This window comes from Pogona vitticeps, chromosome 15 (genome assembly GCF_051106095.1).
Source record: "Pogona vitticeps strain Pit_001003342236 chromosome 15, PviZW2.1, whole genome shotgun sequence".
NCBI classification, from domain to species: domain Eukaryota; kingdom Metazoa; phylum Chordata; class Lepidosauria; order Squamata; family Agamidae; genus Pogona; species Pogona vitticeps.
Genome location: NC_135797.1, coordinates 12,986,311 through 13,040,909, shown reverse-complemented (window position 1 = coordinate 13,040,909; position 54,599 = coordinate 12,986,311). Strand labels below are relative to the sequence as shown.

Sequence of the window (54,599 nt, the reverse complement as noted above, 5' to 3'; positions counted from 1 at the left end):
ACACCTGGAACGGCCGTTGGCGGGATGCTGGGCTTTGTAGTCAAAGAAAGGGCCGTCCCTCTGCCCGATTTGCGCGTTACGTTTGTGGTGATGCAGCAGCACAGAAACAGTTAACTCCCGAGTATACGCCCAAGAATTGGGGCCGCTCATTTATCCCTCTCCCTTCTTGCTTCACCTGTACAGGACTACTCAAAAGTAAGCTCCACTGAGTTCAGTAAGATTGGGAGAGAAAACTTCTGGGGATTACAAGTACCAGAAAATTGGCTCATGGTCAGGCTGACTGGATGTTTTCTCAGCATTGCATTTCAGTAAAAAGTAACTTTTCTGTGCTTCCCTCCACAGGGAGGGTCCGATCGCTGTCCGCACTTCTCCCTAAAAGCTCAAAAGACTAAACTGAGGCTACCCTACTTTGGGCACATCATGAAAAGACAGGATCCCCAGGAAAAGACCACAAGACTGGGAAAGACAGAAGGCAGCAGGAAAAGAGGAAGCCCAAATACAAGATGGACGGACTCCCTCAAGGAAGCCACGACATTTGAGTTTGCAAGAGCCGAGCAGGGCCGTAGAGGACGGGACCTTTTGGAGGTGGCTCCTTCATAGGGTCGCCATGAGTCGAGAGCAACTTGGTGGCGCACGACACCCACGCAGCAGAAGTGTAAGAGAAAGGATTTTTTTTAAAAAAATTGTTACTTACGGTTACGAACAGATCAACAGCGAACAAACACAGAGACTGCTTTGAACAACAGATTCTAGAGAAGGGGGAAAAAGCACAGAGCAAAGACGGTTTGAATTCAGAGTCAGGAAAAGGAACAATGGATCAATGTTGGACAGAAGGACAGTCCCCTCCGGCCACAAAGATCCCCACCAGCCAAACGTACTAAAAGCAGCCTGCGAGGTTGCAAAAACTCCGAGGCCGTCTACGGTTTTTTTGGGGGGTGATGGATGTTCCCCAGCCTTAAAGTAAGTGGGGCTTATTCTCAGAGGCATCCTTTTATCCACAACTAGAATCTTTACCTCTTCATTCCACCTGCTCCCATTTTCACCCTCCCCCTTCTTTCCGGAACCTTCCGTCGGCCCTTCCCCACAACCCTGCGAGGGAGGGTAGCTTGGAAATCTGAAAAGGCCCCCTTGGGGCTCCGAAAGCCACCTTTCGGGACCCGGCAGGACTTGGAACCTTGACCTCTAACCTCGCTCCCTGGGGGAGGGGTGCCTCGTCCTCACGCGCCGTGCCCTCTGAGCATGGGCAGATTTTCGGGGCTACACCCACACCCCCTGCCACCAGATTTTTTTTTCCTCTCCCTTGTGCCAAGATGATTCATCCCCCCCAGCGCCTCCCCCCCCGCCACAGCAGCTCACCCTTAATATTGCACCGATTTAAAAATAAACCCTTCGCGAGTGTTTTATTAATAGCCCAGCGTGGCTCGATTCTGCCCGGGCCTGAGCAGGGGGGGTCTCCGGAGAAACCGAAGGATCCTGGATATTGGGACCCTTTCCGATCCCACCCCCCCCCCTTCCGCCGCCCTTTCTCCTCCATCCACGTAAAGGTTCTCCCGGCAGAACATCACCCCCGGGATGTCTTAGGTACCCAGCCATGAGGTTTCCACGGCAACAGAGCAGATGATGGGGGGAGATGCAGGAGGAAGATGGAGGGGATGCTGCCAGGGATGCTGAAAATGGCAATAGAGAAATTGGGGGGGGGGGGAAGAGTCCTTCACGTGATTCTTAAGTGCATTTAAGGATCCCCCTAACTTTCTTTTTTTTCTCTCTCCCAAACCTCTCCTGAATTTCCCCGACCCAAATTTATTTATTCGTTCCTTTGTTTGGTTTTAAGGGAGAGAAATGATAAACAAAGAGCTGGAAAATAATGGTTATCCGTGAATTGATGGGCTGTATCTATTGCAGTGTGGCTTATAACAAACTCTAGGGAAGGGAAAAAGCACTGAGCAGAGAGGCGGGGCTCTCGCCGAATTCCGGAGCAAGGGAACGAACGATTGGTTGATGCTGGACTGACTGACAGTCACCCCAGCCTAGAAGGGGTCCCTACCAGCCACAACCTCTGCAGGTTGCCTGCCAGGTTGTAAAAACTCCCTTGACAAAAGCTACGTTCCCCCTTTTGCTTCTCTGGATCAGGGCAGGCCACCCGCTCCTGCGTCTGCCCAGAGTTTGGGAGAGTTGCTTTCCCATCCTCTGCAAGATCCTTTTGTTATCTCTGACCCTTCTCTTTGACGGAAAGTAAAATCCTAGTCTTGGCCTTCTGGGGAAAATAATTGGCATTTATTTCCAAACTTACATGCTGTTTGTAGTTTGTGGGAGGGACTTTTTTGGGCTAGGGTGTTTGTCTGTCTACCAATAGCCAATCATTCCTTCCAGAGGTTTCCGTCTCTCACTTTTGTTCATTGGGAGCAGTTGTTTGTTTGCTGTTGATCTTTCCGGTTGGTTGCTAAGCATGAATTTTCCTGACTGATTGGCAGTTGCTTTATTACTGAATTACAGCTTTTCCCCCCCCAAAAAAGCTTTCTCTTTGTGGCTAAGCAGAGGTCTACTTTTGGTTAAAGTCCGGAGGTCTGCCGGTCCATGAATTTGGATGTCAGTTATAGTTTTAGTCGCACCCTTAATAAGATTCAGCGATCGTGTCAGAACCCCAGTCTGTCTTTTCGAAACACGAGGCACTACAACCCCCATCATCCCTACCCACCACGGGACCCTGTTTTGGGGATCCAGCCTTTAAGACCATCTCAGAGTTTTCTGTCCCAAGAATCCGGCTGTCAATGTTTGAAATAGAGCAGAACGCTTGCATATCTCCTCGGGAATATGAAGCCTGCCCCGAGGAGCCTACAATCTCCATGGTCTGGGGTTTTGGAGAGGAAGCCGGGGGGGGGGGGAGGAACAGCCAGAAGGAGAAGGATTAATTGGAGCAGATTCAGTCAAGGTGGGCGCTTAGATTTTTTTGTTCTGTATCTATTGTAATTTGGAGGGTGTTTTATTTTTTAATCCCATGGGCTCAGAGTGGTTTACCGCCGCTTTCCTCTTGTTCCCCGAGGAATTGGCAGTCAAAATAATGAGATGAGATCAAGGTAGGAAAGAATATTGAGCCCAACAGAAATGACATTTTTGCTGGCCTTTCCTTTTTCCGCCTTCCAGGTTTTTCGCTCGGCTGGAGGGGGTGAGGATTTGTCCCTCCTCCTCCTCCTCCCTCCCCGAAAAGCCCTCTTAGAAAGGTTGTGTTTAAAAAAAAAAAATTCTTGATTTCCTTTCTGAGGAGTCCCGGACCCCAATCTGAAGGAAGAAAAACCTGCAGAGAAATGAAAAGGGAGAAATAGATCCTCCCTTGGTTGCTACAGAAGGAATACAGCCGGTGAAGAGATGGTAATCATTTCCTCCCCCCCCTCCAAAAAAAAATATATATTATTAAAAAAAAAAAACCAAACAAACCACAAATTGTTCAGAAGGGAGGAGTATTGGCAGGTGGGGAGAGACCGAGTGGAAATCTAGCACCACAGGAAATGTTGAGACGGGGAGGGAGTTAAAGTCTCTCTTCCCCCCCCCCCCTTCCAATGCATCTTGGTGCAGTGGAGGTTTTTTTGTGTGCCGGGTGGGCTAAAAATAGACGAGACGCCAACTCCAGTGTGCCTTTTCTTCTTCTTTTTTGCAAGGGTGGGTTTGCGCCCGGCGTTGCTGCTTTCAGGTCCCCGGAGTGAGAGAAGGGAGGATGTTCTCCTTCCCAGGCACGAAAATAACGCCGGGGAAGAGCGGGACATGTGTCTGGAGCCTCAAGAAGATGCCGAAGCAGCAGCAGGAGGAGGAAGAAGAGGAGGAGAGAGCGTCAGACCCCGGCTCCCTCCTGGCCGAAGCCTAGGAACATCCAGCCCGGCAGCAGCGCAGCCTCCGCCCATGCCAGGAGACCGGGGGATGCTCCAGAAAGGAAGGAACAAGGTACCATCTCTCCAGAAAGAAACAGGGGTGCCAGCTGGAGGGAGGGGCGGTGGGGAGGGGGGGGTGCAGAGGGACTGCTCTCTGGGTGCGTGTGTGTGTGTGTGTGTGTGTGTGAGAGGGAGCCCCGACTCTCAATGTAGATCTTTTCCCTCTGCTTAAAAGAAGGACTGTGTGTTTTTAAAATGAACCCTATAACCATTTGCATGCACACCCTACCACTCCAGGGGATGCGGGTAAGGCATAGGTAGGGTGCTGTGGATGGACCCCAAAACTCTCATTTTTGGCAGGGGGTGGCTGGAGGGGGGGAAATCAAGGCTAGATAGATAGATAGATAGATAGATAGATAGATAGATAGATAGATAGATAGATAGATAGATAGATAGATAGATAGATAGATAGATAGATAGATAGATAGATAGATAGATAGATAGATAGATAGATAGATAATTTTGAAATTCAAATTGGAGTTTCTTCTGGCCCTCCTTGAATTTTGAAAGCCACAATCCTGAGAACCGGCCAACGATCGGAAGGAAACCTGGTTCTTGACCTCTTCTCCAAAGCCCCCAAACCCAGAGGATCCTTCTCGGTCTTGGGCGGATGGGTCCTCCCGGAAACCAACTTTGGATCCCCTTTTTGCCCATCCTCTGGTTTAATTCACCGATCCAGACCGGGGGGGGGGGAGAGGGAGAGAGAGATTTCTGGTTCCCTGCAGGTCTGTTTTATAAATATATATATATAATATTCCTAGGTAGCTAAGACCATTTCCACCCCCAGAATACCTGTTTAGGGGCAGGAGAAGGCGATGCATTTCTCTGATGCCTTTCTTCCCTCCAAATTCTTACGAGCCCACCGTTACGAAGGACTTTTCTGCTCCCTTTTCGTACAGTTATGTAATCCAAGTGGAGGCAAAGACGCCCCCCCCCGAACCCCACCCTCCTTTTAATCATTATTTTTGAAAGCCTGCTCCCAAACCGGGTTTAGCATTCCAGATGGAAATTAACGCCCAGCCCCGCCATGGGAAAAGCACACCGCGAAGCAAGAGCCTTTCGCCTCGGTGGGCATCACCGAACCCTAGAGCCGTCGAGCTGGATGGGGCCTGTAAGGCCATCAAGTCCAGCCCCCCCCCCCCCCCGCTCAAGGCAGGAACTTTTCTCGAACCCAAGGATATATTATCCTGGGAGCAGCTCCCCAGAAAGGTACCACCTGCCCCTTCCTAGTTATAAAACCCCCTTCTCCAAATTCCAGGTGATGCACACCTACGACAGGTATGGAACCGGGCCTTCTGATCTTCAAAGCTTTCCTTTCTTATTTTTTTGCAATGCTGGCACAAAGAACTCTAATCCCCCCTCCCATTTTGCTCTCTGTGTGTGTGTGTGTGTGTGTGTGTGTGTGTGTGTGTGTGTGTGTGTGTGTGTGTGTGTGTGTGTGTGTGTGTGTGTGTGTGTGTGTGTGTGTGAGAGAGAGAGAGAGAGAGAGAGAGAGAGAGAGAGAGAGAGAGAGAGAGAGAGAGAGAGAGAGAGAGAGAGAGAGAGAGAGAGAGAAAAGAGAGTATAACAGCACACCAGGAAAGCCGGGAAGGGGGGGGGGCTGATTTTGCAGCCAAGCTGATGCAAAAAAACCCATAAAATTCTGGGGCTAGCTCTCCGTATTTTTTAAAGCCTTTTAAATACATCTTGCGGCTGAGCAGGGTGGCTTTGGGGCAACGCCTGGCAGAGGGAAGACCAAAAAAAACCATAACTGAAAGAAGCGAGAGCGAATCCTTGTTAATGTTAAGGCTCGCCGGTCGAGGAGAAATGATGCACCACGCCAGGGATCCCCAAGACAGAGCGGTACAGCTTATTACACCCACAGCATGAGAGATGGATTTTGCCGAGGTTTTGACACAGAGCTCTCAGGAATACGATCCGATCCGAGTGCCTCTAGAGACGGATCAGAGGAGAGCAACAGGAGGTAGGCCGGTCGCTGCCGTTGTGATTTTGCCTGGCCTGTCTCTGAAATGCAACCCTCTCTAGCGTGTTCTTGGGAGGGAAAAAGGCCCGTAAGCTTCCTCTAGCCTCCCTAAAATCAGCTCATCTGGATTTCATATATATATGAAATATATATTTCAAATATATATATTTTAAGGCAAATTTTGCAACTTTTAAGGCAAGGTGGGAACTGCCCTGGCAGGAAAAGGAGTGGACGGTAAAAGCTCCATCGCCAGGGTGTCAGCCAGCTGTTGCCATTGCAGATTTCCATATCATTGCTGGAGGCCTCCTCATGAGAAAAAGGCCGGTTCATAGAAGGACCCAAGGATTGGGTGAAGCTCAAAAAAGAGCAGCTGCCACGGGGAAGAGTCAAGGCATTAAAAAAAAATAGGGCTGAGGAAACTCAAAGCAGAACCTTTTGGGAAGGTGAGGGAGAAGGTGGTGGAGTGGTTAGAGTGGGGTGGGGCTTGGGGTTGTGAGAGGGGGTGCGGAAGGAACTCCCAAGATGCTAGGACTCCCCCAAAAAGGCCTCTCTCTCTACCTGGCCTACCTCGCAAGGGGCATGGTGAAGCAAAAGTGGAAAATGTTGCAGAGTTTTGAATTGCTGGTTTTGTGCTTGGATTCACAAAACAGAATAGCTTCAAGTTCCCTGGAGTAGCCCACCCCTTTTCTCATTCGGCTGGCACTTACCGTCTCAATAACTCTGAGACATTAGAAAGATATTTTTTTTAAAAAAAAATCGTTTTGTTACTTACAGATCAACAGCAAACTGACCAACAGGACGACTTTCGACAACAGATTCTGGGTGGGGAAGCACAAAGCAAAGAGACGGGGGCTCTCTCTGAATTCAGAGGCAGGGAAAGACACGATTGGTTAGCGCTGGTTAGATTGACAGCCCTCGCAGCCCGGAAGGGCCCCACCCGGCCACAGCTTCTACACGCAGCCTGCCAGGTTGCAAAAAAACTCAAAAAGCTAAGAGCCACTTAATGCTGCTCGTGAAAAAGATAAGAATGCAAAGATGATGACACGAATCAACAAGTGTGCACGGGTGCATTTCGATACTTGCATCCATAATTCGGTCCCCAGCATCTGCGGAAGAGTCTGGCACTGCTGCCAGACAGAGCCAGGCGTATGAAGTTACGTCCAGCGCTCCAGAGGAAGGACTGTATCACAGCGGTGAAGCCCAAAGGTCCTCCCAGGGGCCACCCTGTGGAAAAGAGGCTTCTCTCAAGTTGAACTGCTGCCGGTCAGAGCAGGCAGCCCTGGGCCAGAGGGCCCCATCGTCGGACCCGGTTGGAAGGCAGTTTCTGATACCCATCGTTAAGACACAGCCTTTGATTCATGGCCAGGAGAATTAAGGAGGTTTGGTGAGGTGTGGAGGCTGAGAGCAGCTTTCTAGGGTTGTCCGATACCCCCTGAACCACCGACTCCCCCCCCCCAAGGACACGGTCAAATCCTGGCCCAGAGAGATGGATGGACGGGCCCAGCCCAGCCGTCTTCCTCCTCGGAGCCCTGTAATCCGAGCCGTCAAGCCCTGGCGTCGTGCGGCGAGGTGCCCAAGATTTATGCGCCCGAGACGGTCCATCTTTTGCAAATTAACCACAGATCATCCTCTGAAGCGGGATTTATGAGCCACGGGCCGAATTTCAATTCCCGTCCAGGAGTCACTTTGTCCGCTGGGTTGGAGCGGAGTTTCTCCGTGGCCAGAGCCACCCAGGGGTGGCCTCCTTCGCCTCTCCATCCTGCTGAGGATCTCCGCTCCCCCTTGATCCCTCCTGATCTCCTTGTGAGTAAGGGAGTGAGACGCAAGACAGGGCCACATATCCGGCATGGTGATGCTCTTCACTTTCCCTTCCCAGCTGTGTGTGGAGCTGGTTTAGACCCCACCGGCAAGCTCTTGGCTAAGGAAAAGGAGGTGCCCCTTACACCAGGAGTAAGCAACGGGAAGGGGTGGCGGCAGCTGTTATTGGACTACATGTCCCATCAGCCCTAGGCAGCATTGTCTGGAGAGCCAGAGGTGCTCACCCTGATCTGAAAAGGGGGTGTCAACTCTTCGCTATTTGTTTTGTCAATGACTCTCAGGTGTGTGTGTTTAAAATTGGTATATGCGTTTAAGAATTGTGAAATCGTTATAAAACCACCGGGAGAGTTTTGCTCGTGCGAGGTTCTTGTGCTCCTCGTGCCCAGAGACCCGGGTTGCGCAAGAGACATCGTCGCTCGAAAGATTCATCCAGTCAAAGGAGGCTGACCTTTATCGAAAGCCACCACGAGCGTCTCCAGGAAACGAGAAGGCAGGCTTGAGAACACGAGACGGAAGTAATTACCCTTTCCCGTTCTGGTGGCACCAGATGGGATTCTGAGTCAAAGGAGGCGGCTCCTGGCTGCAGCGCCCGGGAGACCACGCCAGCCACGCCTGAGATGCCTTGGACTCGGCCTGCGTAAGAGCGAGAACGGCTTCTGCCCGCATGGGGGTCTCTGAGAGAAGCCGGGACGGGTCCAAAGAACAGCTGATCAGGCCAAAGGCAACTTTGCAGCACATGAGAGCAAACTGACGAGGAGTACAGTTTGGACCCCCTTATCCGCGGGATCCATATCCGCTGATTCACTTCTCCACAGTTTTGCTAATAATAAAAGAAACATCCTAGAAATAGATTTCTAAAGTTGAAGTTACTGGAAATGGCCATTAGAGGGAGCCAGAGACCATGTCATCCATAGCATACATAGCGCCCACTATAATCCACATTTTTCAGCATCCAGGGCGGGGGGGGGTTGGAACCAATCCCCCGTTGATGTTGGGGTCCTCCTGTATAACTGACAGAGCCTTACAAAGGAGCAGAGGTCCTCTGCGCCCCTCACAGCGAAGCTGAAATGCTTGCAAAGTATTGCAGAGTTTTGAATTTCTGGTTAAATTCTCCTCTTTTTTTGCTACACAGTAGAAGTACAGAGATGCACAGAGGAGAATAGCTACACATTCCCCAGAGAGTCTACCCTTTTCTCATTAATCAGCCCTTCAAGTCACAGTAGTTGAGACATTTGGAAGGGAAAGAATAAAAAAACATTACTTACAGTTACTTGAAATGACAGACTTGCACACGCTGCTTTCTTTACGGCCTGTATACTTAACCAGCCAAACAGATCAACAGCAAACCAAACTGCTCCCAAAGAATCAAAGAGAGGGAAAGAGACATTCAGCAGAGAGGTGGGGCTCTCTTTGAATTCAGAAAGAGGGAAGCAATGATTGGTTAGTGCTGGATAGATTGACAGCCACCCCAGTCCAAAAAAAATCTCTGTATTCTAACTCTTACGTCTGACAAAGTGGACAATGTTCCACAAAAGCTTACATTAAAATATAGCAGTTAGTCTTTAATGTGCCACAATCCCCCCCAAGGATTGTGAAGCTTGCACAAAAATATAATTGGACCCCCCCCCATCTGTAGGGGATTGATTCCAAGCCTTCCCCACCCATGGCTGCTGAAAAACGTGAATTATGGCAAAGTTCTCTTTTTAATAATGTGATACATAGCATGGTCTCTGGCTCACTCTAGTGGCCGCTTCTGGTAAGTTCATCTTAAGAAATATATATCTACCTCTATGATTTTTATTTTAATATTTTCAGACCGTGGATAAACGAATCAGCGGATACCGATCCCACAGATACGGAGGGACCTACTGTACTACTTTCAAGCCCTCACTGCTGGTAACAAAGTTTTGAGAGAGGGAGGTCAGCGTTTGAGGAGGTGGGGCCGAACAGGAATCGTAGGAGGGTCCGAATCACACACACACACACACATCCTGCAATCCTGGCTCTTCATCCATGTGGGATCCGGTCGAAAAGTCCTAACGCCGGTGTGTCTTCTGTGTGTTTGTTTGTTTCCAACTCCAGGTCATCCCGCCATGCTCTGAACGGCTCGGATCCTCTCCCACCCCTGGCTTGTGACTCGGTCGCCCTGCTCGCACCCCCAGCGGCCACCATGGTCCACCCCGAAGGCAACGCCCTCCTGAAGGCCGTCTGGCAGGGCAAATTCCGGCTCACCCGCCTGCTTCTGGAAGGGGGGGGCCTACATCAACGAGGGCAACGCCCAGGGGGAGACCCCCCTCATCGCCGCCTGCATGGCCCCCTACGAGGACCCTCAGAACAAACCCCGGATGGTGCGGTACCTCCTGGAGAACGGGGCCGACCCCAACATCCCGGACAAGACCGGGAAGTCGGCCCTGATGCACGCCTGCGCCGACGGGGCGGGGGCCGAGGTGGCGGCCGTCCTGCTGAGCCACGGGGCCGACCCCAGCGCCCGGGATTACTCGGGCGCCTCGGCGCTGGTCTACGCCATCGACAAGGGGGACCGGGAGACCTTGAAGGTCCTTCTGGACGCCTGCAAAGCCAAAGGCAAAGAGGTCATCATCATCACCACGGGCACGTCCCCCTCGGGGACCAAGAAGACCAAGCAGTACCTGAATGCTCCCCCCTCGCCGGGCGTGGAGGAGAAGCCCCCTCCGGCGCTGTGCATGTCCCCCTCGGACATCGAGGTCCGGACCTCCCAGTCGCCGGGAGGGAGCGAGAAGGAGGAGGAGCGCGACGTCTTCAACTTTAATCTGGCCCCCCGGCCGAGCTGCTCCCCGACCCCGCACGCCAAGGGGAGAGAAGAGGCGGGGTCCCTGCCCCCCACCAAAGGCCGGCCCAAGCCGCTGAAGAGGCTGAACTCGGAGCCGTGGGGCCTGGTGGCCCCGTCCGTCCTGGCCGCGGCCAGCCCGGAGGACCGGGTGGCGGCCGAGATGAACGGCCTGAGCCTCTCCCGGAGGGTCCCCCCTGTCCCGGAGGCACAGCATGGAAGGCCAAGAGCCCTCCGCCTTCAAGACGACGGGCCCCCCAGCGCCGGAAGAAGAGCCGCTATCCAGCCTGGACACCGCCTGGGCAGAGAAGGTGCACGCCGGTCCCCTCCACCAGGTCCTGGCCCGCCGCCCCACGGCTCCGGAGGCCCACGAAGGGCTGCCACGAGGCCTGGCTCACCCCAAGCTCAACTGCTTGGATCACCATGACCCGGAGGGCCTCTCTCCAGACTCCACGCCGGGCTCCCCGGATTCCGGCCGCGTCTCCACGGAGCGGAGGAGGTACAACGCCTCCCCGCTGACCCTTCCCGTCAGCAGCAGCTCCCGGGACAGCCTGGAGAGCATCCCCAACGCCGTCTCGCCCGTCGCGATCCGACGCCGGGCCCCGGGCCCCCTCGAGAGGAGAGGTTCGGGGACGCTGCTGCTTGACCACCTGGCCCACAGCCGCCCGGGCTTCCTCCCTCCACTTCACTTCAACCCCCACCCGCCCCTCCGGGACCTCCGCACCAACGGGAAGCCCTCCTCGCCGGCCCAGAAAGGCCTGTTCCCACTAGGCCCCGCTTCCCCGAAGGCCAAACGGCTTCTCCGGAGGCACTCAATGCAAACCGAGCAGATGAAGCAGCTGGTCAGTTTCCAGAGCCTCCTTGGCCAGGGGGACTCGGTGGCCGGCTAAAGCCGACGGGATCGGAGGAGAGGAATGGACCACCTACCCGTCTGGGCGTCCGAGGCCGGGGGGGGGGAGCCTTTCCACGGAGTCCTCCCTGCTCTCGGTCACCTCCAGCCTCCTGTCTTCATTGCTGGGTTTCCACGTCTTCCTCCTTCCCCTCGTTTTGCTCTCCTGTCTCTTCTGCCGCCTTATTGATTCCCCCCCTCCATGAACTGCATTCCCTGCGCGGAGTTGGAGTCAACCTCTCAAGAGCAGGATGGAAGGGTCCGGACGACGAAGCCGATGGCGAGGAGAAGCTGGGATCAGGGCTGTTCGAGAGAGGGCACCCAACGGGGACGGCTCCGAGGAGATTCTTGCAACGTTGACCCCATCCTTTGGACAGGAGAGACGGGAGTTGGACGTTGAGTTATTTGACCGACCCTAACCAAGTGTTGGCGAGGCCTACAGGAGACGACGGGCAAGACCTGCGGAACGGAGAAGACCCAACGATGGAGGGCGTTGATGATCCTCATGGCCCCAAACCTCAACTCCCCAACACAACCGAACCAACAGAAAGAGGAGGACTTGTGTCTTGTAGATCTGGTGTGTCTTCCTCCAGTGCCCTGTCATCATCATCTATGAGACCCCCCCTAGAGGAAAGAGGACCTTGAGTTAGATCTGTTCCTGCCTTCGTTTTTATCCTGTCCTTTCAACATTGCTTTCGTTGGGGGTTGGCTTATTTCTGCTTGACTTAATAGGGACTCGGACGCCTCAGTCACGGGTCCAGAGGTAGATGAGGACGACGGTGAATGTAGAAGCACAGCTGCTGATTTTAGGGCTGGGGACCCAAAAATGGAGACACCCTTGCCCCCCACCTGCCCCAAGGCTTGCCCTCTGGGGAGAGAACTTTGTATGTTTAAGGAAATGGCTACGAGCTTTCAGCAGATTGGGACCCACCAGGGACATTCCGGATTCTTAGGCGTGGGTCCTAAATCAAATCGGATTCCTTTCGTTCTACACGATTCATTTCAAACCAGATCCAAATCTCTATACATTGCCAGGGCACCTTGGGATATTGAGTCCTGTGAAGACCCTCGGGTACAGTTTCCAAAATCATTATTATACTTGCAATATATAGCAGGACCCCCATGTCCATGGGAGATTGATTACAAGCCCCCACCCCATGGAGGCTGAAAAACGTGGATAACAGTGAATGTTATTATAACAGCAAATGCTATCCATAGCATAGGGACGTCGTGGCGCTGTGGGTTAAACCGCAGAAGCCTCTGTGCTGCAAGGTCAGAAGACCAGTGGTCATAAGATCGAATCCACGTGATGGAGTGAGTGCCCGTCGCTTGTCCCAGCTCCTGCCAACCTAGCCGTTCGAAAGCATGCAAAATGCAAGTAGATAAATAGGTACCACCTCGGTGGGATGGTCACGGCAGTCCATGTCTAGTCACGCTGACCATGGAAACGGTCTTCGGACAAACGCTGGCTCTGTGGCTCGGAGACAGGGATGAGCACCGTGCCCCTAGAGTCGGACACGACTTGACACAAGATCAAGGGGAACCTTTACTTTTATACATAGCATGGTCTCTGGCTCCCTGTGTTGGACAATTCTGGTCACTTCCCCTTTAGAAATCAATCAATATTTCTAGGATTTGCTTTCTTTAATATTTTCAGACCATGGATAACTGGATCTGTGGATATTGATCCTGTGGATATGAGGGTCCTACTGTATATTTTTAAAAAAACCAGATTCATCCTCATCCCTTTTCCTATGGAGCTGCCGAATTCATATTCTGCATAAAATCTCATTTTCTCTTTTCCGCTCTCCGCCAGGGCTCAGAGATGGCAGGATGGATTCCTCAGTTATTTATTTAATCATGCTTAAGGTATTAAGGGGTCACAAAGAGTCGGACACGATTTGACGACTAAACAAAAACAAGGTATTTCTGCCTTTTGCAACAGATGTTTAAAGGACTGATCCAGAGGAGGGGAGAAAAGCACACAATAAATTATGGTGGTAAAGTGACGGTCATGTTAAAAGAAAACATGAAATACAGTTTAAAAGCCCATTTAAAGTAACAAAGGAACTAAGAGTGCCCAACCCTGATTCTGCTTTTCTTCAGGGGAGTCAAATTGGGTGTCCCCCCCTCAAAATGCTGGCCAGAATTCCTGGGAGTTATAATCCAAGAAAATCTGGGGAACCAAAATAGAGAACCACTGCTCTAACCACTACACCAGACTGCCTTTCCAATGTTGGTTTTATGTTTGTGAGCAAGGAGGACCCTGGGATCCCCCTCACAATGGCTAGATATTTATTTATTTATACTCCGCCCGTCTAGACTGATGTCCACTCTAGGCAACTAACAATAAAAAAATAAAATAAAAACAATATACTGTAATAAGATAACAATCAACAATAGTAACGTAGTTCAAGATAGGGGGAAATATTCAAGTGATTACAGGAGGGAATTAATCCAGATAGCAACTTGTTCTGCTTCCGAACACAGGATCTGAGTTGACCAGAGTGACTCCTTGCTCATGTGGGCCCAATCCACCAGAGTCACTTAAATCAATTATGTTCTGTCCCTCATCCCCTGCTCGTCCAATGATTAGCCCTTTTTTAAAAAGATGAGCCTCGAGTCCTTAGCGTCTTCCAGAAAGACCCTCTTCCTTAGGTACCCTGAAATTTCGGCCTGACAGTTCGCTGCTAGAATTGGAAACTGGTTCCCAATGTTTAGCGCAGACACAGCGCCGGGCACAACCGTACTTTTTGTGTGGGGTGTGCGAGAAGACTCGGTCCTTTTCGCTTCCACGCACCCCCACATCCCAGCTTCCATGTGCCTCCGGGTGTGCCTGACAGGGCTCCTGAAACTGACTTTGGGACCCCCGAGAGGGGACGTCCGAGTCTGTAGAAGGCAAACAATGAATGTATATATATATATATTTTCCATGTTTCTTCCTGCGATCCGTGGGAGAGGCAGAGCAATAGACTTTTAACACTTGAAACCAATGCCTCCTCCCAGCGCTGTCCATGGTGCTGACAGCACCTCATCTCTTGGCAGAGAGAGTGAAAGAGAATGCATACCGCGCCATGAGTGCATAGCGCTAAACCGGCCGTTTAGCAACAAAATAATAAAACATCTAGAATAGAAAAGGCTCCTTCAGCGACAGCCAAGTTTGCCCAGACACTCCTAAAGGGCAGGCAGAGGACCTGTGAGTTGCTTTTCGCTCCCACACGGCCATTTTTCACCATTTAAACGAGAAAATGTCCCGATCACTGGGTGCAAATGGGAACCTTTTCCCCCTGCCCTGGTTGCCTTGTCGTGCCCCTCGCCTGCGTCCGCACAGATCCCCTTTTCTTCTCTCGCAATGGCCTACCTTTTAAGGCTGTCGTGAGGGTGTTTACCGGCGGGACTGAGCGCCCTTCCCTGACAAACGTTGCACTTCTGGCCCTCTTTGGGCACTGCATTCCTGCTCTTTTAGGAGATGGGGAACGGCCGCCCTCCGTTTTGCACCTCACCAAACTGGGAGCCTATTGCAGGCTTAACCGGGCTTCCCGGGAATCCTGATTTTTGGCAAAAGCAGGGTGGTCAAGGTGGCCTCGGTCTCCGGGGTGCCCAGCTTGTGCCGCACCCCAGATTTATTTTCGTCTCGGGGAGGGCCCCCCCGATCCAGGCCTTGCCCGACACAGGCGGGGCTCTCCACGCGGCCTCTCTTCCAGTACGCGCCCGCCGTTTCTCCGATTGAATCTGATTTAACCTTGCACAAGTCTTTTCTCTTCCAGTCGTGTGGTACAAGCACAATGTCGCCCTTTGTGGCAAAACGCACAACTTTGTCGGGGCGGGTGGGGCGAACGCCAGCCCGTTCGAGCTTTTTCTGCGCTGTTGTCCTGGACGGACCGATAGAAGTAGGTTAGTTATGAAATTATATATCCATAATACTGAAGAAATGAATGAATGTACCTCAGTGCGTATCCTGTGTTCTATTCCTCATAGTCTAAATACAATTCAGAACATTGTGTGTCGTCTCCTCTTTTTCGTATCGTTAGCTTTGCGTCGTCAAGTCAGAACTGGCTTTTATAGCAACTCTAATAGGACTTTCAAGATAAGTGAGATATTTAAGGAGCTGTTTTATCGCTTCCACTCCAGTTTTGCTGGCTCAGGGGGAATTCGAACACAGGCCTTCAGAGTCCTAAGCCTGTCATTCTGTTCACGACACCACCCTCTTTTTCATACAGGCCGCAATTTCCTTATTGAGGAGACACTCTTTGTGGAGTTAATTTTGGATTTACAGCAAAAAAAAGAGTTCAGTCCCAAAACAAACCTCATTAAGATTTTTTTTAAAAAAAGGCTTGGATTCCATGTTCAGCGGGATATTTTCTGACACCAGTAAGAAAACCTGGTGTGTTGTGAGTGACAAAAATGCCCATGTGCCACACAGGAGTTTTTTGTGTAAGCACAGAACCAAACCCGACAAGATACCCATAGCCTGGAAGCACAGCTGGAATAAAAGTAAAATAAGATCAGATAAGATAAAACCAAAGAAAGCCAAATGTACAATTCTTGGGGGGTATTTCTGGATTTTTCCTTTACAACGGCTTCCTCCTATGCAACCAACCTGCTAACCATGGGGCCAATACCCTTCTGCTTTAGGCCTCTGGCGGCAAAGCCAGACGTTGGGAGTTCGAATTCTCCCCTCCAGGCCTCCTTGTTAGGGGACAGACTTGATTATCTCTAGGGCCCCTTTCAGACCTGTAGTTCTAAGAGTAAATATAGCTCCCTGGTGTAGGTACTTACTTAGCTCTGTGGAGCCAGAGGTTGGGGGTTCGAATCCCCGCTGTGCCTCCCGGACTCGGTGCTCCATAGGGCCCTTTCCCGCTCCGCAGTTCCAAGATCATCGTCGTTTAATAGAAAAGTTTGCTGGAAAGCCGAGAGAATGCTTTTTATCCCAATACGCTGCCTTGACGGAGTCGGACAGCTATTTCCCAAATGTCCTGTGATGGCGAGGAAATAGTTCACGCTGGACCAGGCTGGAAGCAATCTAAAAATGTGAGTTTTGAGGTCATGGGGTCTGTTCCACCGCCCACCGCCTCCCTTCCTCGGACCCTTGGCCCAATTTTTACATATGGATGGGCTTGATCTGGACTTGTGCTACATCATCACACACACACACACTGAGATCCATCTGTTAGACCTGGATCCACAGACCCGCAAGAACTTTGGTAGAACGGTGGTACCCCAGCTTAGGCAGATTTCCGCCAATGAAGCCGGCAGAGCAGACGGTGATATTTTTAAAAAAGCAACCCTTCGGAACAAGCCGTGGCTGCAGACGGGAAGGGCGTCCAGACGGGCTGTGAAGCGAAGTCCTGGCCAAGGACAGCCGGCACCGAGAGGGAAGGAGGAGAGGGGGCAGAAAGCTCAGATCCTGATGCCTACCTAAGGACATGGCAGGGTGGAATTATTTTTAAGCTGCCCCTTTTGGATGGAGAGAGCGGGAACAAGGCACGCCATATTGCCCCCCCCCCCAAAAAAAACAGAAAATGAGATCAGATCAGCATGTTCGTGTCGGAGATACATGATTCAGGCAGGCTTTCGGGTTCCACACCTCAGACCTCAAAAGGATTTTGGTGTGGAAGTTTTCGAAACAGAAGAAAGCAGTACCACAGACATCTGGGAGGTGAGGGAAGTCGCTCCTGGGAGGTTGATGCACGATTAATTCTGAAAGATTTCCTTCTAGATACAGGCGACAGGGAACAGGGCAGTAGAATAAGCTCAAAAAATTTTTTCTCATCCTCTGCAGCTTTCCAAGTGCTCCCATTTCATTTTTCTTATATATATATATATAGAAAGAGAGAGAGAGAGAGAATATATTTATTTTTGCGGTTATCTTATGCAACCAACTTCCAAAGTCTTCCCAGCTCAGAATTCACCTTTTTTTTCCAGGGTATATCGTACAGGAACTCTCGCATTTTGGGAAACGAATTGTGATAATTCTGTGCAGATTTAAAATGACAAAATTTCTGGGTGTGTGTGTGATTGAAATCTGAATTCCCCCAGGATGCTTCTTAGGGAGAAAAAACACACACACACACACCTTGCTGAAAGAAATCTTACTGGGAGGTGAAAAGAGTGTTTTTCCTCAATTCCACACAGAGAGGCAGGGATATTTATATCCCTAAATTTGCAGTATAGTCAGCAATTCTGCCTCCCTTGGTTCAGTCATCCATTCAAAGGGAGACTGCAGCCAGGAAGGAATGAGGAGGAAAAAAATCATCCAGTGGAAGGAGGTGTCACTGGAGAGACCCAGAGCATCCACACTTTGGTATTCCCAATAATCATCATGTACAGTTGTGAAAGATGGAGAGCAAAGAAAGCCAACAGGAAAGCAATGGATTTGTTTGAAAGGTGGGGCTGGAGGATAATTTTTCATCGAGCCTAGACTGCCAGAAAGACGAACCTGTGTGTCCCGGAGCAAATCAAGCCTGAACTCTCTCTGGAGAGGAAGATGATGGAATTGAGCCTGTCCTAATTTGGGCACATCCATAAAAAGACAGGATTCTCTGGAAAAGACCATCCTGTGGGGAAAGGCAGCAGGAAAAGAGGAAAACTCCCATACGAGATGGACGGACTCCCTCAAGGAAGCCACAGGGTTGAATTGATAGGTGTAACATAACAAAGGAAGTCTAGTGTTGCATTTTTAAAACTCACCGTTGTTTCAGCTGGAGTTTCCGTGGATTACGATCCAACCTTGCGAGGTAGGCCAGTGCCATTGTACAGAGAGTGGAGGGTCGTCGTCCTTCAGCGAGCAAATCCTGGAGACTCAAACAATTTCTGTTCTTAACATTTGTGGCTCATTTTCTGCCTGCCCTCGGCTCTATAAAGCCTCGGCCTGCCCATTGCTAGAGGAAGGGTTGTTTGCTTGTGCTGTCACGTCACCTCTGACTTTGGTTGACCCTAGGAATGAGCCATCTCCCTAAAGGTCCAGCTCAGCTCTTGCAAACTCAACCCTGTGGCTTCTTTGGGGGAGTCCGTCCATCTCACATTCAGCCTTCCTCTTTCCCTGCCGCCTTCCACCTTTCCCAGCCTGACAGGTCTTTTCCAGGGAATCCTGACTTCTTGGGAGGTTCCCAAAGTTGGACAGCACTGGAGGGGGTGGGTGGGTGGGCAGGAAACTGACCGGGGAGGGGACTCAAGCCAGGGGCTTTGCTCTCAAGTTGGGATGAAGGTGACCTAGCGACTCGATTTGGACATATTACTCTGAATACAACCATTTCTCTTTTTAATTATTTTTTATCTTGGGGGGGGGGGGAAGGAAGCTTGTTTTGAATAGGAACTCAAACCCCGGGCTCGTGATGACTGCCCGACATCTCCGGAGACTATTTGGGAAAACATGGGAACCGCCAAGCGGGGAGGCTTGGCATTCTGGCTTTGTCCTGAAACGAGCTGCTGACACCCCTTGGGAACAGGCGGATGATGATGCCGGCTGCAGGGGAGGGGTGGGGGAAGAGAAGGCCCCTTCTGGGCTCCGCCTGATGTCTGCCGCCTGTCTGGAGAAAGAGGTGGCAGCGAAGAGGAAAAGGCACGGAAAGCAGGCTTTGGAGGGGAGGGTTAGGGCGAAGGAAGTCGCCCGGCGTCTGTGGTGACCTCCAGGCTCTTCTGCGGTGCTGAAGACTCACCGCTGGCCCATCCTCTGCCACATGACGGCGTGAAGGGCACCGCGGCGCCTGCACCACCAGGACAGCGCAAAGCAGATGGTGGGGAACCTGGAAGGACAGGCAGCAGCAGAGGAAATAAGCGACACCCTTTCTGCTGGGAAGCAGAATCTTTCCTCCGGCTTCCTGCACCGCAGCAGCTCAAGAGAGAGGGAGGGAGTGGTTGCCGGACCAGAGAAATAAAGATGGTAAGTCCATATCTTTCTTTTTAAAAAAGTCCCATCACTGCAGCTGGAAGGCGCCGAGGGGCAAACCAGGTGGTGGTGATGCAGGTGGTGGTGGGGGGTTTCCATAAAATCAATCAGCACCGATGGAGATGCAGGTCATATAGAGGTGCAAGTGCGTTCAGCGGCGGCACAGGATCAGACAGGGCTCGGAAAGCCGTGTGCCGATGGTGGAGGAGACACCGGCCAGACGTTGATCTCTGAGGTCCGTCCCTATATGATGGCATCCTTTTGCCTTCTCCAGTTACGGAGATGATTTATAGGCCCCTGCCGTTTATCCTCTGTCTGTATTTGTACCTTCGCTGCCGATGCGGGACAAGCGTCCCAATCGGTGGTACTATTTGGAGGACATTGGAATGTATGGTCTGGGCCAAAGGAGGGCTCGCCCCTCCAGCCACTCCCAAGCTGAGCCATATTTTCCTAGAATCACAGTCTGGCGGATTTGGGAGGGACACCGAGGGTCATCCAGCCCGACCTCGCCAATGCAGGAGATGCACTGTGAGCGAATCCCTGATGGTGGGGCTATTTCAAAACCCCTGCCCTCGATGCGCCACCTTACACATACCTCCTGTCCTAGTTTATGTGATGCTTGTAGGGGCTTTTTTCTAAACATTTTCACCGAGAAATCCCAGGATTTATTCTCTGAAACTGCCTGCAGGCCTGTTGTTTTAATAGATGCCATTGCTTGCCTTTTTAACTCTCTTTTTCCTGTGGCAAGAGTTTCGAATTTTTGGCTAAATTCCTCTAGCTACACAGCAGAAGGGCGGGCTTTCACGGAGCAGAATAGTGCTACGTTCCTCCACGTTAGTCCGCCCCTTTTTTTCTCATGAATGTATGTTATGTCGCCTGCATAACTGAATTGTAAACCACCAGAGGCTGCTTTAAGCACGACAGAGCTGTGTATGCTTTGCTTTACTTACAAGACTCCTTAAGCCACGAAATTCACTGGCCCGTCCCTCTCTCTGTCTTGGCACGGTCCTCCCTCACAGGGTTGGTGTTGAGGAAATAAAAGTAGGTGTGCACCAGATCCAGCTCTTCAGAACCAAAGCAGGCCCTTCTCAATTTCATTCCAGGGGCCGTCACTGGCTCAGATTTCTTTCCCTGGGTGGCCGTCCTCATACTACGAAAACCCCACCATCATGAGGAGGAAGCAAACCGAAATGACCCCCCCATGTTCTTCCCTGCAGGTCGCCAGACTTCACCCGCCTGCTCCTTGGTTATTTAGGAGGTGCTAGAACGGCCACAGAGACAAAGGAACCACAGGGGGAAAAAGAAGACCGCAACCGAAACTGTGGCCGGCGTGTTGGCCACAAAAACCCAACGGCCCATTTAGGCGCTTGGAGGCCTTTTGAAGACACGCTTGGGAGTCAGTGGGTTTCTCAAAACTGGTCTTAAATATTAGAAATCCTTTCAAGCAAGGCGATTCCCCCCCCCTTACTTAAGCCAGAGTATTTAAAAAGGATAAATTCCAAGCTACGCCAGATATTCCTGAGGTCCTGCGGTGTCAGAGAATAGCATCAAGTTCCCCAAATTAGTCCACCCCTTTTCCCCCCCTGTTGTACATTTGCCGGTACAATAAAGTTGGCCGATCTAACAAGGCACTTCTTCCTTCTGGAGCCGGGTCGGGGCCGTTTGAGTTTGACCACGGCTCCGTCCGAGCAGGAAATCATGCCCAACCCCTCCCCGCTCTGCCACCTTCCAAGACGCGCAGGGCTTCCCAAAGGCTTGGCAAGGTCCCAGGCGGATTGGGTCCCCCTTGCCCGGCCAGGACCTTGGTTCCTGCTCGGCAAAAGACGCCGGCTCCCTCTGGGGAAAGCTTGACGTTGGCCTGGCGAACCCCACCGCCCAGATGAAGTGCCAGGCCGTCGTGGGCTCCGTAACCCCTTCGGTCGTCAACCAGAGTCAAGGGAAACTCAACGCTGTGGAGATCTTGGCCAGCGGCGGAGCCGCGAACGAGACCTTCCCGGGAGAGGCGGCCTTCCAGCTCCCTACTTTCTCCACCGCCGCCAAAGTCCGGGTGGGCATCACCGTGGCCCTCTTCTGCTCCTCGGCGTGCTTCAACATCGCCGTGCTCCGGACCGTCGCCCAGAAGTACCAGCGGAGACCCCACCTCCGCATCCTCCTCATGAACCTGGCCGCGGCCGATCTGCTCGTGACCTTCGTGGTGATGCCTCTGGACGCGGCCTGGAACGTCACGGTCCAGTGGTACGCCGGGGACCTGGCCTGCCGGCTCCTCATGTTCCTCAAGCTGGTGGCCATGTACGCCTCGGCCTTCGTCACGGTGGTGATCAGCCTGGACCGCCGAGCGGCCATCGTGCACCCTCTGAGCGTGGGCGAGGCCAAGAGGAAGAACAAGGGGATGCTGTGCGTGGCCTGGGCTCTGAGTTTCGTCCTGGCGTTACCTCAGGTAGGTGGCTCTTTGGCCTTCTCTAGACCGTGGACCGATGGACTCGGGCTCCACTGTGAGAACCCCAGGCCACGAAGGAGATCCCCGGCCGGACACGAGAGCCAGCCGTGCGATCCGGCTGCAAAAACAGGCCAATACGAATTTAGGATGCTTTAACGGAAGCATCGTCTCCAAATCCCATGAGGTACCAGCCCCCTTCCATTTGGCACTGGTTTAGACCCCATCTTGGGTCCTGTCTCCTGTTCTGGTGTGCGCGCCTCGCTTCCAAAAACAAAACACCCAGAGGTGAATCCAACTGGTCAAGCACCCACTGGTCGGTCTTTTCTGGCTGTCCAGCGTATCCCACAAAGCTCTCCTCCAGCCCCACTTTTCAAATGACTCCATTTCTCCCTGTCTGCTTTCTTCTCCTGTCCAGCCTTCACACCCATCATCTCACTTTTTTCAGATCTTTGTCTTCCATACTGTCAGCCGGTCCCGGCCCGTCTTCTTCATCCAATGTGCCACCCTGGGAAGCTTCCGGGCTCACTGGCAGGAGACCTTCTACAACATGTTCACCTTCTCCTGCCTCTTCCTCCTGCCGCTGCTGATCATGGTGTCCTGCTACGCCCGCATCTTCATCGAGATCTCGGGGAAGATGAAGAAAGCTTGCGGTGAGTCCGTCCTACCGAATGCCGGCCGCTCGGAGATTCTCTGAAGCGGGCGGCCAAGGAAAAGCATAGCGAGCGGTCCAGCAGTTCCTAAGACCTAGCGACTTAAAAATTCCTTTTAATAATGCAAACTGCTGGATGGCTCAGGGCTTTAGATCTCTGGCTGCAGAACCAGAAGTTGAGAGTTTGAATCCAATCCCCGCCCCGCCGTGCTTCCTTGATAGGGGCCGGACTTGAGGATCCATAGGTCCCTTTCAGTTCTGCAGCTCTATTAGGATGATTAGGATTAATAACATCAGTCTTCTTTCAAAGAAATCCAGACGACAAACCCTATGACCCCCCAACCATTCCACGGCAAAGGCCATCTTCTGGCTTTTCCCGGCCCCCCCTCCAAACTTTTCTCCTGCCCGCCTCTCACCCTTGTCTCCTGGTCTTCCCGCAGTGTCATCCACCTCGCCGGAGTTCAGCCTCCGTCGGTCCCACGACAACATCCCCCGGGTGCGCCTTCGTACCCTGCAGATGTCGGCCGTCATCGTCTTGACCTTTGTGGTCTGCTGGACCCCTTACTACCTGCTTGGCCTGTGGTACTGGTTCTCCCCGGAAATGCTGACCAGCGGGTGGGTGCCCCCCTCCCTCAGCCACATCCTCTTCCTCTTCGGCCTCTTCAACACCTGCCTGGACCCCCTGGTCTACGGTTTCTTTGCGATGCACGTCCGAGCGGGGAGCAGGCGGGCCTCCTGCTGCGGCGCTCGGAGCCACAAAGAGAGGGAGGGCTCTCTCAGGCTCCGCGGCTCCTTCTGGGCTGCCACGGCCGGCGCGACGCCCGCAAAGCCTCCGAGGAACCGCTGGGGCCCAAAACTGGAGCGGGCGGCAGCGCAGGAACCGCTGGGGTTGTACAGGAAGAGCAGGCTGGCCAAGAGCTTGATTTGACACGATACAAAGCGGTGCAGGAAAGAGTCCGTATTCTCACCCGAAGGAATGGGGCCACTGACGTTCGGGTCTGGAGGCCTCCCTGGGGTGGCCCCTTTCAACTCCAGAGCCCCCCGAACAATAAATAAAGAATATTTTCTCAAGATCTGATATTCATTCCGTGTCTCATTTCTGCTCATGGCTACGGTTGCAGAATAAATTCATCACAGGGGACGGCTATCTACTAGAAGAATTACAGTAGGTCCCCCTTATCCGCAGGATCAGTATCTGCGGATTCACCTCTCCAGTCTGAAAATATTAAAAGAAAAACCCTAGAAATATAAAGATTTTAAGAGACAAGGTGATCAGAACTGGCCACAAGAGGGAGCCAGAGACCATGCTATCTATAGTGTTGGCTAGCAAAAGAGCGTTTGCTAGAATCCACATTTTTCATCATCCGCGGGGGAGGTTAGAACTGATTCCCCTGCAGATCCAGGGGTCATACTGTAATCTCATAAACCATTGAGAACTGCTCAGATTAAAGTTCCCAGCAAGTCCACCATATAACGGCTTATCAGCAGCCGCCTCCTGGCCATCCCAAGGTTGCTCTACGCCACACATCTCTGGTCGGGATGGCTCTCCTGGCAGAATTCATCTACAAAACCCAAAGTCAGCCAGCTAAGGGCGGATTACAGGAGCTTCAGCCCAGGTTTCCCAACCTGATCTATAGGGGAGGATGAGAGCAGTGGCTTCTCCTGCTCCTAACGAAACATCTGGATGTGAAGCCGCCTGAAGCAAAGTGAAGCGATCAGAGGTGAGAAAGGAAGCAGATTTATCCTGCTCTTGAAGAGGGATCACGATGGCTAAGGATTTCGGGACTTGGGAGGGGATGTTTGCAATTTTTTTAACCTGCAACACCCAGAGGTCTCTCAGGCCCACAATGTGGGAGGGCAGTTTTCTGAGAGGTACCGTCTTGGATGGGAAAATGACAACGACAGCACCACCCAGCCATTTCCTCTGCTCAGGAACCCAAGAAATGAAGGGGGTGGTTTTTCTCCACATTTATGCACCAGCTACAAGTTATATCAAAACCTGGAGAGAGGCTTTTGGGGGGAGGGCTGAAGAACACCCGCGCACACCCTGAATTCTGCTCCAACAGACCCCTGGGTGTTGCAGCGCAAAACTATATGAAAATTCCATCCTTAAGAGCAATAACATACTTCAGAGGTTTTCACCAGCTGGGTAAAGTCAGTTTTTTCTTGCATTTTCTTAAGAGGTTTTTTTTGGGGGGGGGGGGGAGAGAGAAAAGAAGCAAAAACGTGATACAACTTCTATGGACAAAGTGCCATTATTTGCCCCAAAATGCAACTTTTCTACTTCTAGTGGAAAAAAAACCCTATTCCCAGTCCCCCACTCTTATGCAAGAAAAAATATACTGCAGCCATTGAAAAGGTGGTGAGAAAAATCTGTGAAAATCCCAGCGGGCAGGGAGTGAAATCGGGTGCAAAAAACATGAGGTGCTACAGCCAACTCTGCGGGTCACGACTAAGCCAGCTTAACCCCCTGCTAAACACGCACCTTTCGTAAGAGAAAATATAGGTAAACTAGACTGTTAAAAAACCAACAACTTAGTTAGTTTATTTTGAATGTTGCTTTCAGAGACGCCACGTTCAGGGGGAAAAGAATTATCTCAGAATGATCTCTCCTGAGAGAGAGAAAGGTGTGTTTCAAAAGACACCTACAAGAGAAAATCTTAATAAATTTCAATACATAAGTAGACTGATAAAAAAAAATAACCAGTAACCTAAAGGGACAAATACAAAATTAAGCAGGCGATGGTGCCCATTGAGTAGGGCCAAGATGAAACTCCCTCAGATTCACATGGAAATAGTAAAAGAGGAAATAAAAAACCCGCTTCCTTCAACGCCTCCTCCGGTCTGGACTCCGACTCCTTCTGCGGCCACCCCTGAGGGGGAGAAAAGAGGCAAAGAAAACACAGGTTAAGGGCACCGCTGGAGTAAGCACTGTCCAATTTATCAGGGCACCAAGACTACGACTAACAAAACACAACCCTAAAGCCACTTCAGAGTCTGAAGCAAAACAGCCTGAGAATAAAATTTGCTGCTAGCCAACGATCAGTTCACCATAATACACATTATAAGCCTGATGCCTGGCCCCCAGGGATATGGGTTCAATTCCCACCTATGTCAAAGAATCTGTCAACTTTACTTCTATTCTGTTTCTGGAAAATAAGAGTGAACTTTAGATGCTACAAGGGTATTTACAAACTCTTAAGTTTTTAAGTTTGTAAGTTTTCAAAAACCCTTAAATCAAAGCTCCGTCCCTTTGGCTCCAATCTATTTTTCCAAAGACAACTGGAGAGTCCAGGCCTCAGGATGCAAAAGGATTTAAACAGCCGTGTGCCAAAACATGTTGAGCATTTTAAAATCGGAATAAAGATTATTTACATCTTTCTACATCCCGAGACCCGGACTCTCCTTTTGACTTCTGCTATCGCCGGATGTACCAGTTCCTTTAAGCTTCTAATCTGTTTTGAAAAAATCAGGGGATTCCAAACCTTTTAATATGAAATACTCTGGATCTTCCTCGGATTCAGTATATGTCACTAAGCATTCAGCCAGACAGTTGTTGATGGCAAACGAGGAAGCAGAGAACGTGAGCAGCCTGGAAGCCCCAGCTTCTGGCTTTGCTGTGGAGACAAGACCGCTCCTTCGCACCTGTTCCCTTAGGGAAAATCTCACCTGCGCTTTCCTTTCGGAGGCCCCCTGACAAAACACCAATCCACGCTGATGGGCTGCCCCATGAGGTCCTGTCCGTTCAGCCCTTCCATTGCCGCCTGGGCTTCTTTGTAGGTTTCATATTCCACAAGTGTATAACCCTGGGAGACACAATGACGTTCGGGTGAAGGCAGAGCCGGCAAACCAAAAAGACGTCCCATCTGCCCAGATCAGAGGTCCCCAACTTTGGGTAACCACAGGTGTTGCTGGCCTGCAGCTCCCAGAAAACCCTGCCTTAGTGGTCAAGGCTTCTGGGAATTGCAGTCCAAGAACATGGGGGACCGCTGGTGTAGATCAGCTGAGCCATGCCCACCCACCCACAATTTTGTGCCAACTTCCTCTGCGTTAAGAGACACAAGGTGCCTTCTGAGCGCACCCAGGAGTTGCATCCACCTGCCAAGGAACAAAGCTCGCCCTGGCTGTAAAGAACGACCAGACTCCTGGTGTTTAGGGTAGCCAATTGCACTGCCGTAATTACTCTCCATCTCCTATTTGTCCTGGCTAGGGTTTCTGGGAGTTGTAGTCTAAGAACATCTGGGGACCCAAGGCTGGGAACCTCTGCTCTACAGCCATAAAAGGGACACCAGAGACAAAACAGAGGGAAGGGTCGGGTCCTTAACAGAGCACACATGGCTTTGAATCCATGGCATATCCAAAGGGGGGGGGGGGGAGTGCGATTAGAAATCCCCGAAAAGGTGTTGCCGGCGAGTTTTATCAATGTTGCATCAGATGGAATAAGGGTCTAACTCCATGTAAGGCATCTGCTCCAACCAACTGCCAGGGAACTGAGGACGGCTATGGCTCTCTGACACATGAAAAGCTCAACAGATCAATCTCACATTGATGAAGCCAACCCGTCACCGCCCGCATTCCTATTTTGCTGCTTTTCTCTTGCACGTCTGCCTTAAGAGTGGTCTTAACTGACCAGATAGGCGGGATATAAAACAAACAAAAAATAAATAAATACAATCCACCACATGGGCCTGACTCTGTTCTGTTCTACGTCAATCTGCAGGTGTTGGGGCCATTCTGGAGACGACAGGAATATGATTACCCTCATTCCCCCCCCCGCCAAGGCTGTTCATCCAGACCATCAAAGAAAAAAAAAAAACCTGAAACATGTGGAGAGGAGTGTAAATGGATCATGGCTTGGCCTCCTTCCATGAGAGAGCTCTGGAAAAATACGAAAGCAGGCCTTTCTCTACCTTCAAGTAACCCGTTCGCCGGTCAAGATTCAAGTGGAGGTTCTTGATTTCACCAAACTCCGCAAACTTGTCGTGAATGTCCTCTTCCGTGGCCTCCTCGTGGACGCCCGTGACAAAGAGGATCCAGCCTTCCACCGCTGCAGCCACGGGAAAACGAAACAGGGCGAGCCATTAGTAGAAACAATCAGGGTCTTTGTGCCCCACGCCTGCCCCTCCCTGGAAGGACGGCCAGCCTCCTCTTTCGACACCTACTCACATCTCTGAGGTCCTGGCTCGTCTCCGTCTTGCTCCACGCTGTCGTAATCCTCGCGGACCCGGGCCCTGGACCCCTCCTCTGTTCACACAATAAACACACCCAAAATGCTTTTTAGATACACCAAGGCCACCTGCAATCCTTAAGCACCTTCACTTCTTCTATGTGAACTTGGCACATCATCAGCTATGAACAGCAGGAAAGGGTTCCCTGGTATAATACGGATTTTATTTCCTTGGCATCCTAAGGCAGACAAGCCAGAGACCTTGAAATCACCTTGATTTCATATGCAAGAAAGGTCTCTACAGGATCACACCACCCTGGTCACCTACAAGAAAGAATCTCACCCTCATTTTTCCCCACTGATCCACCGTTCCAGCCTCATACTTCTCCGAAACCTTGAACACAATCCAAAGGGACTCTTCCGTCATGCGCCCTGAATGCCAGCCACCCCCAGGAGACGACATTTGAAACCCTGTAGGTCTCTTATAGACGTCCCTTTACCAGGGAAACCCGCCGTTCACAGTTTTCAAAGCAGCAGCCACGTTAGTCCAACAACTAACAAAATGCTGTGAGAGACTCACTCCAAAATATAACAGTCTTTAAGGTACCACCTGATTTTTGGTTGTGATTTAAATATTGTCTGGGGCACCCCATAATCCCACTTGGATGTGGTAGAGAACGGCCAGGCAGAGAAACTTAAGAAGACAACCCACATGATAACAGACCGAAAGAGAACCCAACAGAAAATAATCTCTCTCTCTCTAATTTATATACCACCCCCATGAGTGGTTTACTGGCAATTTAAAACATATATTAAACAAACAAACCGTAAAATTAAAAAACTAACAGCACACAAACCAACCAGCGCCAGTTTCCCAATAACAGCAGGACAGAAAGCAAAACACTCAGTCAGCCAGGGGTGACTACGCTGAGGAGTCTAGCCTAGAAGGATCTCATGGTCAGACAGATGACAGTAGAGAGAGACACTGCTTCCATGTAGTACCAAACACACTGGATGGTTTTATCTAAGATTGCTGTGGAAAACTCAGGGAGCATCTTTATTCCTGCTTGTGGAAACAGAAAAGAGCCTGCCGCTATTTTCCCTGGTGGGAGTCCCTTTCTTTCTCTCTCTTTCTGAAAAGCAGGAGAATCTACCCACCATCAACGGCACGGAGCTCATGAAGGCAGCCGAGATCCACCTCCACATGGCCTTTCGGGATTTGGGTGCTGTTCAAGCCCAGGGCGATGACAGAAACAATACTCCTGCAAGCCCTCCCTTGGCTGATATTAATCTTAAACTAGTTGCTTAAGTCACCCAACACTCGTGATCCACAGCTGCCACTCGGTCTTCCCATGAATAAAACAGGGGATGGGCGTAAGAACCGGCTGGAATATCGCCGGTGAAACCTCCGGGACAACAAGGTGAAAATCGAAGGATCATACGGGAACACTTTATATACAGATGTCGAAGAGAGGACCGCTGGATCGTCTCACCTGACCCGAAGCCTCTGCCTTTTCTCTTCTTGGCTTTCTCCTTCAACTTGTGGATGCTTTCTGCAGAGAAAACCAAGATATGACCAGATAGGCGGGGTATAAATGTAATAAATAAATAAATAAATAAATAAATAAATAAATAGATAGATAGATAGATAGATAGATAGATAGATAGATAGATAGATAGATAGATAGATAGATAGATAGATAGATAAGATAAGATAAGATAAGATAAGATAAGATAAGATAAGTCAATGGACTGTCCATTCACCTGTCCCTAATGTGGGGTAGGGGCTCTGGTTTGCTTCCATAAAGTAAAGATGGATTTATTTATTTTATTTATATTTACCCCACCCTTTTCCTTAGAAGGACCCGAGGTGACTTACATCATTTTAAAAAATGATGTAAAAATTACTGTACAAAACCCACACACACTCTTTCATATCTACTCAAACTCAACCGCCAGAAGTATATTATTCCTGTCTTGTGAATAAGATGGTTTGCAAATTCAAGCATGTTTGGGGGTTTGAGTAAAATAATGGACCTTCTTTACAAACCAATGTGCCTTACTGTGCAGTTAAACATTTGTCTTAAAAGAATTTCTCTTGTTTAAAGACGAAGACAGAGAGACAGGAAGGAAGCTATTGTATTATGATAGCTTTCTTTCCTCTTTGTTCTTCAAAGTTTCAAAACTTTCCCATTGGAAAAAGGAAACGCTGTTCTTGGAAAAGAAAATTCGCTCCCCCCAAATTTCCCTGAGAGCATGCGAGTTAAATCAAATTGATATAAACCATGATTTAATATTTGTTTAAACTGGATTTTTTTTGACAATTTTTTAAAAAAAATCCATGTTTTTATCTCAATCGTCATCTGAATCATGATCATTAATTTTTTTTTTTACCCACTCTGCTAGTTTCACAGCTGGAAAATCTCCTGGGCAAAAAGAAGATATAAAACAGAAGGTGGTGGAAAACCAGAGGACAGCTTTCTGTCGGCTCGGTTTGGAGGATTTCTGGACTCTGCACATACTCAGGGGTGCTCTCGCCCCCTAACCTTCTGCCCGGGTGGTTTTGATTTAAATCAAATGGATTCAAGCCACGATTTAAATTTTGAAAAATCTCAGAATTTTTGACCATTTAATTTTTTTTTAAATCCCAATTTTTTAAAATTTTAATCGTTTTAAAATCAATTTGATTTTCTTTTTTTAAAAAAATAAAGCCCTTGGTTTTCATCCATCTGGGCCTCAGCACATGCTCAGAGGTCCCCTCTTCCTCACCCCCTCCCCTCACCCCAAAGGGGAGCCGACCTTGCAGGGCCGTCGTGTCCGCCCTCTCTGGTCCTCCGCCAGCTGAAAGCTCCCACCCACCCACTTTGGCCTACCTCGCAGGGCTACTGGGAGGAGTAACGACTAATAACGAAAAGTAACGGGCAAAGTAACGGGCCGCCCCGCCCGCCCGCCTTACCGTCTCCGTCCTCGTCCATGGCGAAGTCCTCGCCGCCCGCCTCGTGGAGGTCCAGCACGTCCGCCATCTCGGCCGGTCAATAAGCGTCTCCCTCAGAGCGGCGACAACGGTCGAAAACGCGCCTCGGCCTAGCCAGTCAGCCAGGCGGAAGTGGGCGCAGGGCACGACGGGAGTTTATCCGGGCGCCCGCGCCTGCGCACACGCCGCGGAAGGCTCCTGGGAAGAAGGACGGTCGAGAGAGCGAGCGAGCGCGGAGCCATCTTGGGAAGGTCAGAACGCCGAAAGGGGGAAACTTTTTTTTTGTATGCTGCGCCTGCGCACACGCCGGCCCGTAGAGGGCTCTTGGGAAGAAGGGAGGCAAGGGCGCGAGCGAGCCGGGAGCCATCTTGGGAAGGTCGGGCTGTCCTGCCGGGGCCTGCTACGGGACGCCGCGCCTGCGCAGTTTGTGCTCCCTGTGAAAGAAGGCGTGGCCAGTCCCGGAGAGGAAGGTCTGTGCATAGGCAGACGTCGTGAGAAGTCTTGCAATGAATGAAGCCTGTCCACGTGGTGGGAATCCTGCGACGACCGCAGGGAAGCCTTGTGGGGTCTCCCCCCCCCCCCGTTCTGGAGTGAATAGACTGGGGCTATAGGGAGGGCACCAAAGGGTTAAAACCTAAGGGCTGGATGTATACCTACAAAAGCAAAGAAATTCTAGCTTTTGTCAGCCAAAGCATGGGCACACTTGTGCACCTTAACTTCCACTCCAAGTAAACACTACCCTATCTTTCCACTAGCGACTCAATACCTTACAAGGCGGATCAGGTAGAAAACGTGAAATGAAACCGTCTTCCCTTGTCAGCATCTACTAACAACAGGGTTGCAGTGTAGTCCTATTTAGCTGCCTAATCTCTGGTTGATTTTTACAATGAGGGAAGAAAGTCTCACGATGTTGCAGGAGCTTGGTTCTAGTAAGCGGAAGTTTATTCTTTTCAGGACTGAAAAGATGAGCTCCCCTTTCGTGTTTACGTGGGGTGGAAGTTAAGGTGCAAGAAGGATGCCTCAATGTACCCGTGCTTTCAGTCAGTAGGATGACAGCTCCAGTCCGCAAAAGCTGATGCCAACTAAAACTTAGCTTTTATGGCTGTTATTTTTTGCTGCACCAGGCTAACGAAGCAATCCCTTTTTGAGATCAACTAAAATGTTATCTTTAAAACACTGCAAGACGTCTCAAATGGCATCCAGCCACCAGGGGTATATTTTATGTGGAAGGACCAATCCCGCCACCTGGGTTTTTTAAATCAGAATTTGCAAAAAGCAGACTAGCTCTGCTCTAATTCCACAATCCAAGTCTGGAAAATGGCCCGTTCCCCAGTTTCCCACTTTGAAAACTGGTTGCACCCTCAGTGTCAACAGAGCTGATTCTCCAAAAGCATCCTCTCTAATTGCAAGGATGTGTGTGTGTGGGGGGGGAATGTGTTGAAAAAGCTCCAAACACAGCCTACAGGATCATGTTTCTGGCTGACCCAGTTGCTGAATGTCAACACAATGCCGTCGTGACAATTCCTAAAGCGGTTTGGCAGACTGGGTGACATCTGGAGTTTTCTTAAGCTTTCACAGCCGAGTGTCAAAGTCTTTTAATTAAGCTAAGAGGGAAGGAAAGACAGCCAATTAGGCTGCAGGGTGTAGACAGAACCAGCTCGGGAATCACGCTTCCTTCGAAAATTAAAATGGCAAGACTTTTCATATATATATAGAGAGAGAGAGAGAGAAAGAAGAGAAATGACAATCTCAAAAAAAAAGCTATTTATTGTATAAAATTAGGCATTACAAAATAAGTACTGAATATAATGGACAAGGAAGCAGAGTGAGAGAACCTTACGACTCTGAAAAGCTGTACTGGAAACCTGGAGGGTACAAAACATTGAAAAAAGGTCGGCAGAAAGTTCAGAAAATCAGCACCAAGAGAAGAGCGTGTTGATGTTTCAGGTTGTGAGTGATGACTGGGGCCTGCCCAGAACGAAAAAATCTGTGGGCAGGTTTCCTCAGGGGAACATCCCTGAATTGTGGTCTATTCTGTGTAAGAAGGAGAGGGTCGGGCAAGTGAGAGTAAAACTGGAGACATTCATATAAAAACCTTCAAAGGATCATTTATAAGCCAACTCTATAAAGGTGTTTAAACATTAATCTATTGTGTAAACAAGGCTGTACGTATATAAAAATAGATACATATAAAAAGGACACGACGGATTTATCATTTCAGGCGTACAAACGACAAGGCTTGAGGTCACAAGAGAACGGTGCCCGCTCTGCCTTGCGCAGCTACGTTGCCCACGCATCTTCTGCAACCCCCTTTTTTCCCCATTCTTCCTTTTTAGGATCGGGGCTCAGCACCCAGGCCAAGCTTCTGAAGACGTGGCGGTCTAGGGACCCCATGTACCAAGGCTGGCAACCTTGAAGGGCCTCATTCATTCCCAAAACTTGCACCCTTCCTATTTTTTTTTCCTTACAAAAATGTGCTCCTCCCTTTTTCTTTCTTTTTTAAATGAAAAAGCAACCTGGCACCAAAATGTATTTTTTTTTATTTTTAAAAGTGTGTGGGGGGGTCCCAGGGGTGCCCCTCAAAACATGGCAAAAGGGGCACCCACAGCCCTTAAAATATTTTGAGGATGTGGGAACACCAGAGGCGTCGCATTTTTGAGTCCCAAAATGCGGGAACAAGGACACAACGCTCTGAACTTTAGCGAATGTGCTTCTCGGTCCTCTGAAAATTATTTCCAGAGACAAAGTGTCCGAAACAGCCAGCTATGCAGTTAAGCGTCAAGGTGTAAAATCCCAGTTAATGAGGTGACAAGCAGCGGGGCGGCTTTGGAGCAGTCCCACCTCGACACCTGAGCCCACAAAACTGGCCTGCAAACAAGACTCCAAACCAGACTTGCTCTCCTATGAAAGAAACCACTGCCTGGTGGTTTTAAAATCAACGGGTTTTTAAAATCAAACTGATTTACATCACAATGTAAATTAAAAATAAGGGTTTTTTAAAATTTAAATCACCCAAATGATATGATTTTTTTTAAAAAAAAAAATTAAATCATGACTTAAATCAATTTGATTGAAATCAAATCCGCCCTGCTGGTTCCTTCATGGGTAAAAATGACATTCCTTTTAGGATACAAACTCTGGCCGTGTGGACGGATGGGTGCAGTGGACAGCGCTTCACCTGCTGAAGCTGGTTCAAGTGAGATATCGCTTGTCTCTTATTCCATAGCTCTCAGTATTGTTTTATGCCAATTCGCAATCAGCATGAATAAGCCGGAGAGTAACTGTTTGCATGCCAGTTTAAATAAAAGAAATTACTGTATTTAATACCCTGACATGCTATGTACCGCTGCCGACCTCGCGTCTGTCTGCCACTGTAAGATTCTAAGCTGATCAAGCCTATTCCAGCTGAAATGTAATCTGTCCACGCAGAAGCTCCACAAAGCCCCTGTGGCACACGTAGACCTTCCAAAGCCATTATAAGAAGTAGTACTACCACAACGTGGGTGATATCCACAAAAGTTAATGCCTGTTAATATCTTTTTTAGTCTTCATAGAGCCCAAAGGACCTTTTGTTTTTGCTGTGAACAGGCTTTTTTTTAAAAAAACAAGACTTTATACCAGTGGGAGGGTAGAGTCCCGTGAAAAAGATGCTCTACTCTGTTGATAGGTAAGTGTCTCAGAATCAGCTCCGTGCGATAATTCAGTTACATGTGGTTTCACGTGCATCAGAAGAGACACAAATCCAGACCCTGAAGATCTGAGACCGGTTTAACACTCTAATGGCGCAAAATGTAGCACCATATCCAAAGGAACAAACACATATATAGTTCCACAGCTGTACTTTCCACCCTGGCGAAGTAACTTCTTTGAAGCCTTCATTACTACTGCAGTTTGGTGGGCCCTTTTAAGATTATAGTCAACAGCATGTATAAAAAAAAATACCCTGTCCTCTATGCTAGTGAGTCTGCGTAACTACCAGTCACTTGTTCTGAGGTTACTACAATCCATAAAACTGATTACGGTTCTCAGTTCACCCTGAATTATGCACTGAAAATTAGAAACACACAAATGCCGTAGTATGGTTTTTTCCTTAGTGTTTAGCTGTTCCTTAACCACCATATTTTGCTTGTTCCGGATGCTGTCCCACAGTCCCAAATCTTAAAAGGGCACATTGGAAGGCTTATCTTCAACTCTATGCACAAATAAATGGGACAAAGTCAAAACACACGCACCTCAGGTTCTCCCAAGAGCAAGAAAGGTTACGATCTCCTAGTAGAGACCAACCTGATTTTCCCTTTTCTAAGCAGTATCCTGCCCTACCTCCAGTACAGGTGATCTGCAGAATTATTTCTGTCTCTGAAAATTATTTCAAACAGTGTTTTCTATATATCTATATACAAAGTTGGTATTGCTCCTTAAGAGTCCTGCTCCTAGCTTCCATTTCTTTCTTTTTTTAAAAAAAGTGCAAATATCATGTTTGCCATCCAGAAATGTTCTGGAACGCTCCCACGCAGAGGTTAATTTTTTCCCTTGCAGCTGCCTCACTGAAATGTTTTTGGACAATTCCATGCTCTTTTTTTTAACCAACCAGCATTTCTGATTACTGCACAAGAGGATAAAAATTTGCCGAGACCAGCGCCACAGTGATTTCTCAAGACGTATTAAGCTGCTTGATTTGAAATGAGCCAGAACTGTGTGTGGAATTCCCTGCAGCCTTACACACCGGCTAAGACAAGCCACACAAAGCAGAAACATGGTATAACAACTGAACGTCCCTCTAGTGGGTTTCCTTCTCTGGCTCACGGTGACACATTTTTTTCTGCCTACAAAATCCATAACCCAGGAAAAGGATTTTAGTTTCACTGCTGAGGAGGAACAACTGAAGCCTGGGGTGGCCGATCAGGGGACACCGCAGAAGTAGCACACCTTACTATTGACTACATCCCGCCACTGCAAAAGTCAAGACAAAAGAAAAAGCAAAATTTTGCTCAAGGTTAGGAATCTATCATTGCACTGAAGATAACACCCTCTTCTCTAAAGGCAGGATAACTTAAAGGACCTCGAGTGCGGTGGTTTGGTATAGGGTTGGTGTTCTGATAACAAGAAATTAAGGAAGCAACCGGATGAAGTGTACAGGACAAGGAAGAGCCAACAGACGGTAAACAAAGAATGTGCCCAGACAGTTTTAGGGAGCCTCAAGTCAAATTCTCACACGGAAGGGAATTTTTACAGTAAGACACTAGGCAGTCCACAGTGACACCACAGCTACAGTATCACCCATCTGAATTGAAATTCTCATCTTAGTGGGAGAATCATGAAAACTAGCGTTTTTTAAGTGCTGTGCTTTTTCAGGTAGCGAGGGGAGGCCGAACGTATCAAGGCTATGCAAACTGCAGGAATACATATTGCCTAATATTCAGGTATGCATCATCTCCATAGCAAAAAAAACAACACCCTAGTGTTCCTCTGGCAGTGCTACATTTCCACTTAATACTGCTGACTACACAATACTCAGAACTGAATTCTAAGTCAGGACGTGTTAGTCTATTTAACACTGAAAACGTTACATCAAAATGTGCTCTATAAGAAATTCTCCAGAAAAGACAGAAAGAGGTAAATGAAGAGATCCAAGGATGAAAAACTATCCAGACATTTTAACAAGTTCTTTAGGTGTGCAAAAAGGGCTTCTATTTTAAAAAAGGAAGGATCTACAAATACTCTTAAGTGATACGGTTGTGTTCAGAATTCTGTTTTGAACAAAGTCAAAATCTTGGCAGATTTCAAAATCCAGATTTTGACACTTTTTGGGGGGGCTTTCTGAGGGATACTTGGATCTCAGAACTGTCTAAAGAAAAGATAAGGCAATAAGGGCTATTTCCTTGCCGAATGCAACATCTGATGCTCAGATTAGGCTGAAACCTCCAAAATGCAAACGGTACTACACAATTAAGAATGAAAAAAAAAGATCCGGAGTAAATTAGGGGGAGTATTTTGCCTCTTTCAGCTTTGCAACAGCACCAGGTAAGGCTGCTTTCGCAGGTTAGAAGCAGGGGCAAGGAACAAGGAAGAGAACCGCTTTCGTGGGGCCTCCTCTAACAGTTGGAAGAGTGCAGGTTTCCCAGCTGGCCGGCTGCCAGCATCAAGATGTCTTTCTTCTCCTTGTGAAACCTCAGCTCCTTCCCAGCCAGCCGGGCCTCTTCCAGTTCCTGCTCTGTCAGGGACAACTCCCTGGAAAGGGCACCTGGAATGTTCTGCTCCCGACTGACCCAGTCCATTGCCATCTGGTTCCTGATATCATCATCCAGAGCACGGTGAGAGTAGTGTGCCAGAACCTCCTAAGATAACAGAGAGAGAGGGAAGGGGACGATGCTTTCTGTAAAAAAAACCTGATCGGAATTCTATTTGCTTATGGGATGTTGTAAGGGCAATCCTCCAGCTGCTTCTCCAGTAGACTTTACCCAATAAGTACATATATTTTTTAAAAAAACCCTAATTTTCTGTTTAAGCCAGGGACGGGAAACATGTGCTCCTCCAAATGGAGGAGTGAAACTCCCATCATCTTGCACCAGTGATGGTGCTTGCTAGGGTAGATGGGACTTGCACTTTTAGACAAACCACATACTACCTGCCCCTGGTATAATTAAATGCTGGCACAAGCAAGTCTTAATTAACGGATGCAGAGATGATCCTATGTGTCTTTCTCCTAGTTCAGCCTCCCATGCTGCACTGGGAAAACGACCTGTCCTGTGTTAGGATCCATTCCGGGGTCCCAGCACAAAAGGCGCTCATCCAACAACAGGTGGAGTCAAGTTATCCAGCCCTCAACTCAGATCCTGGGCTCACACACACACACACACACGCACGCGCGCACGCACACGCGCACCCCTACAGACCACGAGATGGGCAGTCTCCTCTCATTACTTTTCCCAGGCTCTGCTTACCTGCCGTGAGCACTGCCTCTCGCGCATGGCTTTGAGGCTGCCATTCCAGTGCAGAAGCTGGAAGACTGTCATCAGTTCCTGCCAAAAAAAAGAGGGGACGGGGGGGGGGAGTCCAGTGTGAAACGTGATTTCAATGCCAGTGAGTCCAAGGAAAGGGAAAGAGGACAGGTGTGGACCAATGCTCTCCCCACCTCTCCAGAGAGGCAACCAGGGCACCTGCTACAACGTTATGCTGGCATCAGAAAGCCTGTGAAATTCTGAATTTTAAATCACTCTAATACCCTGAAGTTTCGATCTTCTTCCCCTTGGCTTTAATGGCTTCAATGCTGTTATATTCTTTTACAATTTTATCCTTTTTTTTTGTAGATTGCATTACAATTGATCCAAGCCATCTTGGCAGTGTTTAAATGAGACTTCTGCAGAGCGAGGGGTCAGGGGTTTGATTCTTCACTGTGCCTCCTGGGAGAAAAGCCAGCCTGTGTAGCCTTCCCTGAGCAGGCCGCACAGTCCCAAAGCGCCATCAAAAGAATGGAGCGGTAAACCTGTCAGATATCTAGAAAATCCTGGCAAAGTTGACCATAAGAGATTAAATCCTTAAAATTTTATCCGGAGGTCAGATGCTATGACCTGCTAAGATCCAACACAAATCCATGTCTTTTTTGTGGGAATAAACAACAGGAATTGCTGCGCTTTTCTCTTCTACCCTGTCATATGGTAGAGGGATCGCCGATGGAACTCCCAGCTTTTCCCTAGAGTTTTATACACTTCAGGGGGATTGGGGGAAAATGTAGTGTTATTTTAAATGCTCAATACAGAGTCAGTTTGTTGCATGGATGAAGAGAAAAAGCAGCACTATATCCCTTGGGGAATGGGTTGACGCCTGTAGTTGTGTCGTACAACGATCAGGAGATCTTACAGCATATCCCTCTCACATGTCTCGTGTGCCACAGAGTTCTGTGTCTAGAACCACTGTGCTTGAAAAGAAGTAAGCCACGGAGAAGCCTTGGCCAAAATCTCTCTTGTAAACCTTTTACAAGCAGTAAAACCCTTGCACACTGCAAAGAACCAAAGGCAACACACAAGCAATAGAGTCACTGTATAAACAGCCCCATGGATGTAAACCTTGCTTTCTCAACCTACTCGGCTGTTACTATACATGGGAGACCAACCCGAGGGGACGACAGCAGGAAGGGAAGCGGCTTCCCAAACAAAAGGGGCAGGCCGAGGCGCCTAGCTTCAAGAGGCCGCCTGGCACCCTTCCAGCCCCTCACAGTGAAACTCTGGGGCCCATTTCTCCCTAGACCAAATTCCGATACAGCTGCCAGCAACTGCTCCAGAGAGCTCCAATGCAGAGACACAATAGAGCAGCTTTTACAAGCCATCGTGAGGAATTGCTTTAGCATCCTACCAAGCAGAAATCTCCAGCACCCAGACACCAAAAGGGAAAGAGAAGCTCCCTCAGGCACCGAGACAGGAGTATTAATCAAACCCATTTATTTCCCTCTAAAAGCAAAATAACAGCACAAACTAAACTTCTGAATTTGTTATGCACACAGAGAGTTTACAACTTGGTAGAGACCCTAAGAATCCTCTGAACTCTCTATTCTGAAAATATTGCACAGATTTTTCAACCTAGGACATATCCCTTTTCCCCTGAGTTTTACAAAATCAAACCTTCTGCTATAGTTGGTGTTTTATGTCTGAAGCAGGAAAAAAACCTAACAACAACTCCCCAGAATTCTATTACTTATGCTCACTGGCGTAAGTCCGTTAGTATACATTTCAGCAGTGAATTGCCACTAGTTAATAAGGCAGCAGTCACACACTGGTTGCAATGCACAACAAGAAGTACCATAGTACCAATCTGAATTTTACATGTAAGGCTGGCGTAATTATTCAGTCGAATTCTGGCCACTACTGTATTTATAAACAAAATCTGTTTCCCTTCTAGCAGTCTACCTTCCATTTTGCCTAATGGGCAAAGTAAACCAATGGCTTGGTCGGCCTCATCTACACTACAATTGGTTCCCACAGCACAGAACAGGAAGGTTGGATGAAATTCCGGAGCGTACCTGGAACTCTAACATGGATTTTCCTTTGTTCGATTCCAACATGAACCGGAAAGCACCAATGCCTGTACTTGGATTATCTGCTTCTTCTCTATTGCCCTAAGGGGAAATACACAACCATGTAAGCACCTTCAAATAAGCAGAATTTGCCATATTTCCACAGGCAATTGACTTTTACACTCAAGAGGCACTTCCACAGGGTTTGAACACAAGTTGGAGCTACAGGTTTGAAGGTGTTACATGGATCCTTTTCTTGAAAACACAGGAGAACCTCCCATAAAGCAACACTGGAGTCCCACAGAATACAGTTACAACTCTCATACTCTTTTAAAAACAAAACAAAACAGCTTTTGATGTAGCAGATCCATTTTAAAACAAATCAGAAGAATGCAGGGCAACATAGTACTTAGGTCAAAACAAGACTGGGAAGTTGATGTTTGTTTGCGGGTTATTATTATTTCTTTAAGTTCAAGAGACACCTAATATTACATATTTATTTATTTCATTTATACCCTTTCTGGCAAGAAGCTCAGGACAGTGTAAATTAGCCGCTCTTGTTTTTATCCACAAAACAAGGACTCTGTAAAACAGGTCAAGCAGATTTACCAGACAAGTATGGATTTAAATCAGGGACTCCCAAGTCCCAATATGCCCGGAGAAACTAAAACAGCCTTGAAAGCATGCTACAGAAAAGCTTGTGCAAGCTCCTGGTTGGGATTTTGATAATAAGAATGAAGGCTTTCCTTTATACATCTGAATTTTTACATTCCTGTGATAGTCCTCACAAAAATGAACCACCATTTAAGCTGAAAAGTTTGTGGCTCGTGAGCTGGTTTTAATCTCTCCCTATTCCATTTTTAGTGTCTTTTACACTGTTAGCACTAAAGGCAGGAACTATCTCGTTTTCATAGAGTAGCAGAGTAACCAAAGCATAGGCTACCCAGCCAATAATCATCTCTCTGAAAATTTGTTAACGATATTTCCTGATAACGAGTGATAAAAAAAAATAAACATTTATGTACCATACTGCCAAACAAGAAATAGGTTCCTTTTTTTTTTTTTGGGGGGGGGGGAAGCACGATATGCTGCAGTTACAATGTAAAAACAAACTGAAGAGAAGATTTCTTCCGAGGATTATGAAACTGGCTTGCATAGCAGTCAAAACCTGTGATGAACCACAATCCTTGGTTCCCATAACAAACCCAGAATTATGGAGGGAAAACTGAACACTGGTGAATTCCTTCTCCAAACCACACACAGAAAAAGGAAAAGAAGAGAGGAGGGTCCAGAACTCTGCTTGGGCTCCTTCCAACTTATGCGTGGCGCAAAAGCAGGGTTTCACATCACGTAAGCTGTTTTCTTACAGATGCCGAATGTCGATTTCCAACGCATTTATTGGATCATCTGCAGTGATGAAGGCAAACACCCAAAGCACCCGATTTTTGCCAGTTTTCAGCAGATGGGAGCCAGGGTGCCATTGCACCCCAGGCAGTGCAATCCTAAGGGGAGGAGGTTTCTCTCTTAGGCGCAATCCTAAGAGGAAGGCGGTTTCTTTCCACGGCATGCCTGGACCTGCTAGGCACCAGGTTCAGAAGCTCGTTCTTCCCACTGCTGGGCTTTCACAACACTTACATTAAAAGATGCCAGAGCCTCTGAGACGCTCTTCTCAATAAACTCATCTGTAATTCTCCGGGAAGGATGCTCATTGAAGACAGAATTCATCAGGGCAATTTTTGCTGCGCTCCTCCTGGCTTCCGCTTTGGTTGGACAAAACTGGGGGAGGAAGAAAATAGGGCAGTTGTAAGAACAGTGTTTACATGACCATGACTGATCGGATCCTAATGTTCTCCTCAACCTACATAACCGGCCGCTGGAACACTGCCGTTCTCTGACATGCTGAAGTCATTAGAAACGGGCTTTAAAAGCCCAGCAACTTTGAGCCGCACAGAATAAAGGAATTACATAGGCAGCTGAAGTCAGCACATATTACTTGCCGAAGGAAATACCACAGCTCAGCCTGTCAACAACATTAATTAGCTTTTAAACTCAGCTATAACCATCCCACCCAGTGCCGTTCTTCAACTGGTAAGGCAGCTCAGCTACTAGGACTGTTTATTTTGGACGCCCGTTTCCATCCCACAAACCAGAGCTTAACTCAGCTTGGAAGTATCAGCTGCTCTAGGCCCCAAATCTTGTCTGTAAACTCTTTGGAGCAAGGAGAGAGAATCACTTCGTTGGGGCCAAGCTATCCCGCCAATGGAATCACCCACACTGCAACAGACGCGTGCAGATTTTGGTATGGGTGCGATGAGGGCAGCTGCTTTCCCCCACACCTGATGTACTGCTAGAGTTATTTAGCTATCAACTGTGGATTGTGGAGCTAGTGGTACGGTTGTGGAGGGCGGCGAGAGGAAGGGTCAGCCTCTGCAGTTCCCCAAAGGTTTTATCTTTGGGAAACTTTCCCTCGTTCCTACCATAAGGAGAGGAAGACAACATTCACCCAAACACTTGGCCAAAACATGCTAACCTGAAAGCTGCCAAAACAGCTACCCCCCGGCAAAGTCACATAGCAGATGTAAGGAGGGCTGTTGGATGGCACCATCTCGTAAACCACGAGGGCCCCGTTTTTCAAATCGGCGCCCCGTGACTGTTTCATCTGCCAAAACTCCTGAAGAGCTTCCACCACATTGACTGGAAAAAATGGAGAAATAACATTTTCATCAGAATTACTGAGAAGGAAAGGCAGTCACTTTTCACAGCAAAGGCAGCAAAAAAGTAATCGGGAAGCATCATATTCTCCCTGCCAAACAGTATTCAAGCAGATAAAACGCATCTAAATGCCAGCACCCAAAATGAGGAGGAAAAAATTAGCAGTTGCCGAATGTCCATTATTTTAAGGCACGGGAAGGAGCAGAAGGTTCTCAAAGGACCGATTTCAACGTGGAAATACATTCAGAGCATGTCCAGCAGCAACCCACTTGATCTTTAGACACCACCACATCTTGGCAAAGGAGTGTGACAGGAACTGAAAATTGTGAGACTGTGGGAAGATTTAAGAGTACACACTAATAAGTCTCACAGAGCGGCATTAATGTGCCCACCGCGGCTCGCGGTATTCTTCAATTCTACTGCTGTCCCTGATTTGAGATGAGGGCACAAGAATATTTTATGATGAAATGTCAAATGTACAGTCACACTACATGAAGAACGAGGATGATTTGAGAGTAATATATGCTGTTTCATAGGAAATGTATGGCTCTGGGGTTATAAGGCAGAGAAGTATTTATATACATATATATTTCTGGGCGAATCATATTGCCACAAAATTGTTCATTTTTTCTTCCTCCACCATTACAGCATGGTAAAATACTGCTCTACTGCAGAACTTTACACATGCATGCACATACAGGAAGAGTTATGACCCATAATCCTTATATTTCCAGTACAGAAGTCTCATAAAAAATGGAATACTACTTTACAATATGGAATGCAAACAACTAAGTGTTCAGGAGCAGCTCCACTGAGTTGCAAGCAAAGGAGGTCTTTGGAAATCAGGCAGGCATTTAAATGCAGGAGAAATAAAGTTTCCTTCCCTGAGAAGCCAACTCAAATTATACACTCCCTCTGGTCATTTCACACTTTAAGAAGAAACCAATTTTCCTTCTTGCGAAGATAGATCAAAGCATAGGGGATAGAACAGAAACAAAACATTCAATAGAGCTCTTGGCAGAAAAAGATTCAGAGGGATGGGGGGGTTATGGGTGGAAATCACCCACTCACCTCCCCTTGCTGGACAGCAACACCTTGAGTGAAAAAGTTATTTTGTACCAGTGTCATTATTAAGACTTTGTTCCATATCCTAGACACAGACGGGAAATGGTGTTGTAATGTATAACAAGAAAAGGAGGACCTTGTTATGGATCATAGAAGAGGATTTACTTGAAATGGGAACAAAGTGTATACAAAAGGGATTAAAAAATGAGAAATGGGAAGAGTGACATTTTGAGACTACAGTTCCCAGAACAGAATGGAACTGAACAGACTATTCAAGCTATAAGACAAGTACAATTGCTTCTGCAGGGTGTGTGAACAGTGGGCTAGGCAAGCTGAGTTCCAAAGCTAAGGAACTGTAAAAATAAAGGCCTGTCCACTTGGGGGGGGGGAACCCTCTTATTCAATGCCTGTTTCCATCCCACAAACCAGAGCTTAATTTGGCTGAAAGGATCTGAAGTTCTAGATTCCAAATCTCGTTTATAAACTCTCTGCAGTAGGGAGAGAGAACAATTTAGTTCAGGGCAAACCTATCTTGCCAGATATAATCACCACAGCTCCAAATCCCGTGTGCAGATTTTAATATGAGTGTGATGTTATTTATTATTTTAAAAAATATTTTAAACCACCTTTCTCCTTAAGCAGGACTCAAGGTGACTTGCATCAACAGAAGACAATGCTTAAGTAATATTGGTATACTTATTTCTACCCTGCATTTCTTTCATTTTAATTCTAGCTCTAACTGTAGAGTTAAGGCAGCTTATTGTCATTAGGCTTATGCTACGGGGACCAGATCAGCTTTCTTAACCAAAGGATGCAACTGGATATCTGGAAGCAACAAGCGATTCGAAAGAAACCTCAAACATCACACATTTTTGTACCTGGAGTGCTATCTCATCACTCCACAGCAGGGCAACCAACCCTGTGTCCACTTCCTGATAGCCGACAGCACTTCCATATCGTTTTGATTAGATCATTCTTAATAACCTCATTCTCATGAAATCCTGGAAAAAGGGGGAGGGACCGACTTGCTGTCTTATATCTTAAATAAAGGTTGCCTGGAGATTTTGACTATGAAAAGACGATAAGGAGCATCAGGTGGTCCCAGTAAAAATGAAATGATTATTTTGGCTAGAAACATTTCAAATAACAAGCAAAGAGTTTGAAGATGTCCAAGGTTTCCACGAAGAGTTGGCCAAGCCTTAAATCCAAAGTATGTAAACATTACATACAAGATAAAATATTTAACATGGAGCAGCTTCTCAGATACTTCTTACTGGCTGTACAATACTATGGAAGGACAATGTTATCCAAATACTAGCGATTTGAGGCAGGCTTGAACTCACGCACACCCCAAACTGCCTTCCAGGAAAAGATATTCAAAAGAAATCCCTAGTGGGGAGTGTTTACTTAGTAAAGCTGGTGCATTTGCAATTGTCTCCTTTAAAGGCTGCCTCAAAAGAAATATCAAACATTCACAAATACTGTATTTGGGACCAATAACAACACCCCACATCCTCCACACTGACATAAAGAAATGGATCGCGTAAATAAAAACAATTCTGTCGGAAACCGAAACAAGAGACCTGTCTCCAAGTTGATGCCTTTTGGACCAGACTAAGGGGTTGTTTTGTTCAAGCAATCTAGCTGCTTCTCACAGCCAGTCAACGACTTCTGGGATGTCCCCTCCATGATGCACTGAGGTCAGGGGTGTAACAGCTCTTTCCCGCTATTGTTCTTCAGTAACACTTACACAAAAGTAGGCTGCCTTGGTTCCTGAATAGCTATGGCTTGTAACCACATATACTCTTGTCTCCCGTGAATTTTTCTAATCCATTTTCCCAAACCACTACGTGAAAATCCTCTTGTGTCTACCAAGTCAAGAATTCCCACTGCAGTGTATTATGGCTAAATATTTTTGAAGTCCAAGCCGTCTCGGATCCCCTGTCACACACCCCGACTGGAATGAAGAGGCAGAGACGAAAGGAGGAACACTGGCTTCACTAATCCTATCCCTCATTTATTCATCCAATTAACAGAACCTTTTGGTGGCCATATTTTTTTTCCAGCTTTTACTGCAGGTATCACCAACCACTAATCTTGGGGGTGAGGGAGCCCTCTGCGCCCTTCTTCCATTTAATTTTAAAGGACTTTGGCTCACCCTGGAATTCTTCCCTTGTATAAAGATGCTGGAGGCCTTCAAGAGGAAATTGGGGGCCCCCCTCTGTCAGATCTGTTTTGATTTGGATTCCTGCACTGAGCAGGGGGTCGGACTCCATGGCCTTAGAGGCCCCTTACAGCCGGGGCTTTGCCTCCACCTACACACGGCTGCCTAGTGGCTTCAAACCACTGGCTGCCAAGATCCACATCTTACCAAAGAAAGGGGCTGGCGAAGACAGAAACCGGAGCTCAACAGCAGAAGCAATGCCAGAAGCAAACCATGACTCAAAAAAAAAAGAGAAAAAAGAAAGAAAACAAAAGTGCAAACATGAATACTTTTCTTAAGCAAGCAGTCAAATATAAATTATCTTGCAAAACCTCTGGAACGTCAGAAAAGCAGGCTTTTTCATTTTCCTCCCCCAAGTGCAGATGTTTACTGTCAGCGAGCCCTTAGCTGTTATTTATATCCATTGTTTATAGTCTTGGATTCGTCACTCTGGCCCACGCCTGGTCTATAACAGGACATCTGCCTTGCATACTCAATAGGAAAGAGTAAATGATTCCACATGCCCGGAGAGCCTGCCAGAGCCAGAAAGGGAGGGCCGTGTTTAAGTCACAAAGCTGCCTATCAAGGATTTACTGCTTAACATGCGCAAGGCGCCTACCGGTCCTGCTGTTACAGCAATGATATCAGGGCCGACTCCCAACAGCCACCACATTCCCCATCCGGAGCAGGAGAAAGTGCTTCAATTCTTTACCTGCAGAACCCCCACATATTAGCCACCCCTTCTCTCCCATGACACTCATTTCCTAAGACAACCAAGCAAGTCATGAAAACGACTCATGTGATCCATCTAAACAACAACAAAATGTACAGCAGGCAGAGAGTGATTGTTCACAAGCATCTCCCCAAAAGGCAGCCAGTCTGAATAAGATACCCCTTCCCCTCAAATGTCATTTGGGGGTATGCAGAAGCAGCTATGCTTTCCAAAGCGCTGTGAGAGACCAGATGTACTATTTACGGATTGAAACACCGACTGAAACCATAAACGTTTCAGACGTACGCCTGTCAAGCTGGGTCTAAGCCAGAATATGACAAACATCAAGAAAACCACAGGCGTGGAAGAGTGCATTTCGGTATTGCGCGTTTTAAGCGCTGGGAAGCAAAGGTGGAAGTGTCAGTGATCAAAAATAAGTGAACAAATGGAATTCTCGTTTGCAAAGTCTGAAACGGCCCCCCGTTTTCAGATTCTAGTCACGGCTGAGTCAAAAGTTCTCTGAAACGGTAAGAAGACCTGACCACCGATCCCTCCATTCACTGACACGCTGGTCAGGCAGTGCTCCTTGCCTTCATCTTTCAACGTCACAAACACAATAGATGAGCTCTCTTGGACTGTAAACCCCGCAGAACCATCCTCCTCAAGCATCATTAATCAGCCCCTGTAATACAATGTCCCGATTATGTACACGGAAGGACACAGGAGGGATATTGTACTACAATCTGGCCCCGGAAGGTCTTTGCCCTGAAAAGAAGTACTGTATACACACAGAATTATCTATACACGTGTTATCGAATTATAGGAGTTTTGGTTCACAGGGTGAAAAACACTAAGACTGTCTCCCGTAGGGCAAATTAAAATAAGACACAATCCTCCATCAACCACCCTCCTGTAGCAAACATTCAGGACATGGATTTTTCCAGCAGACCTGTCTGTCTTTTCATCATCTCCACTTCTACTGTTGCTATTTTCTGCTTTGCTCTGTGCTTTTTTCTCTGTCTCTCTCTAGGCAACTTGGGGTTTTGGCTGGCTTCGGCTGAATTATCTCCTCCTTTTCTGCCCCCCCCCCGTTGTCAAAACAGAAGACAGACAGCCGGGAAAAGTGTGTACAGGGTGAAGATTTGCTGCTACTTGCTTTTCTTCACAACCCCCCCTTTTTTAATGAAAAAGAGAAAGATGACTTCGGGGGGGGGGAATAAAAATTAATATTTTTTTTAAAAAAAATCAATTTAAACCAAGATTTAAATTTAAAAAACAACATATTTTTAAATTAAAATGGTTTTTTTAAAAAGACTGGGAGGTGTTTTTATTTCACTCCCTGGCCAGGTACTCTGCACATGCTCAGAGCCTCTCTAGGGGCTGATCCAGAGAGCTTGGAAATGGCGATTTAAGTCAAATCCTTTCTGCTTCTCACAGACGCATCTTCTGATATACAGATTCTAAAAAGGTTATTTGCGTGTATCTGAGGGAACGCTCTCCTGAAATTGTCCGAAGGCACTCTGCACATGTTCAGATGTCGATAGATAGATAGATAGATAGATAGATAGATAGATAGATAGATAGATAGATAGATAGATAGATAGATAGATAGATAGATAGATAGATAGGAGCTTATCTGCCTACATTCACCAACGCTGTGTCAGAAGGCACTCTGCACATGTTCAGGCATACCTTGGAGGCCACCCCCTGGGGCGCCTTTCGCACCCACCCACCTCCCCCCTGGCAAGGAGGGAAGCACTCTGCTTGTGCTCAGAGGCACCGTCGTCCCAGAAACCACCCTCCCCCATCGCCCTCTGGGCGCGGGGCGCTCTGCACATGCTCAGAGGCCCACAGACAGAACCTGGCAATGGCTTTTTTTTTAACGACAACGATACTGGGAGGCGTAGACCAAAAGAAGGACCACCACCACCCCGCCATCATCATCATCATCATCCTCCTCATCCCGGTCCTCACCGCGGCCGTAGCCCTGCGTGTGCTTGGCGAAGCTCCGCACCACGGCCTCCACCGCCTCCCTCAGCACGGCCGGAGGGCCCCCAGCGGCGGCGGCGGCTCCTGAGGGGCTGCAGGCGGATGTCCCACCGGTCAGGAGCGGCGGCGGGGGAGGAGCGGGAGGCGGCGGCGGCGGCCCCAGGGTGAGGGTCAGGCCGAGGGGCGGCGGCGGAGGCGGCAGGGGCGGCGGGGGCACCGCGGAGACCAGCAGCGGGGGCGGCGGCGGAGGCAGGGCTGTCCCGGCGGTGACCCCCGGCCGCAGGGAGGAGCGCAGGGGGCCGCCCACCCCGGGCTGCAGCCGCTGGACGCGGAGCGACTCCATCGCCCGCCCTGGCGGCTCGCCTGCCGCCCGCGACTGAGGAGGAGGGGGAGGAGGCCCGGCGACGCTCGCTCGCTCCCTTGCGCCCGCCCCCTCCGGCAGCCAATGGCCGAGCCCGGCTGCCGCCGGAAGGCGGGCTCTCTGAGCGCTCTAGCCAACCGCCGTCGTGATCGCCTCAGAAGGGGGCACCCGGAGAGGGGGTGGAGCCAAGGAAGCCACCGAGGGCTGGGTCGGAGGAGAGAGGCCGGCTCAGCTCGATCCCAGCGAGCCAATGAGAGAGGAGTGGGCGGGCATTTTTCCATACCCTGCGTCCAATTGCGGTCGCTTCTTGCGGGAGGAGGGACCAAATCGTCAATGTGGACTAAGTTTGTCCCTCGAGCGCCCCCGTAACTGTTGGCCCTCCCCCACACTGTACCCGGAAGTGGCCGCCGTTTCCTAGGAGGCGGTGGCACCAGGGGTCGAACCGGCCGAGAAGGCGAAGGCCACGCGCGGGAAGCCCCGCAGGGGAGGCCGAGGGTCCCGCCGGAGGATCCGGAGTCCCTCCTTCACACACACACACACACACACTTGAGGCCCTTGGGAAGGCCGAGGGTCCCATCCCGCCGGGGTCGCCCCAACGAAAAAGGCCGCCCGAGGCCCCCCGGAGGAGAAGGGGCGGTGAGGGGGGGACAACGACCATGGAGTCCTGGGTGCGGTTCAGCGCCCAGAGCCAGGCCAAGGAGCGGGTCTTCAGGTGGGCAGAGAGGGAGAGAGGGGCAAGAGCGGTTTCTGCAAGAGACACGTGTCTTGGTGTGAGCGTGCGAATGGGGGATCCACGTGTCGAGCCCGGCTCGACAATTCTCGGATCAGCCTGTCCCTTGGGCCAGCCTTCCTCGTTCATTTGGGTCAGGGTGGCCTTGATTTGAGAGAAATCGGATATATATATATATATATATATATATATATATATATATATATATATATATATATATATATATATATATATATATATAATTAAATGTTTAATATTTATATTAAATGTTTGAAATTTCAATCTGTTTGTGTTTGTCATTAATTTTCATCCACCCTGGTTTGGATGCCTTCAAGAGGCGCTCTGCCAGTGCTGTGCAGCAGTATATTCGATTTTTTCAGATCGTGGATAAGTGAATCAGTAGATAAAGGGGCACTCATGTTTATCTCTTGCTTTTTCTCCAACGATCTGAAGGGGGGGCATGAGTAAGTTCCAGTTGTGGCTCAGCCCTGTGGAGTAGGTCAGGCTGAGGAAATAAGGAGGCTGAAATATAGTAACAGTAATAATAATAATAATTATAATGAAACAGCAGAGCTGGAAAGGATGCTTTTAGAATAGATCATCAAGTCCAGCCAGTGTTAAGGAGGAATTGTGGGGATTCGAACCCCCAAGCTATCCAGTGGTCCCAGTAAGGCTTCGTAGCTCAGTGGGAACAAGAATCCGGATCCCCTCAGATCTGGTATTTACTCCGTAATACCCTGCTTCCAATGTTAGTAGGATCAGGGAACGGAGGTCATTCGTAACTTCAGGGCGGATGTCCCTGAACGGAACGGTTTTTATAGGAATAAAGCTCTTAAAAGCTACCCTTTTTCCATTAGCTACATGCCAGGATTTTGACCCGGGAGTCCTACCTAAAGGTTTGCATCGTTGACTCTTTTTTACCCTTTCATTTCTAGGGCTGCCCAGTACGCCTGCACTCTGCTCGGCTACACCCTGCAAAAGAACGGGGCCAGCCCTGATTTCCTGGCTAGGATAAAGCAGCTGGAATCCCACTTGAGTTTGGGACGGAAATGTGAGTCTGGAGGAAATTGTCTGGGGATCCCGGGGGGGGGGAAGGGACGCGGGGGGGTTACAGTGGGCTTCTCCAGTGTGGAATTGTTTTAACTGTTTCCTCTTTGAGGCCTGTAGGGGCACAATAGTGTGTGTGTGTCATGGTTTCCATAATAATTGGAAATACTGGAAAGAAGTATCCTGTATGTTCATAAGCAAAATATACTTTGTACGGTTAAAAGATATGGCAGAGGGTTATACCAGTGTATTTGAGTCTTTCTAGAGGCTTCTCACTAAAGGCCGGTCACTGTTGATCCTCCATTACAGAGAGGGAAAGTGGCTTGGTGCGGGGCTGTGTGATGTTGGGTGCTGGCCAAAGGTTCATAGTCCTCCTCTCTCTCAGCTCTCTCACCATATTTGTAGTAAACTAGGTCCAGGACAATTTCATAAAATCCAAGGTCATCGGTTTCACTGTCGTACTGCTCTAATAGTTAAGGCGTTTCTCCTGATACTCAGGCTCAACCTGGCTTCCTGTCGCTTGAGCCCATAATGACGTGCCCTGCGCCCTGGGATGATGGTGGAGAACGGATCCTGCCTCCTCCCCCACTGCAGGACTGCTTTCCAAGTCTTTGAAAAAGGCTTTCCGGTCTCCCCGTCGTCGTCTTTCATCGGAGCAAAACATGCCCAGTTCTTTCCTCCTAAGGCTTCGCACTCGACTCTTTTGAGACCCATGGAAGAAGCAAGGGGAGTGTCGCCTATGACTGGATGGGCTGTTTATCTATTTATTTTCCTTTCCAGTGTTCCGGCTGGGGAACTCTGCAGATGCCCTGGAAGCCGCCAAACGGGCCATCCACCTGTCGGACATGGTCCTCCGTTTCTGCATCACGGTCAGCCACCTGAACCGAGCCATGTACTTCGCCTGTGACAACATCCTCTGGGCCGGCCGATCGGGCCTCGTCCCCCACATGGACCAGGAGAAGTGGAGCCAGCGCTCCTTCCGGTGAGGGGAAAGGCCCGAGCCGGCCCCGTCTTCCACCGCCCTTCAGTCTAGCGGGCAGTGCCGGTGGACGGCCTTGTGCTGCAGGGAAGGAGCAGCCGTAGACCCGAGGCCGGCAGTGTCAGAGCCAGCCAGGAGAAAAACCGCATACAGTAGGGCCCTCTTATCCGTGGGATCAGTATCCACCGATTTCCTTATCCACCATCTGAAAACATGAACTGGACACTGGAGGGAGCCAGACACCGCGCTGTGTGCAGTGTCCACCTATTAAAATAGGGTTCGCTATAACACACATTTTTCAACATTGGGGAGGCGGCTTGGAATTCATCCCCCATAGATATGTAGGGTCGTACAGGAACCTGCATCCTAGCTGCAGATCCGGGCCCTGTGAACCGTGTGTTTCAGAGGAGGCTGGGATTAGATTCGTTATCTTGATTAGTAAAAGCCCCAAAACCTTGTAAGGGATTTTTAAAATGAACGTTCAGGCTCTGAGGCTTGCCCTTTAAGAGGCACAAGCACCACCTAGGCCTGTTAGCGGTTCCAGCGCCAGAAATCTCTCAAGGGCGCAGAGTTTGAAGCTTTGGTTTGCTCTTTGCACCTGAGGAGTGAGATAGACTGCTCCTGTAGGTGGGGGTTCTCTTTTTGCTGTCACAGCTCCATGCTGCTGAGAGGCCGATCCCTTTCCTTGAGTTGCAGCTTCTTTCTTTCGTCCTTCCCCCCCAGCTATTACCTTTTTGCGCTGATCCTGAACCTGAGCCGAGACGCCTACGAGATCCGGTTGCTGATGGAGCGCGAGGCCAGCGGGAAGGGCGCCAAAGGGGGGGGCGGCGGAGACGGCGGCCCCGTGCCCGGCGGGGAGGACGGCCGGCTCCAGCATCTGGCGCTGAGGCTGAGGCAGCAGCTCCGACTCCTGGCCCGGGTGCTCCGGGACAACCCCCCTCTGCTCCTGGACGTGGCCAAAAACGCCTGCGACGTTTTCATCCCCTTGGACAAGCTGGGCCTCTACAGAACCAGCCCGGGCTTTGTGGGACTCTGCGGCCTCACGTCCTCCGTCCTCTCCATCCTCGCCATCGTCTATCCGTGGCTGAAGCTCAAGCCTTAAAAGGAGCCGGGAGGAGCTGGCAGAGCGCGCGTGGAGGTGGCAGCCGCCGTAACGTGGCGGCACCGGCCACGCAGCGATCATTCAGCCAGGGTGTGGGTTTTCCTGGATCGTGGGGTTGTCTGCCCTTTTGGGTTTGGAGTGGGGCTACGGTTCGATCTTGTAGGGAGGCCAGCAACGCGTCAAGACCTGGTGACCAAAATTTTTTTGGCCCATCTGGGATGCATCCACCCTTGGTAGGTAATCGGCCCAAAGTAGCCTGTCCGTTTTGTCCCCGCTCACCTTCCGGTACCTTCTAACCTGTTCCCTCCCGTGTGCGCCTCTGCGGTTTGAACTCGCTCGGTTAAGGTTCAGCGTTTCTTGGAACCGTGGAGACACCTCTGTGCAGGATACGAGGCGGAGGGCCCCACCAGTCCCTTCTCCCTGGGGGCCTCTGTCTCTCGACAGGCAGAGAGGGAGGAATCTCCGTGCAACAAGAAGCAACCTTTCTCCTTTTTCATTTGCCGAGCGCTGGGAGGCAGGATACAGAGGGACCGGTTTGGGCCAAAGAAATCGGCCTGTTGGGGGCGGGACTCTATCCGACAGTGGTGAAGGGTAACACTCTGCCCTTTGACCTCCACTGTGTTTGCAGCAGGACAAGCCACCCACCTCCCTGCAGCTTGACCCCTGTTTCTTTTCCCAGGGAATTTGCTTTGGGGGGGGGAAACGTTCATATCTGTCCCTTGACTTGGATGCCCTCCCCTTTCTGCAAGCCAAAAGTGTCCCTGTCGGGGACCGATGGGCTGTCTCAGTAAGAACCTGACGTACCAGGAATTGGGGGGGGGCACCCCTTGGAGTCTTGTTTTCCTGCAACTTTACTCCCCTCCTGTTTCTTCCCGCAATCCAGCCAGGGCCTCTCATCCCCTTCGAATGCCAATTGGCAGTTCCCGCTTCTTTTTGTCCCTCCAGACCCAGTCCCACTCCCGCGCAGCTGCCAAATGTGGGTCACCTTCCTCCCCTACCATCCGAAGCACCTAACCCCCAGGACCCATAGATGCCCCGTGGGCCCATTTTTAGCCGAAGGGTGGCCACGTCCCCTCCCCTGCGCTGCCTCTCTCAGGACCTCACCCACGGCTGTCAAACAGGATTAAAGATTTGCTCTAATAAAACTAAGTGCTCTCGGCATGACCTGTGGCACCTGGACCCTTTTTTGCTCTGGGGTGGGGTGGGAGGGAGGAAGTCTGTAGGGCTTGGGCCTCTCTTACAATGACAAATTAATTTACAGCAGCAGCACCTTATCAGCGGGATCAGTATCCACTGATTCACTTATTTAGGGTTTGAAAATATTAAAAGAAAAATGCTGACAATACATATTTCTGATGATAACCCTGCCAGAACGGGCTACTAGAGGAAAGCCAGGGACCATGTGACGTATAGCATTTGCTACAATCCACGGTTTTCAGCATCCACGGGGTGGGGTGGGCTTGAAACTGGTCCCCTACGGATATGGGGCTCCTGTGCTTTGTATCCTCTGATGACACCTTTCTCTGGATGATGGGAACTCCCTAGTGGGAGCTGATGGGGGCCATCATCCCGCCGCGTCTAGACAACACAACTTGTGTGGCCGCCCACGTTGTGCATCGTCCCATGGTTTAGGTCTCTGGCTACGGTGCCAGAAGTTGAGAGTTCGAATCCCCCCACTGGGCCTCTTTGACGGGGCTGGACTTGATGATCTTAGAAGGTCCCTTCTGCAGTTTCAATGACGATGAAATGCAGCTCCTATTAGCAACAGAAGGATTGCGTGTGTACTGGAGTCGGGGGAACAAGGATGGCCTCCAGTTGCCCACCCGTTCTCAGCAACAGAGCCACGAGAGCAGGGCCTTCCCGGACGTTTCTCGGTCCCAGGTTCCGAACCTTTCTGGTCCAATCCTCTGCAAAGCAAGCTCAGGAGAAAGAGCTCAAAGAGAGAAGACATTCTGACAGGTGGGGCCGGCCGGCCAACCTGTTATAAACCAACCTGGGCACCAGGTGGCGCTGCTAATCTACTTTTGATGCAATATCCTATTTAAGAATATATACAGTATTGTACGTATTATATTCACCAGTCCTACTGGATGAATCACTCAGTGAGTTATAGGTATCTGGGGGTTCCGAGTTCAATTCCTGGCTCTGCTTCCTGGGAGAAGAGCCAGCCTGGATGGCCTT

The 54,599-nt window shown here is 49.3% G+C and overlaps 5 protein-coding genes across 5 annotated transcripts; 3 read left to right on the top strand and 2 right to left on the bottom strand.

The window, feature by feature from the left end:
• The first annotated feature begins 1,393 nt into the window (after positions 1 to 1,393).
• Positions 1,394 to 15,397, top strand: ANKRD34A (ankyrin repeat domain 34A). The gene is given in 4 exon segments (XM_072984426.2): positions 1,394 to 3,933; positions 9,784 to 9,949; positions 9,951 to 10,697; positions 10,699 to 15,397. Coding segments are annotated over 3 exon segments (1,524 nt in total). The 5' UTR covers positions 1,394 to 3,933; positions 9,784 to 9,871; the 3' UTR covers positions 11,398 to 15,397.
• A 5,670-nt stretch (positions 15,398 to 21,067) lies between these two features.
• Positions 21,068 to 23,441, top strand: LOC110069859 (gonadotropin-releasing hormone II receptor). Its single transcript, XM_078382255.1, has 3 exons — positions 21,068 to 21,721; positions 22,167 to 22,371; positions 22,811 to 23,441. The coding sequence occupies exons 1-3, from the start codon at positions 21,164 to 21,166 to the stop codon at positions 23,296 to 23,298; spliced, it is 1,251 nt and encodes a 416-aa protein (XP_078238381.1). The 5' UTR covers positions 21,068 to 21,163; the 3' UTR covers positions 23,299 to 23,441.
• Positions 23,442 to 24,887: 1,446 nt separating this feature from the next.
• Positions 24,888 to 30,654, bottom strand: RBM8A (RNA binding motif protein 8A). The gene is made up of 6 exons (XM_020777438.3): positions 30,494 to 30,654; positions 29,031 to 29,090; positions 27,537 to 27,614; positions 27,281 to 27,417; positions 26,040 to 26,176; positions 24,888 to 25,243 (listed from the first exon to the last, which is right to left on the bottom strand). Exons 1-6 carry the CDS (start codon positions 30,558 to 30,560, stop codon positions 25,198 to 25,200), a joined length of 525 nt encoding a protein of 174 aa, XP_020633097.1. The 5' UTR covers positions 30,561 to 30,654; the 3' UTR covers positions 24,888 to 25,197.
• Positions 30,655 to 32,260: 1,606 nt separating this feature from the next.
• Positions 32,261 to 48,588, bottom strand: LIX1L (limb and CNS expressed 1 like). Its single transcript, XM_020777434.3, has 6 exons — positions 48,185 to 48,588; positions 42,049 to 42,212; positions 41,154 to 41,294; positions 39,525 to 39,620; positions 37,453 to 37,530; positions 32,261 to 36,846 (listed from the first exon to the last, which is right to left on the bottom strand). The coding sequence occupies exons 1-6, from the start codon at positions 48,540 to 48,542 to the stop codon at positions 36,604 to 36,606; spliced, it is 1,080 nt and encodes a 359-aa protein (XP_020633093.3). The 5' UTR covers positions 48,543 to 48,588; the 3' UTR covers positions 32,261 to 36,603.
• Positions 48,589 to 48,925: 337 nt separating this feature from the next.
• PEX11B (peroxisomal biogenesis factor 11 beta) lies at positions 48,926 to 53,582 on the top strand. Its single transcript, XM_020777426.3, has 4 exons — positions 48,926 to 49,272; positions 50,226 to 50,341; positions 51,118 to 51,319; positions 52,040 to 53,582. Exons 1-4 carry the CDS (start codon positions 49,217 to 49,219, stop codon positions 52,416 to 52,418), a joined length of 753 nt encoding a protein of 250 aa, XP_020633085.3. The 5' UTR covers positions 48,926 to 49,216; the 3' UTR covers positions 52,419 to 53,582.
• The last annotated feature ends 1,017 nt before the right edge of the window (positions 53,583 to 54,599 follow it).

Excerpts from the sequence above, each read along its gene's own strand:
- LOC110069859 (XM_078382255.1), top strand. The coding sequence starts at position 21,164 with ATGAAGTGCCAGGCCGTCGTGGGCTCCGTAACCCCTTCGGTCGTCAAC. Across the intron at positions 21,722-22,166 it reads TCGTCCTGGCGTTACCTCAG|ATCTTTGTCTTCCATACTGT; the intron begins GTAGGTGGCTCT and ends CACTTTTTTCAG. Across the intron at positions 22,372-22,810 it reads GAAGATGAAGAAAGCTTGCG|TGTCATCCACCTCGCCGGAG; the intron begins GTGAGTCCGTCC and ends GTCTTCCCGCAG.
- RBM8A (XM_020777438.3), bottom strand. The coding sequence starts at position 30,560 with ATGGCGGACGTGCTGGACCTCCACGAGGCGGGCGGCGAGGACTTCGCC. Across the intron at positions 27,615-29,030 it reads AGGCAGAGGCTTCGGGTCAG|AGGAGGGGTCCAGGGCCCGG; the intron begins GTGAGACGATCC and ends TTGTGTGAACAG. Across the intron at positions 27,418-27,536 it reads CGAGCCAGGACCTCAGAGAT|CGGTGGAAGGCTGGATCCTC; the intron begins GTGAGTAGGTGT and ends CCGTGGCTGCAG.
- LIX1L (XM_020777434.3), bottom strand. The coding sequence starts at position 48,542 with ATGGAGTCGCTCCGCGTCCAGCGGCTGCAGCCCGGGGTGGGCGGCCCC. Across the intron at positions 42,213-48,184 it reads CACGCAGGGCTACGGCCGCG|TCAATGTGGTGGAAGCTCTT; the intron begins GTGAGGACCGGG and ends CATTTTTTCCAG. Across the intron at positions 36,847-37,452 it reads AGAGGCAGTGCTCACGGCAG|GAGGTTCTGGCACACTACTC; the intron begins GTAAGCAGAGCC and ends CTGTTATCTTAG.
- PEX11B (XM_020777426.3), top strand. The coding sequence starts at position 49,217 with ATGGAGTCCTGGGTGCGGTTCAGCGCCCAGAGCCAGGCCAAGGAGCGG. Across the intron at positions 49,273-50,225 it reads GCCAAGGAGCGGGTCTTCAG|GGCTGCCCAGTACGCCTGCA; the intron begins GTGGGCAGAGAG and ends TTTCATTTCTAG. Across the intron at positions 51,320-52,039 it reads TGGAGCCAGCGCTCCTTCCG|CTATTACCTTTTTGCGCTGA; the intron begins GTGAGGGGAAAG and ends CTTCCCCCCCAG.